We start from the raw sequence: 72,089 nt of genomic DNA on the forward strand, positions 1-72,089 counted from the left end.
CTTGCCCGATGATCGGCAAGCAATTGAGAATAAATGGATCTTCAAGAAGAAGACTGACGCTGACGGTAATATTACTGTCTACAAAGCTCGACTTGTCGCAAAAGGTTTTCGACAAGTTCAAGGGGTTGACTACGATGAGACCTTCTCACCTGTAGCGATGCTTAAGTCTGTCCGAATCATGTTAGCAATTGCCGCATTTTATGATTATGAAATTTGGCAGATGGATGTCAAAACTGCATTCCTGAATGGATTTCTGGAATAAGAGTTGTATATGATGCAACCGGAAGGTTTTGTCGATCCAAAGGGAGCTAACAAAGTGTGCAAGCTCCAGCGATCCATTTATGGACTGGTGCAAGCCTCTCGGAGTTGGAACAAACGCTTTCATAGTGTGATCAAAGCATTTAGTTTTATAGAGACTTTTGGAGAAGCCTGTACTTACAAGAAAGTGAGTGGGAGCTCTGTAGCATTTCTGATATTATATGTGGATGACATATTACTGATTGGAAATGATATAGAATTTCTGGATAGCATAAAGGGATATTTGAATAAGAGTTTTTCAATGAAAGACCTCGGTGAAGCTGCTTACATATTAGGCATAAAGATCTATAGAGATAGATCAAGACGCTTAATTGGACTTTCACAACGCACATACCTTGACAAGATTTTGAAGAAGTTCAAAATGGATCAAGCAAAGAAAGGGTTCTTGCCTGTGTTACAAGGTGTGAAGTTGAGTCAGACTCAATGCCCGACCACTGCAGAAGATAGAGAGAAAATGAAAGATGTTCCCTATGCGTCAGCCATAGGCTCTATCATGTATGCAATGCTGTGTACCAGACCTGATGTGTGCCTTGCTATAAGTCTAGCAGGGAGGTACCAAAGTAATCCAGGAGTGGATCACTGGACAGCGGTCAAGAACATCCTGAAGTACCTGAAAAGGACTAAGGATATGTTTCTCGTATATGGAGGTGACAAAGATCTCATCGTAAACGGTTACATTGATGCAAGCTTTGACACTGATCCGGACGATTCTAAATCGCAAACCGGATACGTGTTTACATTAAACGGTGGAGCTGTCAGTTGGTGCAGTTCTAAACAGAGCATCGTGGCGGGATCTACGTGTAAAGCGGAATACATAGCTGCTTCGGAAGCAGCTAATGAAGGAGTCTGGATGAAGGAGTTCATATCTGATCTAGGTGTCATACCTAGTGCATCGGGTCCAATGAAAATCTTTTGTGACAATACTAGTGCAATTGCCTTGGCAAAGGAATCCATATTTCACAAGAGAACCAAGCACATCAAGAGACGCTTCAATTCCATCCGGGATCTAGTCCAGGTGGGAGACATAGAGATTTGCAAGATACATATGGATCTGAATGTAGCAGACACGTTGACTAAGCCTCTTCCACGAACAAAACGTGATCAACACCAATGCTCCATGGGTGTTAGAATCATTACTGTGTAATCTAGATTATTGACTCTAGTGCAAGTGGGAGACTGAAGGAAATATGCCCTAGAGGCAATAATAAAGTTATTATTTATTTCCTTATATCATGATAAATGTTTATTATTCATGCTAGAATTGTATTAACCGGAAACATAATACATGTGTGAATACATAGACAAACAGAGTGTCACTAGTATGCCTCTACTAGACTAGCTCGTTAATCAAAGATGGTTATGTTTCCTAACCATGGACAAAGAGTTGTTATTTGATTAACGAGATCACATCATTAGGTGAATGATCTGATTGACATGACCCATTCCATTAGCTTAGCACCCGATCGTTTACTATGTTGCTATTGCTTTCTTCATAACTTATACATGTTCCTATGACTATGAGATTATGCAACTCCCGTTTACCGGAGGAAAACTTTGTGTGCAACCAAACGTCACAACATAACTGGGTGATTATAAAGGTGCTCTACAGGTGTCTCCAAAGGTACATGTTGGGTTGGCGTATTTCGAGATTAGGATTTGTCACTCCGATTGTCGGAGAGGTATCTCTGGGCCCTGTCGGTAATGCACATCACTTAAGCCTTGCAAGCATTGTAACTAATGAGTTAGTTGCGGGATGGTGTATTACAGAACGAGTAAAGAGACTTGCCGGTAACAAGATTGAACTAGGTATGGGATATCGACGATCGAATCTCGGGCAAGTAACATACCGATGACAAAGGGAACAACGTATGTTGTTATGCGGTCTGACCGATAAAAGATCTTCGTAGAATATGTAGGAGCCAATATGAGCATCCAGGTTCCGCTATTGGTTATTGACCGGAGACGTGTCTCGGTCATGTCTACATTGTTCTCGAACCCGTAGGGTCCGCACGCTTAAGGTTACGATGACAGTTATATTATGAGTTTATGCATTTTGATGTACCGAAGGTTGTTCAGAGTCCCAGATGTGATCACAGACATGACGAGGAGTCTCGAAATGGTCGAGAAATAAAGATTGATATATTGGAAGCCTATGTTTGGATATCGGAAGTGTTCCGGGTGAAATCGGGATTTTACCGGAGTACCAGGAGGTTACCGAAACCCCCCGGGAGGTATATGGGCCTTAGTGGGCCTTAGTGGAAGAGAGGAGAGGTGGCCAGAGATGGGCCGCGCGCCCCTCCCCCCTTGGTCCGAATTGGACAAGGAGAGGGGGCCGGCCCCCCTTCCTCCTCTCTCTCCTTTTCCCCCCTCCACGAATCCTATTCCAACTAGGAAAGGGGGGGAGTCCTACTCCCAGAGGGAGTAGGAATCCTCCTGGCGCGCCTCTCCTGGTCGGCCGGCCCCCCTCCCTTGAACCTTTATATACGGAGGCAGGGGCACCCCCTAGAGACACAAGTTGATCCACATGATCATATTCTTAGCCGTGTGCGGTGCCCCCTTCCACCATAGTCCTCGATAATATTGTAGCGGTGCTTAGGCGAAGCCCTGTGACGGTAGTACGTCAAGATCGTCACCACGCCGTCGTGCTGACGGAACTCTTCGCCAACACTTTGCTGGATCGGAGTCCGGGGATCGTCATCGAGCTGAACGTGTGCTAGAACTCGGAGGTGCCGTAGTTTCTGTGCTTGATCGGTCGGGCCATGGAGACGTACGACTACATCAACCAAACGCTTCTGTTGTCGATCTACAAGGGTACGTAGATCATACTCTCCCCTCTCGTTGTTATGCATCACCATGATCTTGCGTGTGCGTAGGAATTTTTTTGAAATTACTATGTTTCCCAACACAAGCATCCCCAAGTTTAATTCTTGCTCGTCCTCGAGTAGGTAAATGATAAAAACAGAATTTTTGATGTGGAATGCTACTTGGCATAATTTCAATGTAATTCTCTTAATTGTGGTATGAATATTCAGATCCGAAAGATTCAAGACAAAAGTTTAATATTGACATAGAAATAATAATACTTCAAGCATACTAACTAAGAAATTATGTCTCTTCAAAATAACATGGCCAAAGAAAGTTATCCCTACAAAATCATATAGTCTGGCTATGCTCCATCTTCACCACACAAAGTATTTAAATCATGCACAAGACCGACGACAAGCCAAGCAATTGTTTCATACTTTTAGTGTTCTCAAAATTTTTCAATCTTCACACAATACATGAGCGTTAGCCATGGACATAACACTATAGGTGGAATAGAATGGTGGTTGTGGAGAAGACAAAAAGGGAGAAGATAGTCTCACATCAACTAGGCGATTCAACGAGCTATGGAGATGCCCATCAATAGATATCGATGTGAGTGAGTAGGGATTGCCATGCAACGGATGCACTAGAGCTATAAGTATATGAAAGCTCAACAAAAATATACTAAGTGGGTGTGCATCAAACTTGCTTGCTCGGGAAGACCTAGGGCATTTTGAGGAAGCCCATCATTGGAATATACAAGCCAATTTCTACAATGAAAAATTCCCACTAGTATATGATAGTGATAGCATAGGAGACTCTCTATCATGAAGATCATGGTGCTACTTTGAAGCACAAGTGTGGTAAAAGGATAGTAGCATTGTCCCTTCTCTCTTTTTCTCTCATTTTTTTATTTGGGCCTTTTCTATTTTTATATGGCCTCTTTTTTTTAGTCCGGAGTCTCATCCCGACTTGTGGGGGAATCATAGTCTCCATCATCCTTTCCTCACTTGGGACATTGCTCTAAAAATGATGATCATCACACTTTTTATTTACTTACAACTCAACAATTACAACTCAATACTTAGAACAAAATATGACTCTATGTGAATGCCTCCGGCGGTGTACCGGGATATGCAATGAATCAAGAGTGACATGTATGAAAGAATTATGAACGGTGGCTTTGCCACAAATACAATGTCAACTACATGATCATGCGAAGCAATATGACAATGATGGAGCGTGTCATAATAAACGGAACGGTGGTAAGTTGCATGGCAATATATCTCGGGATGGCTATGGAAATGCCATGATAGGTAGGTATGGTGGCTGTTTTTAGGAAGGTATATGGTTGGTCTATGATACTGGCAAAAGGTGCGTGGTATTAGAGAGGCTAGCAATGATGGAAGGGTGAGAGTGCGTATAATCCATGGAGTCAACATTAGTCATAAAGAACTCATATACTTATTGCAAAAATCTACAAGTTATCAAAGCAAAGTATCACGCGCATGCTCCTAGGGGGATAGATTGGTAGGAAAAGACCATCGCTCATCCACGACTGCCACTCATAAGGAGGACAATCAATAAATACATCATGCTCCGACTTCTTAACATAACGGTTCACCATACGTGCATGCTACGGGAATCACAAACTTCAACACAAGCATTTCTCAAATTCACAACTACTCAATTAGCATGACTCTAATATCACCATCTCCATATCTCAAAACAATTATCAAGTATCAAACTTCTCATAGTATTCAACACACTCATAAGAAAATTTTATTATTAATCTTGAATGCCTAACATGATTAAAGCAATTTACCATGTTGCTTTGTAGGACTCTCAAAGTAATATAAGTGAAGCATGGGAGAACAATGGTTTCTATAAAACAAATCCACCAACGTGCTCTAAAAGATATAAGTGAAGCACTAGAGCAAAAACTATATAACTCAAAAGATATAAGTGAAGCACATAGAGTATTCTAACAATTTTCGAATCATGAGTGTCTCTATCAAAAAGGTGTGTGCAGCAAGGATGATTGTGGAAAACTAACAAATAAAGACTCAAATAATACAAGACGCTCCAAGCAAAACACATATCATGTGGTAAATAAAAATATAGCTCCAAGTAAAGTTACCGATAGAAGTAGACGAAAGAGGGGATGCCTTCCGGGGTATCCCCAAGCTTTGTATTTTAGGTGTCCTTAGATTATCTTGGGGGTGACATGGGCATACCCAAGCTTAGGCTCTTGCCACTCCTTTTTCCATAATCCATCAAATCTTTACCCAAAAATTGAAAACTTCACAACACAAAACTTAAAGTAGAAAATCTCGTGAGCCCCGTTAGCGAAAGAAAACAAAACACCACTTCAAGGTACTGTAATGAACTCATTATTTATTTATAGTGGGGTTAAACCTACTGTATTCCATCTTCTCTATGGTTTATAAACTATTTTACTAGCCATAGATTCATCAAAATAAGCAAACAACACACGAAAAACAGAATCTGTCAAAAACAGAACAGTCTGTAGTAATCTGTAGCTAACGCAAGATCTGGAACCCCAAAAATTCTAAAATAAATTGCTGGACGTGAGGAATCTATCTATTAATCATCTGCGAAAAGAATTAACTAAATATCACTTTCCAGATAAAATGGCAGCAGTTCCCGTGAGCGATAAAGTTTCTGTTTTTTACAGCAAGATTAAAAAGACTTTCCCCAAGTCTTCCCAACGGTTCTACTTTGCACAAACACTAATTAAACACAAAAATCACAACCAAAACAGAGGCTAGATAAATTATTTATTACTAAACAGGATCAAAAAGCAAGGAATAAAAATAAAATTGGGTTGCCTCCCAACAAGCGCTATCGTTTAACGCCCCTAGCTAGGCATAAAAGCAAAGATAGATCTAGGTATTGCCATCTTTGGAAGGCAATCCATAAGTGGCTCTCATAATAGATTCATAAGGTAATTTAATTTTCTTTCTAGTAAAGTGTTCCATGCCTTTCCTTAACGGAAATTGGAATCTAATATTCCCTTCCTTCATATCAATAATTGCACCAATTGTTCTAAGGAAAGGTCTACCAAGAATAATAGGACATGAAGGATTGCAATCTATGTCAAGAACAATAAAATCCACGGGCACATAATTCCTATTTGCAACAATAAGAATATCATTAATTCTTCCCATAGGTTTCTTAATAGTGGAATCTGCAAGGTGCAAGTTTAAAGAGCAATCATCAAAATCACGAAAACCTAGCAAATCACACAAGGTTTTTGGAATCGTGGAAACACTAGCACACAAATCACACAAAGCATAGCATTCATGATCTTTAATATTAATTTTAATGGTAGGTTCCCACTCATCATAAAGTTTTCTAGGGATAGAAACTTCCAACTCAAGTTTTTCTTCATAAGATTGCATCAAAGCATCAACGATATGTTTGGTAAAGGCTTTATTTTGACTATAAGCATGAGGAGAATTTAGCACAGATTGCAACAAGCAAATACAACCTACCAAAGAGCAATTATCATAATTAAATTCCTTGAAATCCAAAATAGTAGGTTCATTAATATTTAAAGTTTTGACTTCCTCAATCCCACTTTTAACAATTTTAGCATCAAGATCTAAAGACTCTGAATTTTTGGAACGCCTTCTAGGTAAAGGTGGATCATATTCAGTCCCATCATTATCAAGATTCATATTACAAAACAAATATTTAATAGGGCACACATCAATAACTTTTAGATCTTCATCTTTATCTTCCAAAAAAAATTCCGGCTTAGCGGCCATCTTATTAACTTAGGTGGCTTGCTTATCCAAAACTTCAGCTATTAACTTCTCAAGATGAGCAATCTGAGATTTCAAACCATCAAATTCTTTAGACATATCATCGAGCTCTTTATTCATATAAGCCATAAAGCTTTTTTGTTCTTTAATCTCATTTCTAAAGAAATTATTATGCTCAAATTGCAAGACCATAAAACTCCTGACGTTGCTTTCGATCTCTTCTAACCTTTTAAGGTGAAGATCACCAAATCTAGATAGAGCCATCGTGACAAGCAAGCAATCCAACACACAAGCAAACAAGAAACGGGCAAAAAGAGGCGAATAGAGAAAGAGAGGGAGGATGGAGAGAGAGAGAGAGGGTGAATAAAACGGCAAGGGTGAAGTGGGGGAGAGGAAAACGAGAGGCAAATGGCAAATAATGTAATGCGGGAGATAAGGGTTTGTGTCGAGTACTTGGTATGTTGACTTTTGCGTAGACTCCCCGGCAACGGCGCCAGAAATGGCTCATTGCCGGGAGTCCAAATCTTGACTTGACATTGCGTAAGCCTCGCCGACAACGGCGCCTGAAATCCTTCTTGCTACCTCTTGAGCACTGCGTTGGTTTTCCCTTGAAGAGGAAAGGGTGATGCAGTAGAGCAGCGTAAGTATTTCCCTCAGTTTTTGAGAACCAAGGTACCAATCCAGTAGGAGGCCACGCACGAGTCCCTCACACCTACACGAACAAATAAACTCCTCGCAATCAACACAATAAAGGGGTTGTCAATCCCTTCACGGTAACCAACGAGAGTGAGATCTGATATATATGATAAGATAATATTTTTGGTAGTTTTATGATAAAGAGAAATAAAGATGAAAGTAAAATAAATGTCAAAGGAAATAACTAAGTATTGGAATATTAATATGATAGAAAATAGACCCGGGGGCCATAGGTTTCACTAGAGGCTTCTCTCGAAAGCATAAGTATTACGGTGGGTGAACAAATTGCTGTTGAGCAATTGACAGAATTGAGCATAGTTATGAGAATATGTAGGTATGATCATGTATATAGGCATCACGTCCGAGACAAGTAGACAGACTCCTACCTGCATCTACTACTATTACTCCACACATCGACCGCTATGCAGCATGCATCTAGAGTATCAAGTTCAAGATAACAGAGTAAAGCTTTAAGCAAGATGACATGATGTAGAGGGATAAACTCATGCAATATGATATAAACCCCATCTTGTTATCCTCGTGGCAACAATATAATATGTGCCTTGCTGCCCCTACTATCACTGGGAAAGGACACCGCAAGAATGAACCCAAAGCTAAGCACTTCTCCCATTGCAAGAAAGATCAATCTAGTAGGCCAAACCAAATTGATAATTCGAAGAGACTTGCAAAGATAACCAATCATACATAATAGAATTCAGAGAAGATTCAAATATTGTTCATAGATAAACTTGATCATAAACTCACAATTCATCGGTATCAACAAACACACCGCAAAAGAAGATTACATCAAATAGATCTCCACAAGAGAGGGGGAGAACTTTGTATTGAGATCCAAAAAGAGAGAAGAAGCCATCTAGCTAATAACTATGGACCCATAGGTCTGAAGTAAACTACTCACACTTCATCAGAGAGGCTATGGTGTTGATGTATAAGCCCTCCCTGATCGATACCCCCTCTAGCGGAGCTCCAGAAAAAGGCCCCAAGATGGGATCTCGTGGATACAGAAAGTTACGGCGGTGGAATTAGGGTTTTGGCTCCGTATCTGGTAGTTTGGGGGTACGTAGGTATATATAGGAGGAAGGAGTACGTCGGTGGAGCAACGTGGCCCCCACGAGGGTGGAGGGCGCGCCTGGGGGGGGGGGGGTAGGCGCGCCCCCTACCTCGTGCCTTCCTCGTTGATTGCTTGGCGTAGGGTCCAAGTCCTCTAGATCATGTTCGTTCCGAAAATCACGTTCCCGAAGGTTTCATTCTGTTTGGACTCCGTTTAATATTCTTTTTTTGTGAAACCCTAAAATAGGCAAAAAAATAACAATTCTGGGTTGGGCCTCCGGTTAATAGGTTAGTCCCAAAAATAATATAAAAGTGTATAATAAAGCCCAATAATGTCCAAAACAGGATATAATATAGCATGGAACAATAAAAAATTATAAATACGTTGGACACGTATCAGTCATTTTATTTTATTTTGTTTTGCTTGCTGTTTGAATAATATACCAAGATCTGAAATTCTTAAATGTTAGAGAGTCTTCACATAGTTGCATAATTATTCGATTACTCATTGATCTTCACTTATATCTTTCGGAGTAGTTTGTCATTTGCTCTCGTGCTTCACTTATATTATTTTGAGAGTCTTTAGAATAGCATGGTAGTTTGGTTTGGTTATGAAACTAGTCCTAATATGATGGGCATCCAAGATGGGTATAATAAAAACTTTTATATATAGTGCATTGAATACTATGAGAAGTTTGATACTTGATAATTGTTTTGAGATATAAAAATGGTCATATTAGAGTCGTGCTAGTTGAGTAATTGTGAAATTGAGAAATACTTGTGTTGAGGTTTGCAAGTCCCGTAGCATGCACGTATGGTAAACGTTGTGTGACAAATTTGAAGCATGAGGTGTTTCTTTGATTTTCCTCCTTATGAGTGGTGGTCGGGGACGAGCGATGGTCTTTTCCTACCAATCTATCCCCCTAGGAGCATGCACGTAATGCTTGTTTTTTGATGACTTGTAGATTTTTGTAGTAAGTATGTGAGTTCTTTATGACTAATGTTGAGTCCCTGGATTATACACACTCTCACCTTCCCATCATTGCTAGCCTCTTCGGTACCGTGCATTGCACTTTCTCACCTTGAGAGTTGGTGCACACATAAACCTCCTTATATCTTCCTCAAAACAGCCACCATACCTACCTATTATGGCATTTCCATAGCCATTCCGAGATATATTGCCATGCAACTTTCCACCATTACGTTTATTATGACATGCTTCATCATTGTCATATTGCCTTGCATGATCATGTAGTTGACATCGTATTTGTGGCAAAGCCACCATGCATAATTTCATACATGTTACTCATGATTCATTGCCCATCCCGGTACACCGTGGAGGCATTCATATAGAGTCATACTTTGTTCTAGTAACGAGTTGTAATCTTTGAGTTGTAAATAAATAGAAGTGTGATGATCATCATTAATAGAGCATTGTCCCCAAAAAAGGGAAGGCCAAATGAAAAAAATAAAGGCCAAATAAAAAATAAAAAATAAAAAGAAAATAAAAGGGACAATGCTACTATCCTTTTTCCACACTTGTGCTTCAAAGTAGCACCATGATCTTCATGATAGAGAGTCTCTTATATTGTCACTTTCATATACTAGTGGGAATTTTTCATTATAGAACTTGGCTTGTATATTCCAAAAATGGGCTTCGTCAAATGCCCTAGGTCTTCATGAGCAAGCAAGTTGGATGCACACCCACTTAGTTTCTTTTGTTGAGCTTTCATACATTTATAGCTCTAGTGCATCCGTTGCATGGCAATCCCTACTCCTCGCATTGACATCAATTGATGGGCATCTCCATAGCCCGTTGATTAGCCGTGTCAATGTGAGACTTTCTCTTTTTTTGTCTTCTCTACACAACCCCCATCATTATATTCTATTCCACCCATAGTGCTATGTCCATGGCTCACGCTCATGTATTGCGTGAAAGTTGAAAAAAGTTTGAGATTACTAAGGTATGAAACAATTGCTTGGCTTGCCATCGAGGTCCTGCATGATGAGAGCATTTTTGTGTGACGAAAATGAAGCATAGCCAAACTATATGATTTTGTAGGGATAAGCTTTCTTTGGCCATGTTATTTTGAGAAGACATAATTGCTTAGTTAGTATGCTTGAAGTATTATTATTTTTATGCCAATATTAAACTTTTGTCTTGAATCTTATGGATCTGAATTTTCTTGCCACAGTAGAGAAGATTACATTGATAAATATGTTAGGTAGCATTCCACATCAAAAATTCTGTTTTTATCATTTACCTACTCGAGGACGAGCAGGAATTAAGCTTGGGGATGTTTGATACGTCTCCAACGTATCTATAATTTTTGATTGTTCCATGCTATTATATTATCAATCTAGGATGTTTTATATGCATTTATATGGTATTTTATATGATTTTTGGGACTAACCTATTAACCTAGAGCTAGTGCCAGTTTCTGTTTTTTCCTTGTTTTTGAGTTTTACAGAAAAGGAATACCAAACAAAGTCCAATGGACGTGGCAATTTTTGACGATTTTTTATGGACCAAAAGAAGCCCTCGGAGTAAAAGAGTTGGGCCAGAAGAGTCCCGGGCCGTCCACGAGGGTGGGGGCGCGCTACCCTATCTCGTGGACAACTCGGAGACCCCCTTGGTGTGAGACCGACGCCAAAAATTCCTATTAATGACGAAACTTCCAGAAAATAACCTAGATCGGGAGTTCCGCCGCCGCAAGCCTCCGTAGCCACCGAAAACCAATCTAGACCCATTCCGGCACCCTGCCGGAGGGAGGAATCCCTCTCCGGTGGCCATCTTCATCATCTCAGCGCTCTTCACGACAAGGAGGGAGTAGTTCACCCTCGGGGCTGATGGTATGTACCAGTAGCTATGTGTTTGATCTCTCTCTCTCTCTCTCTCTCTCTCTCTCTCTCTCATGTTCTTGATTCGGCACGGTCTTGATGTATCACAAGCTTTGCTATTATAGTTGGATCTTATGATGTTTCTCCCCCTCTACTCTCTTGTAATGGATTGAGTTATCCCTTTGAAGTTATCTTATCGGATTGAGTCTTTAAGGATTTGAGAACACTTGATGTATGTCTTGCATGTGCTTATCTATGGTGACAATGGGATATTCACTTGATCCACTTGATGTATGTTTTGGTGATCAACTTGCGAGTTCCGTGACCTCGTGAACTTATGCACAGGGGTTGGCACTGTTGGGGAACGCAGTAATTTCAAAAAAATTCCTACGCACACGCAAGATCATGGTGATGCATAGCAACGAGAGGGGAGAGTTTCGTCTATGTACCCTCATAGACCGTAAGTGGAAGCGTTATGACAACACGGTTGATGTAGTCGTACGTCTTCACGATCGACCGATCCTAGTACCGAAAGTACGGCACCTCCACGATCTACACACGTTCAGCTCGGTGATGTCCCACGAACTCACGATCCAGTAGAGTGTCGAGGGAGAGCTTCGTCAGCACGATGGCGTGATGATGGTGATGATGATGTTACCGGAACAAGGCTTTGCCTAAGCACCGCTACAATATGACCAAGGTGGATTATGGTGGAGGGGGGCACCGCATACGGCTGGAAACAATCAACTTGTGTGTCTATGGGGTGCCCCCTCCCCCGTATATAAAGGAGTGGAGGAGGGGGAGGGTCGGCCCTCTACTATGGCGCGCCCTGGGGAGTCCTACTCCACCTGGAGTAGGATTCACCCCCTTCCATGTAGTAGGAGTAGGAGAGAAGGAAAGGGAAGAGAGAAGAGAAGGCAGGAGGGCGCGCCGCCCCTCCCCCTAGTCCAATTCGGACTAGGCCTTGGGGGGCGCGCGGCCTACCATAGGAAGCCCCTCCCTCTCTCCCCTAAAGCCCATTAGGGCCCATATACTCCCCGTAACTCTCCGGCACTCCGAAAAATACCTGAATCACTCAGAACCTTTCCGATGTCCGAATATAGCCTTTCAATATATCGATCTTTACATCTCAACCATTTCGAGACTCCTCGTCATGTCCCTGATCTCATCCGGGACTCGGAACAAACTTTGGTACATCAAAACACATAAACTCATAATACCGATCGTCACCAAATGTTAAGCGTGCGGACCCTACGGGTTCGAGAACTATGTAGGCATGACGGAGACACGTCTCTGGTCAATAAACAATAGCGGAACCTGGATGTTCATATTGGCACCCACATTCTATGAAGATCTTTATTGGTCAAACTGCATAACGATATACTTTGTTCCCTTTGTCATCGGTATGTTACTTGCCCGAGATTCAATCGTCGGTATCCTCATACCTAGTTCAATCTCGTTACCGGCAAGTATCTTTACTCATTCCGTAATGCATCATCCCTCAACTAACTCATTAATCACAATGCTTGCAAGGCTTAGAGTGATGTGCATTACCGAAAGGGCCTAGAGATACCTCTCTGATACACAGAGTGACAAATCCTAATCTCGATCTATGCCAACTCAACAAACACCATCCGAGACACCTGTAGAGCATCTTTATAATCACCCAGTTATGTTGTAACGCTTGATAGCACACAAGGTCTTCCTATGGTATTCGGGAGTTGCGTAATCTCATAATCTGAGGATAATGTATAAGTTATGAAGAAAGCAATATCAATAAAACTGAATGATCATTATGCTAAGCTAACGGATGGGTCTTGCCCATCACATCATTCTCTAATGATGTGATCCCATTCATCAAATGACAACACATGTCCATGGCTAGGAAAGTTAACCATCTTTGATTAACGAGCTAGTCAAGTAGAGGCATACTAGGGACACTCTGTTTGTCTATGTATTCACACATGTACTAAGTTTCTTGTTAATACAATTCTAGCATGAATAATAAACATTTATCATGATATAAGGAAATATAAATAACAACTTTATTATTGCCTCTAGGGCATATTGCGCTAGAGTCAATAATCTAGTTCTCATTGTCATGTGATTTAACACCAATAGTTCACATCTTTATGTGATTAGTTCACATCTCCATGTGACTAACACCCAAAGGGTTTACTATATTCAATAATCTAGTTCACATCGGTATGTGATTAACACCCAAAGAGTGATCATGTTTTGCTTGTGAGAGAAATTTAGTCAATGGGTCTGCCACATTCAGAGCCGTATGTATTTTGCAAATTTTCTATGTCTACAATGCTTTGCACGGAGCTACTCTAGCTAATTTCTCCGACTTTCGATATGTATCTAGATCGAGACTTAGAGTCATCCAGATCGGTGTCAAAGCTTGCATCGACGTAACTCTTTACGACGAACTCTTTGTCACCTCCATAACCGAGAAACATTTCCTTATTCTACTAAGGATATTTTTGACCGTTGTCCAGTGATCCACTCCTGGATCACTATTGTACCCTCTTGCCAAACTTATGGTGAGGTACACAATAGGTCTGGTACAGAACATAGCATACTTTATAGAACCTATGACTGAGGCATAGGGAATGACTTTTCATTCTGTTTCTATTTTCTTCCGTGGTCGGGTTTTGAGTCTTTACTCAACTTCACACCATGCAACACATGCAAGAACTCCTTCTTTCACTTTTCCATTTTGAACTACTTCAAAATCTTGTCAAGGTATGTACTCATTGAAAATATATCAAGCGTCTTGATCTATCTCTATAGATCTTGATGCTCAATATGTTAGTAGCTTCATCGAGGTCTTTCTTTGAAAAACTCTTTTCAAACACTCCTTTATGCTTTCTAGAAAATTCTACATTATTTCTGATCAACAATATGTCATTCACATATACTTATCAGAAATGTTGTTGTGCTCCCACTCACTTTCTTGTAAATACAGGCTTCACCGCAAATCTGTATAAAACCATATGCATTGATCACTTTATCAAAGTATATATTCCAACTCCGAGATGCTTGCACCAGTCCATAGATGGATCGCTGGAGCTTGCACACATTGTTAGCACCTTTAGGATTGACAAAACCTTCTTGTTGCATCATATAAAACTCTTCTTTAAGAAATCCATTAAGGAATGCAGCTTTGACATCCATTTGCCAGATTTCATAAAATGTGGCAATTGCTAACATGATTCGGACAGACTTAAGCATCGTTACGAGTGAGAAAATCTCTTCATAATCAACACCTTGAACTTGTCGAGAACTTTTTACGACAATTCGAGCTTTGTAGATAGTAACACTACTATTAGTGTCCTGAAAATCCATTTATTCTTAATGGCTCACCGATTAACGGGAAAGTCAATCAAAGTCCATACTTTGTTCTAATACATGGATTTCATCTCAGATTTCATGGCTTCAAGCCATTTCGCAGAATCTGGGCTCATCATCGCTTGCTCATAGTTCGTAGGTTCGTCATGGTCAAGTAACATGACCCCCAGAACAGGATTACCATACCACTCTGGTGTAGAACGTATTCTGGTTGACCTACGAGATTCGGTAGCAACTTGATCCGAAGTTTCATGATCATCACCATTAACTTCCTCACTAATTGGTGTAGGAATTACTAGAACAGATTTATGTGATGAACTACTTTCCAATTCGGGAGAAGGTACAATTACCTCATCAAGTTTTACATTCCTCCCAATCACTTCTTTCGAGAGAAACTTCTTCTCTAGAAAGGATCCATTCTTAGCAACGAATATCTTGCCTTTGGATCTGTGATAGAAGGTGTACCCAACAGTTTCCTTTGGGTATCCTATGAAGATGCATTTCTCCGATTTGGGTTCGATCTTATCAGGTTGAAACTTTTTCACATAAGCATCATAGCCCCAAACTTTAAGAAACGAAAGCTTAGGTTTCTTGCTAAACCACAGCTCATATGGTGTCGTCTCAACAGATTTAGATGGCGCCCTATTTAACGTGAATGCAGTTGTCTCTAATGCATAACCCCAAAACAATAGTGATAAATCGGTAAGAGACATCATAGATTGCACCATATCTAATAAAGTACGGTTATGACATTGGGACACACCGTTACGCTGTGGTGTTCCAGGTTGCGTGAGCTGCGAAAATATTCCGCATTATTTCAAATGAATACCAAACTCGTAACTCAAGTATTCTCCTCCACGATCAGATCACAGAAACTTTATTTTCTTGTTACGATGATTTTCCACTTCAGTCCGAAATTCCTTGAACTTTTCAAATGTTTCAGACTTATGTTTCATCAAGTAGATATACCCATATCTGCTCAAATCATGTGTGAAGATCAGAAAATAACGATACCTGCCACGGGCCTCAACACTCATCGGATTGCATACATCAGTATGTACTATTTCCAATAAGTCAGTTGCTTGCTCCATTGTTCCAGAGAACGGAGTTTTAGTCATCTTGCCCATGAGGCATGGTTCGCAAGCATCAAATGATTCATAATCAAGTGATTCCAAAAGCCCATCACCATGGAGTTTCTTCATGCGCTTTACACCAATATGACCTAAACGACAGTGCCACATATAAGTTGCACTATCATTATTAACTTTGCATCTTTTGGCTTCAATATTATGAATATGTGTATTACTACGATCGAGATTCAATAAACCATTCACCTTGGGTGTATGACCTCAGAAGGTTTTATTCATGTAAACAGAACAACAATTATCCTTGACTTAAATGAATAACCGTATTGCAATAAACATGATCCAATCATATTATGCTTTACGCAAACACCAAATAACATTTATTTTAGGTTCAACACTAATCCCGAAGGTAAAGGGAGTGTGCGATGGTGATCTTATCAACCTTGGAATCACCTCCAACTCACATCATCACCTCGCCCTTAACTAGTCTCTGTTTATTTTGCAACTCCCGTTTCGAGTTACTACTCTTAGTAACTGAACCAGTATCAAATACTGAGGTGTTGTTATAAACACTAGTAAAGTACACATCAATAACATGTATATCAAATATATACTTTTGTTCACTTTGCCATCCTTCTTATCCGCCAAGTATCTAGGGCAGTTCCACTTCCAGTGACCATTTCCTTTGTAGTAGAAGCACTCAGTTCCAGGCTTGGGTCTAGCTTTGAGCTTCTTCATGGGAGTGGCAACTTGCTTGCCTTTCTTCTTTGAAGTTCCTCTTTCTTTCCATTTGCCCTTTTCTTGAAACTAGTGGTCTTGTTAACCATCAACACTTGATGCTATTTCTTGATTTCTACCTTCACCGATTTCAGCATCGCGAAGAGCTTGGGAATTACTTTCGTCATCCCTTGCATATTATAGTTCATCACTAAGTTCTAGTAACTTGGTGATAGTGACTAGAGAACTTTATCAATTACTATCTTATCTGGAAGATTAACTCCCACTTGATTCAAGCAATTGTAGTACCCAGACAATCTGAGCACATGCTCACTGGTTGAGCTATTCTCCTCCACCTTGTAGGCAAAGTACTGTCAGAGGTCTCATACCTCTCGACACGGGCATGAGTATGAAATACCAATTTCAACTCTTAGAACATCTTATATATTCTGTGGCGTTCAAAACGTTTTTGAAGTCCCGGTTCTAAGCCGCAAAGCATGGTGCACTAAACTATTAAGTAGTCATCATACCGAGCTTTGTCAAACGTTCATAAAGTGTGCATCTGCTCCAGCAATAGGTATGTCACCTAGCGGTGCATCAAGGACATAATTCTTCTGTGCAGCAATGAGGATAATCCTCAGATCATGGACCCAGTCCGCATCATTGCTACTATCATCTTTCAACTAATTTTCTCTAGGAACATATCAAAAAATAAACGGGGAGCTACACCGCAAGCTATTGATCTACAACATAGATATGCAAATACTATTAGGACTAAGTTCATGATAAATTAAAGTTGAATTAATCATATTACTTAAGAACTCCCACTTATATAGACATCCCTCTAGTCATCTAAATGATCATGTGATCCAAATCAACTACACCATGTCCGATCATCACGTGAGATGGAGTAGTTTTCAATGGTGAACATCACTATGTTGATCATATCTACTATATGATTCACGCTCGACCTTTCGGTCTCCAGTGTTCCGAGGCCATATCTGCATATGCTAGGCTCGTCAAGTTTAACCCGAGTATTCCGCGTGTGCAAAACTGGCTTGCACCCGTTGTACGTGAACGTAGAGCTTATCACACCCGATCATCACGTGGTGTCTCGGCACGACAAACTGTCGCAATGGTGCATACTCAGAGAGAACACTTATACCTTGAAATTTAGTGAGAGATCATCTTATAATGCTACCGCCGAACTAAGAAAAATAAGATACATAAAGGATAAACATCACATGCAATCAAAATATGTGACATGATATGGCCATCATCATCTTGTGCCTTTGATCTCCATCTCCTAAAACACCGTCATGATCTCTATCGTCACCGGCATGACACCATGATCTCGATCATCTTGATCTCTATCAACGTGTCGTCACATGGTCGTCTCACCAACTATTGCTTTTGCAACTATTGCTATCGCATAGCGATAAAGTAAAGCAATTATAACGCACTCGCATCCTATGCAATAAAGAGACAACCATAAGGCTCCTACCAGTTGCCGATAACTTTAACAAAACATGATCATCTCATACAACAATTTATATCTCATCACGTCTTGACCATATCACATCACAACATGCCCTGCAAAAATAAGTTAGACGTCCTCTACTTTGTTGTTGCAAGTTTTACGTGGCTGCTACGGGCTAAGCAAGAACCGTTCTTACCTACGCATCAAAACCACAACGCGGTATAGTGATTGCTTTTTGATCTTCAGAAAGAATCCTATTCATTGAACCCGATTCAACTAAAGTTGGAGAAATAGACACCCACTAGCCACCTGTGTGCGAAGCACATTGGTAGAACCAGTCTCGCGTAAGCGTACACGTAATGTCGGTCTGAGCCGCTTCATCCAAAAATACCTCCGAATCAAGAATCAACTAGTGACGGGCAAGCAATATGTATATACCCACGCCCACAACTCCTTTGTGTTCTACTCGTGCATATAACATCTACGCATAGACCTGGCTCTAATGCCACTGTTGGGGAATGCAGTAATTTCAAAAAAATTCCTATGCACACGCAAGATCATGGTGATGCATAGCAACAAGAGGGGAGAGTTTCGTCTATGTACCCTCGTAGACCATAAGCGGAAGCGTTATGACAGCGCGGTTGCTGTAGTCGTACGTCTTCACAATCAACCGATCCTAGTATCGAAAGTACGGCACCTCCGCGATCTACACACGTTCAGCTCGGTGACGTCCCACGAACTCACGATCCAGCAGAGTGTCGAGGGAGAGCTTCGTCAGCACGACAGCGTCAGGACGGTGATGATGATGCTACCGGAACAGGGCTTTGCCTAAGCACCGCTACGATATGACTGAGGTGGATTATGGTGGAGGGGGGGAGTGCACACGGCTAGAAACAATCAACTTGTGTGTCTATGGGGTGCCCCCTCCCCCGTATATAAAGGAGTGGAGGAGGGGGAGGGCCGACCCTCTACTATGGCGCGCCTTGGGGAGTCCTTCTCCCACCGGGAGTAGGATCCCCCCTTCCATGTAGTAGGAGTAGGAGAGAAGGAAAGGGAAGAGAGAAGAGAAGGAAGGAGGGGGCGCCGCCCCTCCCCCTAGTCCAATTCGGACTAGGCCTTGGGGGGGGGGGTGCGCGGCCAGCCGTAGGCAGCCCCTCCCTCTCTCCCCTAAATCCCATTAGGGCCCATATACTCCCCGTAACTCTCCGGTACTCCAAAAAATACACGAATCACTCGGAACCTTTCCGATGTCCGAATATAGCCTTCCAATATATTGATCTTTACATCTCGACCATTTCGAGACTCCTCATCATGTCCCCGATCTCATCCGAGACTCCGAACAAACTTCAATAAATCAAAACACATAAACTCATAATACCGATCGTCACCGAACGTTAAGCGTGCGGACCCTACGGGTTCGAGAACTATGTAGAGATGACTGAGACACGTCTCCGGTCAGTAACCAATAGCGGAACCTGGATGTTCATATTGGCTCCCACATATTCTATGAAGATCTTTATTGGTCAAACCGCATAACAATATACGTTGTTCCCTTTGTCATCGGTATGTTACTTGCCTAAGATTCGATCATCGGTATCCTCATACCTAGTTCAATCTCGTCACCGGAAAGTCTCTTTACTCGTTACGTAATGCATCATCCTGAAACTAACTCATTGCTCACAATGCTTGCAAGGCTTAGAGTGATGTCCATTACCGAGAGGGCCCAGAGATACCTCTCCGATACACAGAGTGACAAATCCTAATCTCGATCTATGCCAACTCAACAAACACCATCGGAGACACCTGTAGAGCATCTTTATAATCACCCATTTATGTTGTGACGTTTGATATCACACAAGGTGTTCCTCCGGTATTCGGGAGTTGCATAATCTCATAGTCAGAGGAACATGTATAAGTTATGAAGAAAGCAGTAGCAATAAAACTGAAAGATCATTATGCTAAGCTAATGGATGGGTCTTATCCATCACATCATTCTCTAATGATGTGATCCCGTTCATCAAATGACAACACATATCCATGGCTAGGAAACTTAACCATCTTTGATTAACGAGCTAGTCAAGTAGAGGCATACTAGGGACACTCTGTTTGTCTATGTATTCACACATGTACTAAGTTTCCTATTAATGCAATTCTAGCATGAATAATAAACATTCATCATGATACAAGAAAATATAAATAAAAACTTTATTATTGCCTCTAGGGCATATTTCTTCAGGCACACGTTTTCGTCTAGACTCTCTGGTAGAAACTTTGGGGCACTCTTTGAAGTTCTTTGTGTTGGTCGAATAGATGAATCTGAGATTGTGTGATGCATATCGTATAATCATACCCACGGATACTTGAGGTGACATTGGAGTATCTAGGTGACATTAGGGTTTTGGTTGACTTGTGGCTTAAGGTGTTATTCTAGTACGAACTCTAGGATAGATTGAATAGAAAGAATAGCTTCATGTTATTTTACTACAGACTCTTGAATAGATCGATAAGAAAGGATAACTTTGAGGTGGTTTCGTACCCTACAATAATCTCTTCGTTTGTTCTCCGCTATTAGTGACTTTGGAGTGACTCTTTGTTGTATGTTGAGGGATAGTTATATGATCCAATTATGTTATTATTGTTGAGAGAACTTGCACTAGTGAAAGTATGAACCCTAGGCCTTGTTTCAACACATTGCTATACCATTTTAGCTCACTTTTATCATTAGTTACCTTGTTGTTTTTATAATATCAGATTACAAAAACCTATATCTACCATCCATATTGCACTTCTATCACCATCTCCTCGCCGAACTAGTGCACCTATACAATTTACCATTGTATTGGGTGTGTTGGGGACACAAGAGACTCTTTGTTATTTGGTTGCAGGGTTGTTTGAGACAGACCATCTTCATCCTACACCTCCCACTGATTGATAAACCTTAGGTCATCCACTTGAGGAAAATTTGCTACTGTCCTACAAACCTCTGCACTTGGAGGCCCAATAACGTCTACAAGAAAAAGGTTGTGTAGTAGACATCAAGTGTCACTAGTATGCCTCTACCTGACTAGCTCGTTGATCAAAGATGGTCAAGTTTCCTAGGCATGGACAAAGAGTTGTCATTTTATGAACGGGATCACATCATTAGAGAATCATGTGATTGACTTGACCCATCTGTTAGCTTAGCACTTTGATCGTTTAGTTTATTGATAAGGCTTTCTCCATAACTTATACATGTTCCTGTGACTATGAGATTATGCAACTCCCGAATACTGGAGGAACACTTAGTGTTCTCTCAAACGTCACAACGTAACTAGGTGACTATAAAGATGCTCTACAGGTGTCTCCGATGGTGTTTGTTGAGTTGGCATAGATCAAGATAAGGATCTGCCACTCTGTGTATCGGAGAGGTATCTCTGGGCCCTCTTGGTAATGCAGCTCATCACTATAAGCCTTGCAAGCAATGTGACTAATGAGTTTCTTATGGGATGTTGCATTACGGAACGAGTAAAGAGACTTGATGGTAACGAGATTGAACTAGTTATTGAGATACCGATGATCGAATCTCGGGCAAGTAACATACCGATGACAAAGGGAACAACGTATGTTGTTATGCGGTTTGACCGATAAAGATCTTCGTAGAATATGTAGGAACCAATATGAGCATCTATGTTCCACTATTGATTATTGACTGGAGATGAGTCTCGGTCATGTCTACATAGTTCTCGAACCCGTAGGGTCCGCACGCTTAATGTTCGGTGACAATCGGTATTATGAGTTTATCTGTTTTGATGTACCGAAGGTAGTTCGGAGTCTCGGATATGATCACGAACATGACGAGGAGTCTCGGAATGGTCGAGACATAAAGATCGATATATTGGAAGTCTATGTTTGTACATCAGAATGGTTCCGGGTGAGTTCGGGCATTTATCGGAGTACCGGGGGGTTACCGGAACCCCCCGAGGAGTATATGGGCCTTATTGGGCCTTAGTGGAAGAGAGGAGAGGAAGGCCAAGGTGGAGGGCGCCCCCTAGCCCAATCCGAACTGGGTGGGCCCCCCTTCCTTCCCTCTCTCGCCCCCTTCCTTCTCTCCTACTCCAATAAGGGAAAGGGGGAATCCTACTCCCACCAGGAGTAGGACTCCCCCCTTGGGCGCGCCATAGAGGGCCGGCCCTCCCCTCCTCCACTCCTTTATATACGGGGGAGGGGGCACCCCATAGACACACAAGTTGATCTCTTAGCCGTGTGCGGTGCCCCTCCATAGATTTCCACCTCGGTCATATCGTTGTAGTGCTTAGGCAAAGCCCTGCATCGGTAACTTCATCACCACCGTCATCATGCTGTCGTGCTGACGAAGCTCTTCCTCGACACTTAGTTGGATCTAGATTTCGTGGGACGTCACGGAGCTGAACGTGTGCAGATCACGGAGGTGCCATACCTTCGGTGCTAGGATCGGTCGGATCGTGAAGACGTACGACTACATCAACTGCATTGTCACAATGCTTCCGCTTACGGTCTACGAGGGTACGTGGACAACACTCTCCCCTCTCGTTGATATGCATCACCTAGATGGATCTCGCGTGTTCGTAGGATTTTTTTTGAAATTACTATGTTCCCCAATAGTGGCATCCGACCCAGGTCTATGCATAGATGTTATATGCACAAGTAGAACACAAAGGAGTTGTGGGCATGGGTATATACATATTGCTTGCCATCACTAGTTGATTCTTGATTAAGTGGTGTTGTTGGATGAAGCGGCTCAGACCGACATTACGCGTACGCTTACGCGAGACTGGTTCTACCGACGTGCTTCGCACACATGTGGCTAGTGGGTGTCAGTTTCTCCAACTTTAGTTGAATCGGATTCAGTGAACAGGGTTCTTTCTGAAGATCAAAAAGCAATCATTATACCACATTGTGGTTTTTGATGCATAGGTAAGAACGGTTCTTGCTCATCTCGTAGCAGCCACGTAAAACTTGCAACAACAAAGTAGAGGTCATCTAACTTGTTTTTGCAGGGCATGTTGTGATGTGATATGTTCAAGACATGATGCTAAATTTTATTGTATGAGATGATCATGTTTTGTAATAGAGTTATCGGCAACTGGCAGGAGCCATATGGTTGTCGCTTTATTTTATGAAATGGAATCACCATGTAATTGCTTTACTTTATCACTAAGCGGTAGCGATAGTTGTCGGTGTCAAAACCGGCGGATCTCGGGTAGGGGGTCCCGAACTGTGTGTCTAAGGTCGATGGTAACAGGAGGCCGGGGACACAATGTTTTACCCAGGTTTGGGCCCTCTTGATGGAGGTAATACCCTACGTCCTGCTTGATTGATATTGATGAGTATGAGGATCACAAGAGTTGATCTACCACGAGATCGTTGTGGCTAAACCCTAGAAGTCTAGCATGTATGATTGTGATTACCTCTACGGACTAAACCCTTTGGTTTATATAGACACCGGAGGGGCCTAGGGTTGTACAAAGTCGGTTTACAAAGGAAGGAATCTACATATCCGATCTCCAAGCTTGCCATCCACGCAAAGGAGAGTCCCATCCAGACACGGGAGGAAGTCTTCTGTCTTGTATCTTTGTAGTCCATTAGTCTGGCCCATGTTACATAGTCCGGTCGTCCGAGGACCCCTTAATCCAGGACTCCCTCAATAGCCCCTAAACCAGGCTTCAATGACGATATGTCTAGCGCGCAGATTGTCTTCGGCATTGCAAGGCGGGTTCCTCCTGCGAATACTCCAAAGCAGCTTCCGAACACAGACAACGTGTCCAGCTCTACAGATCAAATACCACACACAACCGCAAAGAACATAATATTTTACGAGTCTAATCCACTGAAAACTTTTGTAGCATGACATCACGTCACTGCCCGGTCATTATTTCGAACCATTTTTTAGCCTCCCGCTTCATGTTTCAAGATGCGGTTTTATTGGGACGTGGCTAGTCCTATTTATAGAGGCCCTGGTCCTCTCCCCAAATATTGAGCGGGAAGGGTGCCAACAACAGCCAATTTGAAAGGGGACAACTAGTACAGCATATCCTGACAAAAGCAGTCTTCGCCTGCAAAAGGCTCTGGTGGTGACGCCGTCTTGGGCTCCACGGTGACCTCCGTCTTGTCGTCCTTCTGGTCTTGGTCTTGTTGCACTGATATGGAAACCTTTGCTTGACACCTTGGTACTCCGCGCCTGCGCCTGCTTCCTTAGCACCAAAGAGGAAACAAGGACACTGTGTGTGCTGGTGCCCGCCTGGCACCCGCCTGGCCTTGGTCGTCATGGCTCACGTCACTAGAACCTCGCGTGGTTCTCCTGGCTCTGAACTCTCCGCACCTCGCGAGCTAGCCTGGTGAGGTCGCTCCTGAGGAAGTCTTGTGTCGTCCGCCTCACAAGGATTGGCCCCTTGCGAGGGTCTTGCGTCCTTGCTGGTGAAGATGGGCCGTACGGGCCCGCTCATAGAGGCACGCCATGGGCCGCAGGCAGGCAAGTCTGGGGACCCCCATTCCCAGAACACCAAACAGTAGCCCCCGGGCCCAAGGCGCGCTCGGGCTCGGCTTCGAGGTGAAGCCAAAGGGCAAGTACGGAGTGTCGTGGGGCCCAATAGCCTGCGGCCTTGGTTGACGCGTGGCGGTTGATTGGACGTGGGCATCTCCGCTTCCCCATGCTGCCTCGGGAATTTCCCAATTTGACGAGTCCCTGCTGCATGCAAGGCAAAACCATCATTATTACCTTAGATCGTGGAGGCCGGCGGTTGGCCTCCCCTTGGCTATAAATGGGAGGTGGGGGCGGAGCCCCCGTCACCCGTCTCTCCTCTGCCTCTCCTGCTTCTTCTCCTTCCTTGCTCCACTCCTTGCTTGTGTAGTCATGGCGCCAATTCAGAGGTTCTCGGCCGCAGAGAAGGGCAAGGCTCCCCTCACTGAGACCGAGCTGCTCCCGCCGAAAAAGAGAAGGTCCCATTGCCGCGAGATGGTAGTGAGGCCGGTGGTGTCGCGGCCTTGGTACGAAAGGCCGCCTCCTGGGTACCCGCTGCCCTTGTATGCTTGGGCCGATGGTTCCGAAGGAAGGAGCGACGAGCGTCGCCTCCCGCGCCAGGGTTGTGGCCGACATGCCGCGGAGGCGCACGCCGTCGCCCCAGGGGTCCATGCGACAGACTCCTCGCGCGAGTTCGTGATATGGGCGGCGATGCCCCCGAGCACTTGGATTCGCCTCCCGCAGTTCTTTGCCGTCGAGGGGCCCTCTCGAGCTTTGGCTGCAGCACGCCGACTGCGACACACCAGCGACTGGAGCGGAGATTGAAGCCGTTGCCTCCGGGAAGATCTTCATGACCCGAGGCTGGGGCGAGATTGCCCGAGCCTGCCGCACGGAGGGAGCCCTCGCGATCCACTTCGAGTACGATGGCGCCTCCGTGCTACTCTTCAAGGTCTTCGACAAGGGGGGCCGCCGCCTGGAGTGCTGCCCTGAAGGAGGTCACCAGGTCGGCGTAGCGGCGGGCGTTGGGCCTGCCGCAGGCCTTGCCTGCAGCTTCTCCAGCGACAGCGGCGACTCCTGGTGGTCCAGCGACTCTCCCAAGCTTTACGAGACTCCGGAGACGAGCGACGACAGCTACGTGCCCCCAAGCTCTCGCCAAGCCCGGAGCAGGGCTGCAGCGTCAGGCCGCCGCTAATCTGGATGAGGTTGGCGCCGGCCTCTGGTGGCCCACTGTTGATGATGGCGTCATCCACAGGGGCACGTGTAGTTAGGATTCCCTAAGTTCTTGCCTTTTGTTCCCTGCGAGGAATCAAGAAATGGACCCCACTAGGGCGTGTAAGGCGTCTGTAGTATCCTTTGTTAACATTATCCTTATTATGAAATTGTGCGTGTGCGTGCTCTGTTCCAGCTTAGTTTCCCCTTTCCAACCTCGCGACGGCATGGTGCTCTACACCGACAGGTCCCGGTCCCCAGGCAGGCTTCAACCGTCGCTGGTATGCCAGGTCGCGTGCCGTGGTCAAGGCCAGGAGGTGAGCGGCCCGAGGTCCAGTAAGAGCCCCTGAGACGCGATGCTCAGGAGGTCCCCTTTGGTGCGCAAGCAACCGCCGAGTGGTAGGAGAGGGAGGCTACGTCACCGCAGCGGGGCTACACAAATGAGAACTCTGCGCTATAGCGGTTGATTGAGTGTGAAACTTATCTTGACAATCTGGGGTTGGTTCCTCGTGAGACTCCGGGCTTGGGCATCGGCCGCTGCTGAGTAGCTAGGTTAGACTCATGCGAGCCTCTCCCTCCCCTCCATGTTCTTCTTGGTGCTCTGCGTCCTCAGGTCCCAGCCCTCGAGCGAGCTCAGCCGCCGCTGGTATGCCAGGTCGCGTGCCATGGTCAAGGCCAGGGGGTGAGGGCTGGAGAGCCAGTAAGAGCCCCCGAGTCGCGATGCTCATGAGCCCCCCTTTTAACGCGCAAGCGAATCGCATGAGAGAAGAGGGAGAGTCCGCGGTACCGCCTGGTGTAGCCTTCAGGAAGTTCCTGCAAGTTAGCGCGAGGGAGGGCACCAATCACCATGGTGATTGCCGACTCGTCTCCAGTACGTGGGAGGGGGCTCCCTGCTGCGGAGAGCCCCCGGGGCGTGTACAGGCCCGCCCTGACACGTGGCTTGCACGACAGGGCTAGACGAGGTGTGTCTAGGCACTCGTGAGCGAGCGTGGGACTCACGAGGCCCTACCTCAAGGCGGGTTGCGCCTGGTCTTGATTCTTGTTCACTGCCTTGGTCCTGCAAGGTGGTTAGACAACCTGCGCCGAACGAATCTCCTAAGGCTATCGTGTGAGAAAGCCAAGCACCAATGGCCCCAGGAGGTGATGTGAACGGGGCCGGCCCGCCAGACAGAGCTTGGCCGTTGGATTTATCGACACTGCAGGGACGGGCCCGAGCACAGACGATGTGCCTAATCCTCTCACGTGAAGGGTCCTGAAGAAAGACGACCGGCGCGTGGCTCCCGTGATGGGAGACAATCAAGCAATAGATAGATTAAGCATGAAAGGCAACCTATCTCAGGTAAATGCATAACGATACGCGCCACTGGGTCTGGCCCGAGCAGCTTGAGGATGATGCAGCCCGAGGGGCGCCCCCAGCAAGGTAAGCTAAAGACAGAAACAAGGAAAGATACATGCCACAGGGACAGACCCATGCGGCCTGTGAATAATGCAGCCCCCCTAGGCGCTCCCAGCTAAATGAACTTGGAAAATGTCACCTGGTTCTATTGATGGAGGGGTGTTGAGGCAACTGAAGGTACATGGCGAAGGGATTGCCCCTCATGAGCCACCGGGGCCCTGAGTCTCGGGAGGCTCTGGGGTCCCGGCGGTTCCTTGAGGACCGTCTCCATCTCCACTAGGATTGCGTGGTGCCTGGCCTCCTGACCCGCCATGACGCTCTGCAGGTTGCGCTGGAAGGCAGCGGCCACGCTCGGCAGGCCAAACGGCATGCGAACGTAGCTGTGAGGTGGACCTTCGCAGCGCCCAACACGCGAGGGCCAGAAGCGCTCCTGAGATGAGGCTCGGTTGAGCCCTGGTATGTCGATGCAGACGCGCAACTCACCACCCTCGCCTGGGTGGGGAGCAGCGCCAGGTGGGCGGCGGTCGCCACGTATTGCTCTTGCTTCCTATAGCTCCTGAGATACCTTGGTGATGAACTCCTGAGCGTCGGGCGCTCCTTGCCCAGTGTCCTCCTGAAGGAGACGTGCCGCGAAACACGCCTCCAAGTGGTGCCCGAGCGCCTCCCTCGTGACATTGGCGAGGTCTGAGGCCCTCCAGAAGAGAGCCCCCGAGCCCTGCCCGAGGAGGGCGCCGGCTCCTATGCGATAGAGGGAGGCTCCCCAGGTGTGGGCGCTGATCCTGATGAGGTGCCACCCGCGGCGCTACCCTCCTGAGGTCTGGTAAGGAGTTGCTGCTTCTTCTCCTTGGGGACGACCTCAGGAGGTTAACGAGCTGCATTGTTGCCAGGGTCTTCGATTGACGCTGCTTGGAAGGCACGCTTGAGGGAGCACACCACATCTCTTTCTTAGCAGGGGACTGTGATGATCCCGCCGCTTCCTGGCATCTTGAGGATGTTGTAGCCATGGTGCGTCACGGCCATGAACTTGTCCAGGGCCGGATAACCGAGGATGGCATTGTATGGCAGACGGATGTGGGCTATGTCGAAGTTGATGAGCTCGGTGCGGTAGTTGTTGTGCTGTCTGAAGGTGACTGGGAGGCAGACCTGACCGATCGGCGTGGTGGAGCCGTCGATCACTCCTGAGAAAGGTTTGGTGGGCTGAAGCTGATCATACGACACTTGGACGCTGTCGAATGTCTCGACGGACAGGACGTTGAGCCCTGCGCCGCCGTCGATGAGGGTCTTGGTGACTTGCACATTGCTGATGACGGGTGAACAAAGCATCGGGAGGACGCCGGCGGTAGCCGCGCAGTTGAGCTGGTCTGCCAAGCTGAATGTGATGGCGCACTGGGACCACCTGAGCGGGCGCGTGGTCTCGAGCTTGGGGAGGACTGCATTCACCTCATGAGCAAACTATTTGAAGATACACTGTGAGGCTGGGGCTTGAGCTCCGCCCAATATGCAGGCGATGGCACGCGGCTCCTGGAAGCCCCCAGCCCCCTCATCTTGGTGGTGGTCGTCATTCCTTCTTGGTGGTGGCGGCAGTGGAGGGAGACCGGCATTGCCCTGAGGACAATCCTCACGAGGCTGATCCCTCCAGGCACCCTCGCGAGGCTGATCCTGCCAGTGGTCCTCACGAGGCCGGTCACGCCACTCCTGGCATGGGCCACGGTCATCCCAGCGTCCGCCACCACGTCCTCCTCCTCGTCCGTAGCCCCGGTCCTTGCGCTCGGGGCGTCGACCAAAGCGTCCTTCTCGAATGGCTCTGAGCTCTTGACAGTCGCTGGTGTTGTGGCTATGCAGGTTATGGAAGGCGCAGAATGGTTGGCTGCTCTTGGATGACTCGGGCTGGTCCCTGCCGCACTTTGTGTCCGGCTCTGCCGCGAGCACGGTTGCTCCCTTGCGCTTCACGTCTTTGGCCTTGGCTTTCTTCTCCTTTGGGTCTGCAGCCGGGAGCTCGAGGAGGGAGAGGCGCCCCTCCTCAGCTCTTGCGCACTTGGTCGCCAGGTTGAACAGCTCCAGAGACGTGCACAGCTCCTTGTGGATGGTGAGCTCCTCCTTCATCTTGACGTTGTGGACGCCATCGGAAAACGCAAAGATGATGGCCTCATCCGTCAACTTGGGGATCTTGAGGTGAACATTGTTGAAGCGCTGGATGTACTTCTGGAGGGTCTCTCCTGGTTGTTGCTTGACGCGGCGTAGGTCACCCACAGCCGGTGGACGGTCGCGAGTGCCCTGGAAGTTGGCGACGAAACGGTCGCGCATCTCATCCCAGGAGGTGATCGAGCCTGGAGGCAGGTTCAGGAGCCAGGAGCGGGCACCATCCTTGAGAGCCATGGGAAACCAGTTCGCCATGACTTTCTCGTCGCCGTTGGCCGCCTCGATGCTCAATTCGTAGAGCTGCAGGAACTCCACGGGGTCGGGGGTGCCATCATAGCAAGGAGGCAGATCCGGCTTGAACATGCCCGGCCAAGCAACGCTACGCAGCTCAGGGGTGAAGGCGCGGCAGCCTACCGTGGTCACCGGGACTTTGCACTGGTGGAGTACTTGTCCTTGGTGGGGTCCGTGCATCGCCACCGCAGGCGGCACGCGGTTTTGCCGTGGTGGCACCGGGAGCGTGGGGGGTTTTCTTGCGGCCAAGGGACTTCTTGGCAGCTTCTTTCTTCTTGTGCAGGCGCCGGACGCGGCAGGTCGCGCCGTGGGGCCGCGCGCCTGGGCGCTAAGACTCCGTATTGGGGCGGAGGTGGTGGAGGAGGCGCTCCATGGGCCACGCCGCCCGCGGCTGGCAAAGGGCGAGGTGGCGAGAGGGACGGCGCTGGGGAGCCCCCTGCGGCGCTGACAATCTCGGCGATGCAGTCGAGCCAGTCCTCGTAGAGGTCGTCGACGGGGCGGTAGAGCAGGAGCTCGCGCGCCATGCACAGAGCGGCCTGCGCGTCCATGGGAGCGCGAAGAGAGTGGGATGACGAGCCGGCCGGGGTTAGCGATGGAGTGGCAGTGCGGTCATCCTGCCGCACCGAGGGCTGCAACGAGGACACTTGCTGCTCGTTCCCCGCTGGGCCGGTGGCGGCGTTGGTGGCAGGCGACAGGGAACGACGGGGTGGCCCGCCGACGGGAGCCGTCTGGGCGATGCAGGCGGTGAGGGCAGCCCGACGCTCAGCGCGAGCGCAGCGAGCGTCCGCCATGGAGGCGATGGAGCAACGAGACGCAGAGCGACGAAAGGGAAGCTTCGGCGCACCCCTACCTGGCACGCCAAATGTTGGATCACGGGTTCCGGCAAAACCCTCAAGGTTCGAATACTGGGGTGCGCGCGAAGATCTCCCCCTACCAATCCACGTCCTAGATTTACTAAGATCTTACGGGCTAACTCGACGAACTCACAACACAAAGAACACATGATTTATACTGGTTCGGGCCACCGTTGTGGTGTAATACCCTACTCCAGTGTGGTGTGGTGTGGTGGATTGCCTCTTGGGCTGAGGATGAATAGTACAAGGGGAAGAACAGCCTACTGAGGAGAGGTGTTCTTGTGCTTGGTGCACTTGTGGTTGTCCTAGTCTCTCTTGGTCCGACCGGTCTATCGCTCGCCTACTACGGTGGTGGCTAGTCCTATTTATAGAGGCCCTGGTCCTCTCCCCAAATATTGAGCGGGAAGGGAGCCAACAACGGCCAATTTGAAAGGGGACAGCTAGTACAGCCTATCCTAACAAAAGCAGTCTTCGCCTGCAAAAGGCTCTCATGGTGACGCCGTCTTGGGCTCCACGGTGACCTCCATCTTGTCGTCCTTCTGGTCTTGGTCTTGTTGCACTAATATGGAAACCTTTGCTTGATGCCTCGGTACTCCATGCCTGCACCTGCTTCCTGATGAAGCTATGTACCTAGGGTAGGGTCATGGATCTGTCCAAGATACCCTCCTCAAGGACATCTCTAAAAGAACCAGAAGCATTCGAAGAAAAATCATTATCCACTCGACCATGAAGCTATGTTCCACTCGACAGTCTTGAAGACACTCGACCGTATGGACAATCACTCGACTATCAGAAGATCTAGAGCCACTCCACTCTGCAACGGTCAGGAATTAAGTCATAACTTTAATGGTCATTATGTATCTTTATTGCAGGCGTTACCAGTAACGTCCCTATCTTTATGTACCTTAAACCCTTTGTAACTAAGGGCGGGAGGGGTCTGGCGAACTCTATATAAGCCACCCCCTCCTCAGGGACAGGGGTTCGCACCCCCTGTAACTCACACGCATATAATCCAATCGACCGCCTCCGGGCTCCGAGACGTAGGGCTGTTACTTCCTCCGAGAAGGGCCTGAACTCGTAAACCTCTCGTGTACAACTCCTCCATAGCTAGGATCTTGCCTCTACATCCCTACCCCCTATTCTACTATCAGACTTAGAACCACGACAGTTGGCGCCCACCATGGGGCAGGTGTCTTAGCGAGTTGTTCGAGAAGTTGCGATTTTCCCGATCCCCATCAACATGGTTTCAGGCGGAGGTTTGGCCAAGGGCCGCGAGATCCGTCTTGGCGCGCTCGTGTTCATGGCCGACGACTCTGCTTGGCTCCAAGAAGCGCCACTTGACGTCGAGGCGCTCCCCGTCCGCGGGGCAACACACTTTCGCGCGTGCGTCCGTGGCATCCTCCTACGGCAGCCGTCGACTCAGTATCGGTCGGCTCCTGTACTAACCTCGCTCCCTACAGCCCACCGGAGCAAGCGTTCCGGTTGATCGAGGCTTCAGCAATGGGTGAAGCATGCGGTGGCTCGCCAGTCGGCCACCCCCCAAGTCGCGGCAATCGAGCCTAACGAAACTCTCTACGGCATGTTCGACTGGCTCCGTAGAGACTGCATCGAGTGCGACAGCAGCGACCCCACGGTGGAAGTTTTGATGGTCAATGGACCATGCAGTCCTCCTGGCTTTACTCGTGAAGACGGAGGCGACGGGGGAAGCGATCCATCGCGTGTTCACGAAGAGTACCGCCCCGAACCCCTCTCTTCGCAGCGAAGGGAAGAGCTTCACCGCCGGAACCTAGATGCGCTTCATACTCCTATCGTTGGAGAAACACCTGAGGCCCAGGCCTTGGAGGAGGCGCGCCTGGCCAACTTAGCTGAGCGCACTCGACTAGAGAACCTCCAGCGCGCACGCGACGAGCGTGCTCAGAGCGCATATCCCCGAGTCTAGTCGACGTCAACTTTTTCCTCCTCTGACTCAGGTATACCGAACTCCGATCCAGAATCTCGCAGCTGCGGCCCGAATAGCGGAGTCAATCCAACCTTCCTAGTCAGAAGCTGGTCAAGGTCTGGTGCAGATCCGGGCTTTGCTCCATGCGGCAGGAAAGCAGAATACATCAGTATCTCAGTCGCGGAATAGGATCCATAGCAGATCCGTGGTTGCAGACACACTCTAGTCGGCTCACAACCCGAGATCGCCTCCGAGGCGTGAAGGACGTGAAGACCGGCGAGACCAGTACAGAAACCACGAGCAGTATGATCACCGACTCGATCACGATGATCGTCGTCGAGTGCCCACGCCTCCCCCAAGGAGTGGGTCATACGTGCCTCGGCAGCATGATGACAGACGTCCTCACAGTGGTGGGCGAAGGATTCCAGTCGACCCCAGGGAGCCGGGCTTTGACGCAAGATCTATTCTCGTTCAGGGTCTGGTTGACAGAAATAGAGCTCATAGAGAGGGTCATGACAGAGATTTCCCAACCAACAGCAGGGTACATGTCTCAGGTCCAGAGTGCTTCAGCAGAGCCATCACGGTTGCGGTGATTCCTCCCAACTTCAGGTTGGCGACTGGAGTCAGTAAGTTCACTGGAGAGTCCAAGCCTGATACTTGGCTTGAGGATTATCGAGTGGCTGTACAGATTGGTGGTGGCAATGATGAAGTGGCCATGAAGCACCTTCCTTTGATGTTGGAGGGCTCAGCCAGATCATGGCTGAATCAGTTAGTGCCTGGTAGTATTTATACTTGGGAAGACCTTGCGCGAGTATTTGTCAGAATGTTTGAAGGTACTTGCAAATGGCCGACAGGGCTGATAGAATTACAGTGTTGCGTTCAGAAACTGAATGAAACTTTGAGGGATTATATCCAGAGATGGATCACATTGCACCACACAATGGAGAATGTGTCTGATAACCAGGCAATTTGTGCCTTCAAAGAAGGCGTCAAATATCGGGAGTTGAATCTAAAATTCGGTCGGACAGGAGATATGACTCTGACTCGGATGATGGAGATTTCCACCAAGTACGCCAATGGTGAAGAAGAAGACCGACTCCGGAGTGGCAAGCACAAAACAGTCGCCCATGAAACCGGAGGAGGAAACTCCAGTCGGAAGCAGAAGCGCAAAGCCGAGCCAACCGCTCCTGGTGAAGCCTTAGCCGTGACTCCAGGAAAGTTCAAAGGGAAGCCCAAAGGGCCGTGGAACCCCAAGAATGTAAAAGATCAAGATGGAAATGATGTGCTAGATTTACCATGCCGCATTCACACCAAAAAAGATGAAGAGGGTAATTTCATTTACCCGAAGCATACCACTCGACAGTGTCGACTCCTAATCCAGCAATTCCAAGATAAACAACCCAAGGAAAAGGAGAAGGAAGCAGACACAGTTGAGGATGAGGAGGAGGACGATGATGGTTACCCCCATGTCAACTCCACTCTGATGATTTTCGCTGACGTTGAGAGTAAGAGTCGACTGAAAGTCATCAACAGAGAAGTGAACATGGTCACTCCGGTGACACCTAGTTATTTGAAGTGGTCCCAGACTGCCATTACATTCGACCAGTACGATCACCCAGCGCACATAGCCACCCCTGGGAGGCAAGCATTGGTGGTCGACCCAGTAGTCGAAGGCACTTGATTGACTATGGTTCTGATGGATGGTGGCAGTGGTCTGAATATACTATATGCGGAGACGTTGAAAGGAATGGGCATTCCGATGTCCAGACTCAGCGAAAGTAATATGAGTTTCCATGGAGTCATTCCTGGCAAGAAGGCTGTGTCACTCAGTCAGATCACCCTTGATGTAGTTTTTGGTGATTCCAAGAATTACCGCAAAGAAAAGTTAACATTTGAAGTTGTGGATTTCCAGAGTGCTTATCATGCTATTCTAGGAAGGCCAGCTTATGCACGTTTTATGGCTCGACCATGTTACGTGTACCTCAAATTGAAGATGCCTGGTCCTAAAGGGGTGATCACTCTCACTGGCAGTCGAAAGAAGGCAGAAGAGTGTTTCGAGAAGGGCTCAAAGATCGCCGATGCACAGATGGCAGTAGTGGAGTTGCAGGAGTATCAAAAAATGCAGATCCGAGTGATTTGTTGCGAGCTAAGAAGCCTGCCATAGATTCAGCATTCCAGTCGTCTGGTGAAACGAAGCCAATTCATATTCATCCAACGGATCCCAATGTTGCTCCGACTCACATTTCAACAACACTCGACTCCAAATAGGAAGAAGCGCTCATCTAGTTCCTCCGTGAGAACTGGGACATCTTTGCATGGAAACCTTCTGACATGCCAGGTGTTCCCAGGGGACTGGCTGAGCATCGTTTGCGAGTCAACCCAAAAGTGAAACCAGTCAAAGAACATCTTCGACGGTCCGCCGTACAGAAGAGGAAGGCAATCGGTGAAGAAGTGGCTCGGCTTATGGCAGCTGAGTTTATCTGAGAGATTTACCACTCCGAGTGGTTAGCTAATGTTGTCATGGTCCCAAAGAAGGACGAATCACTTCGCATGTGCATCGACTTCAAACATATCAATCGGTCCTGCCCGAAAGATCACTTTCCTCTCCCTCACATCGACCAAATAGTCGACTCAACTGCGGGGTGTGAGCGTTTGTCCTTTTTGGACACTTATTCTGGGTATCATCAGATCCGTCTGTATGGACCTGATGAGATAAAAACAGCTTTCATCACCCCATTTGGGTGCTTCTGTTATGTCACTATGCCATTCGGTTTGAAGAACGCCGGAGCCACATTCATGAGGATAATCCAGAAGTGTCTGCTCACTCAAATCAGTCGGAATGTGGAAGCATACATGGATGACATTGTGGTCAAGTCACGAAAAGGTTCCGACCTACTGGCTGACCTTGCTGAAACCTTTGACAACCTCAAAAGGTATGATACCAAGCTTAATCCATCAAAGTGCATGTTTGGAGTTCCAGGTGGGAAATTACTCGGTTTTCTCATTTCCGAATGGGGGATCGACGCTAACCCAGAGAAAGTGGGTGCCATACTCTGGATGAAACGCCCTGTGCATGTGCATGATGTCCAGAAGCTTACTGGTTGTTTGGCTTCCCTAAGTCGATTCATTTCTCGCCTCGGTGAAAAGGCACTGCCTCTTTACCGACTAATGAAGAAGTCAGATAAGTTTGAGTGGACTCCTGAAGCTGATGCAGCATTTGCAGAGCTCAAAGCCCTGCTTTCCACCCAGCCGGTGCTTGCTGCTCTAATCAGCAAAGAGCCTTTACTGCTTTACATTGCAGCCACTGGACAAGTCGTCAGTACAGTACTTACGGTCGAGTGGGAAGAAGAAGGAAAAGCTTACAAAGTTCAGCGCCCAATATACTATGTCTCTGAAGTTCTGACTCCATCAAAGCAAAGATATCCGCATTATCAGAAGCTTGTTTATGGGATTTATATGACCACGAAGAAGGTTGCACATTTCTTCTCTGATCACTCCATTACAGTCGTTAGCGACGCTCCATTGTCAGAGATTCTGGACAATAGAGATGCAACTAGTCGAGTGGCAAAGTGGGCGATTGAACTCCTTCCCTTAGATATCAAGTTCGAGGCAAATAAAGCTATCAAGTCCCAAGCAATAGCAGATTTCCTCGCCGAGTGGATTGAACAACAATTGCCGACTCAAGTTCACTTATAGCACTGGACCATGTTCTTTGATGGTTCCAAGATGCTGAATGGTTCCGGTGCTGGGGTGGTACTGGTATCCCCCCGAGGAGACAAGCTCAGATATGCCCTCCAGATTCACTTTGATTCCTCCAATAACGAAGCAGAATATGAAGCACTCTTGTATGGGTTGCGTATGGCCATCTCACTCGGTGTCCGTCGCCTCATGGTCTATGGCGACTCAGATTTGGTAGTCAATCAAGTGATGAAGGAGTGGGACGTCATAAGCCCAGCCATGACTGATTACTGCAACGCGGTGAGGAAGTTGGAAAAGAAGTTTGAGGGGTTAGAGCTCCATCATGTACCCCGACTGAAAAATCAAGCAGGAGATGATTTAGCAAAGATAAGCTCCAAGAGAGAAGCTATTCCCAGCAATGTGTTCCTGGAGCATATTCATGCACCTTCAGTTCAAGAAGATCCCTTCGCTGAAGAGCCCCCGCAGCCTAGGAGTGCCAGAGATCTGACTGAAGTCGAGGTCCCAGTCGTGGTCGACTTGATCATGGAGGTGTTGGTCATCACTCCCGACTGGACAATGCCATACATTGCATATATCCTTAGGAAAGAGCTCCCAGAGGATGAAGAAGAGGCTCGACAGATCGTCCGTCGATCCAAGGCCTTTACTGTAATAAGAGGACAACTGTTCAGAGAAAGTGCAACTGGGGTCAGCCAGAAATGCATAACACCAGAAGAAGGTCGAGTGATCCTCCACAACATCCATTCGGGGACCTGTGGTCACCGTCCTCTCGGACCATTGTGGCTAAAGCATACCAAGCTGGATTTTATTGGCCACGAGCAAATGAAATGGCGAAAGATATAGTCGACACATGTGAAGGCTGCCAGTTCTACTCCAATATGTCGCACAAACCTGCATCAGCCCTGAAGACCATTCCACTCGTCTGGCCCTTTGCTGTTTGGGGATTGAACATGGTTGGTCCACCGAGGACTGGTAGGAGTGGCTTCACTCACGTGCTTGTAGCAGTCGACAAGTTTACCAAATGGATCGAAGCCAAGCCTATTAAGAATCTTGAAGCTGGTACTGTTTATCAGCTTCATCAGAGAGTTGATATTCAGATATGGGGTTCTGCACATCATCATCACTGACAATGGATCGAACTTCGATTCTGATGAGTTCAGAACCTTCTGCGCCTCACAAGGCACATGAGTCGACTATGCTTCAGTCACCCAACCCCAGTCGAATGGACAAGTAGAAAGAGCAAATGGCCTAATTCTCAAAGGACTGAAACCCCGACTAATGCGAGATCTCAAGCACGCAGCGGGCGCCTGGGTTGATGAACTTCCATTAGTTCTCTGGGGATTGAGGACAACTCCCAATCGGTCGACTGGCCAACTCCATTCTTCTTGGTCTATGGAGCTGAAGCTGTTCTACTGAGTGACTTGCTTCATAATGCACCACGAGTTGAGCTCTTCTCTGAAGATGAAGCAGAACAAGCTCGACAAGACGCAGTCGACCTCCTAGAGGAGGAAAGAGAGATGGCCTTGATCCGGTCGACCATTTATCAGCAAGACTTGCGTCAATTCCATGCTAGACATGTGAAGGGTCGAGCCTTTCAAGAGGGACACTTGGTTCTTCGAGTGGATCAGCAGAAATCACACAAGCTCGCCCCAGCTTGGGAAGGTCCCTTCATTGTCACCAGAGTGCTCCACAATGGAGCATATCACCTTTACAATGTTGAGCATAAGAAGGACGAGCCACGGGCTTGGAATGCGGAGGTGCTCCGCCCCTTTTATACTTAAGTACTCATTCGAATAAAATGTAATAAGAAATACCTTTGTAATTTGTTTATCAAAGATAAGAGCTTTATAGTCCTCTGGCATGATTGTTGTTGCTTTTATTTACGTCTGAAAACCCCCAGTGGGTGACTTAGCTGCGAATCCGTTTGGCCTAATGTCGGTGTCAAAACCGGCGGATCTCGGGTAGGGGGTCCCGAACTGTGCGTCTAGGCCGGATGGTAACAGGAGGCAAGGGACACGAAGTTTTACCCAGGTTCGGGCCGTCTTGATGGAGGTAAAACCCTACGTCCTGCTTGATTAATATTGATGATATGGGTAGTACAAGAGTAGATCTACCACGAGATCAGAGAGGCTAAACCCTAGAAGCTAGCCTATGGTATGATTGTTGTTCTGTATGTTGTCCTACGGACTAAAACCCTCCGGTTTATATAGACACCGGAGAGGGTTAGGGTTACACAAAGTCGGTTACAATGGTAGGAGATCTACATATCCGTATCGCCAAGCTTGCCTTCCACGCCAAGGAAAGTCCCTTCCGGACACGGGACGAAGTCTTCAATCTTGTATCTTCATAGTCCAGGAGTCCGGCTGAAGGTATAGTCCGGCCATCCGGACACCCCCTAATCCAGGACTCCCTCAGTAGCCCCTGAACCAGGCTTCAATGACGACGAGTCCGGCGCGCAGTTTGTCTTCGGCATTGCAAGGCGGGTTCCTCCTCCAAGTACTTCATAGAAGATTTTGAACACAAAGAATAGTGTCCGGCTCTGCAAAATAAGTTTCCACATATTGCCATAGAGAGAATAATATTTACACAAATCTAATCTGCTGACGTATTCCGTAGTGTGACGCACCACGGCCAAGCCTTTATTCGAATCGTTTTATTGTCCCACCTCAGCGTGTCATGCGAGGCGGTTTCCTTGGCACGTCTCGTCGAAGCAGAGATCGTGTCCCCTTATTCCGGGATTCTCATCAATACGGGCGTGGGTAACCCAACCGCGCCATTGATTACGGCGCTTGGGGATAAGCGAGTTTTACCAGGCTGGTGGGGACAGATAGTTGCGTCCACCCATGTAAGGGGATAAGGATCCACCTTTTCACCTACGCCTTCTTCCTCCTTTGCCTATCCATTCTTGCGCACTCGAGCTCCAGCGCCCAAGTCCGCACTCCCCACCTCAACCTTCTCCAGCCATGTCCGGAGCGGGAGGCAAGTGGATGGTCTCCTCCGTCACGGAGGGACACATCAAAAAACTGAGGAAGGGTGGATACTTATCCAACGACATCGCATACCGGCTTCCCGAAGAGGGGCATCTCCTCCCCACCCCAAGGCCCCATGAGAGGGTAGTGTTCCTTCCCCACTTCCTCTGCGGACTGGGCTTTCCTATCCACCCATTTGTCCGGGGACTCATGTTCTACTACAGCCTGGATTTCCATGATCTGGCCCTGAACTTCATCCTCAACATCTCGGCGTTTATCGTCGTGTGCGAGGCTTTCCTATGCATCCGCCCCCATTTCGGCCTATGGCTCAAGACTTTCAATGTCAAGCCGAAGGTGGTGTGCGGCAACCAGGTGGAGTGCGGAGGCACCATGGTGGGCAAGATGCCCAACGTCTTATGGCTCGAGGGCTCCTTTGTGGAGACCCTGAAGGGCTGGCAATCGGGGTGGTTTTACATCACCGAGCCGTGCGACCCTGAGTGGATCACAGCCCCCGAGTTCCGGTCCGGACCCCCAACGCGGCTCACGTCCTGGAAAGAGACGGGCCTGTCGTGGGGCAGCAAAGGAGAGGTGACTGGACTACAAACATGCATCCAAACCCTGGTGGACAAGCAGCTCAGGCTTGTCAACGTAGTCCAGGTTATGCTCATCCGCCGGATCCTCCCGTGTCAACAATAGGCCTTCAATCTGTGGGAGTTCAACCCGGCGCAGCACCGAACTCTGAGCAGGCTCTTCGACACGATGTACGAAGATGCCTGGAAGGTGCTTTTCAAGGGCGCCGAGGCTCCCGCATCTGCTACCAAGGATCGCGGATTCAGTGCGCAGTGTCACGCTAGCGCGGTAAGTTGTTTGTACCTTTTACAGGGTATTAGTTTTTCATAGTTTAACTCTATGCGGGATCTAAGCTCCCTTATCTTTGACAGGTTTGGCAGGCGAAGTCCGGACAGATCGACTATCCGGCTCCTTTGCCCGAAGACCCAGCCGATGCCCACTTGGCGAAGTTGCTGGTTCCGGCACCCTGTGTGGTGCCGGAGAAGAAGGCCACAAAGAAGGCCATGGGGACTCGAAAAAGTGCCCGGCGCCAGGAGGTGTCGGGTTCATCATCCGACGGCTCCAAGGCGCACTCCTCCCGTGAGGACGAGGAGGAGGAAGAAGAGACCTCTCCCCCTCCAGCGGGGGGAGAGAAGAAAAGGAAGGCCGCCCTCTCTGGGGAGGTCGGAGGGTCCAAGAAGGGGAAAACCCTTCCTCCGGACTACTCCACCGACGCCGACAATGGCGGAGACGAGTGGCCGCTTAGGGCCAAGCCCCTAGCGAAATCGTAAGTATCCGGATACCAGAGTAATTCATAGTATTCCTTTATTGCACAACTATCCCTTATGTCGAATATGATTATGCAGCCCACCCAAAGACCGGCTCGACGCGTCGTCGAGCGGTTCACTGGACTCGTCGGATGTGAACTTGCTTCCGACGTCTTCCTCCCCCCGCCCTACGGACGACGCCGAAGTATTGTCCCAACAGGTTCCAAGCCGGGAGGAGTTGGTCCTGGAGGCGCCGCAAGGTGACCTCCCGGACTCCAGGAGTAAAGGGGACAAAACCCCCCAGGGCTCCAAGTCCGGCCCTAGGCCGGACACCGCTCCGGAACCTTCAAAGGTTCCAGAGTCCGGCGGGCGGCCTCCTTCCAAGAGGAGCAATCCCACCGTGCCGGTGACCCCCCGTCCAACCAGAGGCGCCGGACAATCTGTTGGAGGTGCTCAAAGGTGCCTCCATCGACGAGGAGCACCACACCATTATGAGTGCGGTGGTCCAGAAGGTTCAGTCCGCCAAGAGCGGACTGACTCAAGCTTGCACTAGCCTTTTAATAGGCTTTGAGGTAAGTAAAGAATGTGTAAATAATATTACCGCATAGACAGTAGCCCCTGATGCTCTGTTTGGCGTTCGGGAAGAAAAGCCGAATAGAGGATCAAATAAAATTCGCATGAGTCTAACAAAAAGGAGTCAATATGCGTATGCAGGCTTCTCTGCTGGCGTCCACCGCACTGACTGCGGAAGTGGACACGCTAAAGCAGAACCTCGAGCAGTCCGAGCAAGAGCTCGGGCGTGCCAAAAAGCAGCTCGAGGACAAGGAAGGTAAGAAATACCTTGTTTAAATATATATAAAAAAGGTGCAATTGCAAAAAATGACAGGATTATCGTGGCTATTGTAGGGGCCATGTCTGAGGTGGTGACCCTTAAGCAAGCGCTGTCCGAGGCCGAGAAGAGGGCGGCCACGGAGCGCACCGAGTGGGAGAAGTATGAGGCCGAGGTTGGCAAGGTGCGGCAAGAGCTCCAGGCCGAGTTTGGAGCTTGACTCAAAGACGCGAGCATTCGAGCTCGCGATGGCTATTGAAAATGCCAAGTCTGCCAAGGTCGAATCCCAGAAGACCCTCCAGGAGTTGGATGAGGTGAAAAAGATAGCGGCGGGTAAGGCATTCTTTATGCAAAGCAAACACATAAACGTGAGTTACTTGTTACTTACCCGAATCCGGAGCTCTCCAGGAGCGTTCGCAGATCTTCCCTGTAGCGTGTCCGATGCCGCCGCATTATATCGAGCCGAGGAGGGCAGCTCGACAGAGAAGGTGTTCTGGTCTCAGTATGCTGAGGCCGGACACCCCGTGCCCCTGAGCGACCAGCTGAAGCAACTAGTCGAGCTCCACAAGGCGGCCGAACAGGCCATGAAGGGCCTCATAGTTCGGCTGTGGCCTGGAGAGGCTCTGCCTGGGAGCTATTTCGGGCTGGTGCGGCGGCTGGTGGGGGCCTGTCCAAGGCTCGAAGTCATCAAGCGCTCCGTCTGCATTGAAGGTGCCCGGAGGGCCCTTGCCCGGGCTAAGGTGCACTGGGGCAAGCTGGATGCTGAGAAGCTTGTGAAGGACGGGCCACCGCCGGGGAAAGAGCATCGCAAGCCCGAGAATTATTACATGGATGTTCTGAAGGGTGCCCGCCTTGTGGCGGATGAATGTTCCAGGGATGTAATTTTTGAGTAAAACTCGCTCGTTTTGTCCTGTGCGCTGAAAACTTGTTCATATGCGCTAAGCAATGCTGTTGGAATTTAAAATATTACCTTCTGTGCGGCTGTTTATCAATTCTGAGAGATGGCGAGTCGTCAGCTTCTGCCCCCGTGCCGCTAGTGCTGGGGTGTTCGGGGATAAACTTGAGCTCTCTTTTCCTCATGTTTGGGTCCTTCGAGGGAGGCGCTCAGCACAACGAACAAGGCAATCAGACTATAATGCTTGAACACTCTCACATAGCCATAGAATTGTATGATTTTAAATTTCGGTGAAGGCCCTGGTATTCGGAAGACCGAGTTTGGGGCGCTATCCACGCCTTGGCCGGACAGAGCCAACTCCTCGCTCTAAGCGGCATAAGTCTTTAGGGACTCGAAAAACCTCTCGAACAGCGACCAGCTCTCGCTTCATCATGACAGTCAGTTTTAGCTTTCTCTACTGAGGTGCTCGACCCAGCTCAACTGGGGCACAATCGCAGTAGTTCTCCTAGTGCTACCTTAGCCGATATAGCGGAACGTAAGGCACCAAAACATAGGAGCCGGGCAAACCCAACTATTGACCCAAGACATGATTCAGAGCCGATGCATATAATGCTATAAGTTCGGGGTGCCGCACTTGTTAAAGTGTTCGGACTTCTCACACCATATTGAGGGGTACTAAAGCCCCTGGCGTATTTTGGCCGTACCAAAGTGTATGGGTGCAACATGTTGTTAAGGAACATATATTTGTAAAAAAAAGTAATGCAAAAATAGACAGAAGCTATGCATTGTTTATTAAAAAGGGCTGCGATCAAAGCAGAACGATACAAATAAGGCGATAAGCAGAAGGTTGGACTATTTTAACATGTCCGTTCCAGGGGCAGGCTGCGGAATGGTATGCGAAACAGGTATACTGCTCGTGATAGAGACCACCTGGGAGTTCCATAATGCGGCATGGCTTGTCTGCTTCCCTGGTTCTTGCATCGTTTGTGCGGCAATTGAACTACCGAACAGGCCTTCCGAAGAGTGGAGTCCTGAAAGTAAGAGAAAATTAAAAAAAATGGCAGCCCCTGGTGCGGTTTAAGTCGTGTTTCGGGCGTGCCGTGATGGTGCCCCTCCCCCTGTACCCATGGTATTTCTAGAGCGTAGTTATGTACGCGATGTACTGGTGTCGCATTTTTGCGAGGGCTGAGGTTGGGGCCGCATTGCTACGCCTGCTCGGAACATGCCAGGTAGTCTTGTTGTAGGTTACTCCGGGCGCGCTTGACGGTGTCCGGTCGTTTAATGGCCAGACTGGAGAACTGCCTGGAGAGGCTACTTTGTACTTCCGCTGCAAGGGCCGCCGTGTGCTCCTCCGTTCGGAGGGAGCGTTCGGTGTTTCCATTGACCGTAATTACTCCTCGAGGGCCTGACATCTTGAGCTTAAGGTATGCGTAGTGCGCTACCACATTGAACTTGGCGAATGCGGTTCGTGCGAGCAGTGCGTGATAGCCACTACGGAATGGGACTATGTCGAAGATTAACTCCTCGCTTCGGAAATTATCCGGAGATCCGAAGACCACTTCAAGTGTGATTGAGCCTGTACAGTTGGCCTCTACACCTGGTATTACGCCTTTAAAGGTCGTTTTGGTGGGCTTAATCCTCTAGGGATCTATGCCCATTTTCCGCATTGTATCCTGGTAAAGCAGGTTCAGGCTGCTGCCGCCGTCCATAAGGACTCTAGTGAGATGAAATCCGTCAATAATTGGGTCTAGAACCAATGCGGCGAATCCGCCATGACGGGAGCTAGTGGGATGGTCCCTTCGATCAAATGTGATCGGGCAGGAGGACCATGGGTTGAACTTTGGGGCGACTGGCTCTATCGCGTATACGTCCCTTAACGCGCGCTTCCGCTCCCTCTTGGGGATGTGGGTTGCGTATATCATGTTCACCGTCCGCACTTGTGGGGGAAAACCCTTCTGTCCACTGTTGTTCGGCGGCCGGGGCTCTTCGTCGTCATCGCTATGCAGCCCCTTGTCTGTATTTTCGGCATTTAACTTGCCTGCCTGCTTGAACACCCAACAATCCCTGTTGGTGTGATTGGCCGGCTTTTCGGGGGTGCCATGTATCTGGCACAAGCGGTCGAGTATTCGGTCCAAACTGGACGGGCCCCTAGGATTTCTTTTGAATGGCTTTTTCCGCTGACCGGATTTATAGCCTCTGAATCCGGCATTAACTGCCGTATCCTTAGCATTGTCGCCGTTAGTGCGGCGCTTCTGCTTGTTGTGACGCGCCCTGCCACTACTGTCCCTGGTATCCGAATTACTAGGGTTCTTGGTCATATTGTTGCTACGAGCAAGCCAGCTGTCTTCTCCCGCGCAAAAGCGGGTCATGAGTGTCGTGAGTGCTGCCATAGATTTCGGCTTTTCCTGTCCAAGGTGCCGGGCAAGCCACTCGTCACGGATATTGTGCTTGAAGGCTGCTAGGGCCTCAGCGTCCGGACAGTCGACTATTTGATTTTTCTTTGTTAGGAACTGTGTCCAAAATTGCCTGGCCGATTCCTTTGGCTGCTGAATTACGTGGCTTAGGTCATCGGCGTCTGGTGTTCGCAGATAAGTGCCCTGGAAATTGTCGAGGAATACGGCTTCCAGGTCCTCCCAACAACTGATTGATCCTGCTGGCAAGCTGTTAAGCCAATGCCGAGCTGGTCCTTTAAGCTTGAGTGGGAGGTATTTGATGGCGTGGAGATCATCGCCGCGGGCCATGTGGATATGAAGGAGATAATCCTCGATCCATACCGCAGGATCTGTTGTGCCATCATATGATTCGATGTTTACGGGTTTGAAACCCTCGGGGATTTGATGATCCATTACTTCGTCTGTGAAGCATAGTGGGTGTGCGGCGCCTCTGTACTGGGCTATATCACGATGTAGCTCCAATGAGCTTTGTCTACTGTGTTCGGCCCTACCGGATTTGTGTCCGGCGTGATGGTTACCATCTCGAGTCATGGGGAGCCCACGCGATCCGTAGATCGATCTTGTTTGCCTTGCCTTGTCCTCCAACATATCTCGTAGGTCTGGCGCATTTTCCCGTGCCTTGGTACGGGGTGCGGCTTGAGTGGAGGGCCGAGAGGCCTCTCTGTCGCGGCCACGAGGTGGCCGGTCGGCTGTATCAAGTGCTGGTGATGTAGGTTTAAGTGCTTCCTCCTCTAATCAGGGTAGCAACCTGCGCTTTGGGTAGCTCTTGGAGGGGCGTTCGAGTTTATGCTCTTCGGCCGCAAGGACTTTAGTCCATCTGTCGACTAGCAAATCTTGATCAGCTCTAAGTTGTTGCTGTTTTTTCTTGAGGCTTCTTGTCATGGCCATAAGCCTGCATTGAAAACGCTCTTGCTCGGTGGGATCCTCTGGCACGACAAATTCGTCATCGTCGAGGCTTGCCTCGTCTTTGGAGGGAGGCGTATAATTATCGTCCTCGACCTCTCTGTCTGCCGCTCTCTCATGAGGGCTGGCTTCTCCATCCTCCTGTGCTGAATCTTGCTGGAGAGGATTTTCTTCGGCATTCTCCGGAGTATTATTATCTCCCGTGCTAGAATCACCGTATTTGCTTTGGCGGGATTTTGAGCGGCGCCGCTGACGCCGGCGCTTAGGCTGTTTCTTGGAGGGGTCATCCTCCGCTGTTCCATTGCCATCTCCTTCTTTTGGGGTGTCCACCATGTATATGTCATACGACGAGGTGGCTTTCCAGGGCCTAATAGGCGCTGGTTCTTCATCGTCTCCTGCATTGGTGTCCATACCGTTGATGTCTTCGGAGTCGAAGTCAAGCATGTCGGTTAAATAATCGACAATGGCTACAAAGTGGGTGGTGGGTGGGCTTTGAATTTCTTCATTGTCCGCATCCCAGCCTTGCTGGCCGTAGTCCAGCCAGGGCTCTCCTGATAAAGAGAGAGACTTTAGTGTCTTCAGAATATCGCCGAAAGGCGAGTGCTGAAAGATGTCCGCGGCAGTAAACTCCATGATCGGCGCCCAATCCGATTCGATCGGCAGGGGCACGGAGGGTTCGGAGTCCGGAGAGGAGTCCGGCTCCTTGGAGTCATGAGTATCACGGATTGCGGGGCTGGCGTTTGGCTCGATCGTTGTTGGGATCGCAACCCCTGAGGTGGCGTCCAACCACCCATCCTCAATCGGCGCAGTTGGCTCCGAATTAAGGGTCGAAGCCGATGCGGGTGCGGCCTCCAAGGCACTGTTCGGCGGCAGAGCTAGATCATGCTCGTCGTGACAGTGTGGCGTGCTCGGCAATGGCTCAAATCTGTCGAGGATCAAGTCCCCGCGGATGTCAGCCATGTAGTTTAAACTTCCAAATCTGACCTGGCGGCCAAGGGCATAGCTTTCGATCTGCTCGAGATGGCCAAGTGAATTTGCCCGCAGTGCGAAGCCATCGAAGACGAAGATCTATCCGGGGAGGAAGGTCTCACCCTGGACTGCATGGCTATTGATGATCGTAGGAGCCATCAAGCCTAACGGCGACGACAGAGAGGAGCTCTCAATGAAAGCACCAATGTCGGTGTCAAAACCGGCGGATCTCGGGTAGGGGGTCCCGAACTGTGCGTCTAGGCCGAATGGTAATAGGAGGCAAGGGACACGAAGTTTTACCCAGGTTCGGACCCTCTTGATGGAGGTAAAACCCTACGTCCTGCTTGATTAATATTGATGATATGGGTAGTACAAGAGTAGATCTACCACGAGATCGGAGAGGCTAAACCCTAGAAGCTAGCCTATGGTATGATTGTTGTTCTGTATGTTGTCCTACAGACTAAAACCCCCCGGTTTATATAGACACCGGAGAGGGTTAGGGTTACACAAAGTCGGTTACAATGGTAGGAGATCTACATATACGTATCGCTAAGCTTGCCTTCCACGCCAAGGAAAGTCCCTTCCGGACACGGGACGAAGTCTTCAATCGTGTATCTTCATAGTCCAGGAGTCCGGCTGAAGGTATAGTTCGGCCATCCGGACACCCCCTAATCCAGGACTCCCTCAGCTAAGTTCGAAAGAAAATCCTACCGCGTGGTGAGCCAGCCTCCCACTCGTGGGCTTAGCTGCAGTCCAGTACTCGCCTAAGTTTGTAAAATCCTGCCGAGTGGTGAGTCAGCCTCCCACTCGGGGGCTTAGCTGCAAATCCGTTCTGCCTAAGTTTTCAAAATCCTACCGAGTGGTGAGCCAGCCTCCCACTCGGGGGCTTAGCTGCAGTCCAGTACTTGCCTAAGTTTGTAAAATCCTACCGAGTGGTGAGCAAGTCTCCCACTCGGGGGCTTAGCTGCAGTCCAGTACTCGCCTAAGTTTGTAAAATCCTACCGAGTGGTGAGCCAGCCTCCCACTCGGGGGCTTAGCTGCAGTCCAGTACTCGCCTAAGTTTGTAAAATCCTACCGAGTGGTGTGCCAGCCTCCCACTCGGGGGCTTAGCTGCAGTCTAGTACTCGTCTAAGTTTGTAAAATCCTACCGAGTGGTGAGCAAGTCTCCCACTCAGGGGCTTAGCTGCAGTCCAGTACTCGCCTAAGTTTGTAAAATCCAAGCGAGTGGTGAGCCATCCTCCCACTCGGGGGCTTAGATGCAGTCCAGTACTCGCCTAAGTTTAAAAAAAATCCTACCAAGTGGTGAGCAACCCTCCCACTCGTGGGCTTAGCTGCAGTCCAGTACTCGCCTAAGTTTAAAAATCCTACCGAGTGGTGAGCAATCCTCCCACTCGGAGGCTTAGCTGCGGTCCAGTGCTCGCCTAAGTTTGTTAAATCCTACCGAGTGGTGAGCAACCCTCCCACTCGGCGGCTTAGCTGCAGTCCAGTACTCGCCTAAGTTTGTAAAATCCTACCGAGTGGTGAGCAAGTCTCCCACTCAGGGGCTTAGCTGCAGTCCAGTACTCGCCTAAGTTTGTAAAATCCAAGCGAGTGGTGAGCCATCCTCCCACTCGGGGGCTTAGATGCAGTCCAGTACTCGCCTAAGTTAAAAAAAAATCCTACCGAGTGGTGAGCAACCCTCCCACTCGCGGGCTTAGCTGCAGTCCAGTACTCGCCTAAGTTTAAAAAATTTACCGAGTGGTGAGCAATCCTCCCACTCAAAGGCTTAGCTGCAGTCCAGTACTTGCCTAAGTTTAAAAAATCCTACCGAGTGGTGACCAACCCTCCCACTCATGGGCTTAGCTGCAGTCCAGTACTCGCCTAAGTTTAAAAATCCTACCGAGTGGTGAGCAATCCTCCCACTCAGAGGCTTAGCTGCGGTCCAGTGCTCGCCTAAGTTTGTTAAATCCTACCGAGTGGTGAGCAACCCTCCCACTCGGCGGCTTAGCTGCAGTCCAGTACTCGCCTAAGTTTGAAAATCCTACCAAGTGGTGAGCAATCATCCCACTCGGAGGCTTAGCTATAGTCCAGTACTCGCCTAAGGTTTAAAATCCGCCCTTATTTGCAAGGACGACGAGGTGCTGGTCGACTGCAACCTTCTCCTTCGGAGCTGCGCCACAAATACAACATGCGCTCCATCCCCATCTGCAAGGACGACGAGGTGCAGGTCGACTACAACCTTCTCCTTTGGAGCTGCGCCACAAATACAACGTATGCTCCATCCCTACCCGCAAGGGCGACGAGGTGCGGATCGACCGCGACCTTCTTCTCCGAGCTATGCCACAAATACAACATGCGCTCCATCCTTGTCCGCAAGGACGGCGAGGCGCAGGTCGACTGCAACCTTCTTCTCTGAGGTACGCCACAAATACAACATGCGCTCCATCCTTGTCCGCAAGGACGACGAGGCGCAGGTCGACTGCAACCGTCTCCTTCGAGCTACGCCACAAATACAACATGCGCTCCATCCTTGTCCGCAAGGATGACAAGGTGCGGTTCAATTGTAGTCTCCATTTCAAGGCTGCATCTCAAACACGAAGGTCATTCCAAATAGGGAGCAAATTCCATGCGAGGGCAAATACAAACATATTTAGAAATAAACCAAGTTCAGATAGATCCAAAAAATTCCAGGCGACGGATAAAAAGTATTCGAGCATAAAGCCCGAAGGAGTTTAATGGTTACAACAACCACTCGGCATCCCGAGGCAAATTTAAGGCAAGTTTAAATCCCAAAGTTTGTTCATTCGGCAGGAGGAGGGCTGGCAGGTTCAACGAATTCATCCAAGTCGATTCCATCTACAATCCGAGTGGCGGCAGCTATGAAAGTCTCCATAAAGGACTGGTAATCGTGCCTTTTGGTGTTGGCAACCTTGATCACCGCCAGCTTGTCTTCGCGAGCTTCCTTGCAGGGGACTCCTACCAAGGACAACGCCATGTCAGCACCACACCGGGCAGATGACTTCTTCCATTCTTGAACTCGACCTGGGACCTCGTTGAGGCGAGCCAGCAGAGACTCGAGGTCATTTTGAAGTGTCGCCCTTGGCCAGAGTGATGAGTCGATCCGCGAAACTTCCACCTTCAAACAAGCGAGGTAACTTGTCACACTGGCGACACGAGATTCCAGTCGAAGCACATTCATGGCAGCCTCGTCACCGACTGGAGAAGCAATAGGGTCCAAATCCGTCTCGATCCATCCAGTTTCCTCGTCAAAGTTTTGGCAGAATTCTGCAGTCAAAGAGTTAGTGAGTCGATTGGACAGGATTAACTCGCAAGCAGTAAAGTAGTCGGATTAAAAGGAGTACCTTCCAGCATAAGATAGAGCTTCTTGGCAAGAGTTCTCAGATAAGCTTCCACGTCATTTCTCTTGTGAGTCGCGGATTCCAGCTTCTGATTCAGAGCCATCTTATCCTTCTTCAGACGAGCTACCTCTCGGTTGGATTCAGTGAGAGAGGACTTCAGCTTGCTTACTTCTTCTTCCAGCACTCCGACCGAAGCCAGCTTCTGGTCTGCAAGGGCAATCTTATCTTGAGCCTCCTTCTGCGCAGCCGCAAGGTCCAAGTCCTTCTTTTCCAGAGCCAATCTCATTTTCTCCGCAAGATAAGCAATCGGATCAAACAAGAGATGGAAGAAATATTTTAAAAAGGACGATCAACGTGAACAGTCGACGGGCAGTTACCTTCCATACCAGCAGCTTCATCTTGAGCTTTCTTCAACTTTTGTTGGGCCAGCTCCTAGTCAAGGTTAAGTTGCCTCTGCTTCTCCTCAAATTCGGCGAACTTAGAAATGAGAGTACACGATTTCTGCAGAAGGTAAAAGACATGTCAATTGACAAGATCAAAGATTATTTACTCCCGAGTGAATAAAACTTAAAAGTTTGCTCAGACCCCAGCCGACTGCCCGCGGTCGACCGCGGTCTCAGGGACTACACCCAGCGGGTGCACTTGGCGTGCCCCCACGGATTCAGACCCCACTCGGCCGATCCGCCCGGGTCGAGTGGAAGAAAAGAAAGTAAAAAGTACTCAGACCCCAGTCGACTGCCCGCAGTCGACTGTGGTCTCGGGGACTACACCCAGTGGGTGCACTTAGCGTGCCCCCACCGGTTCAGATCCCACTCGGCCAGGCCGAGTGGAAGAGCGCAAATACCCAAGACAACAAAACACCCAGTGGGTGTACAAATTCGACGCAAAACAATAAGAGATTGTATGACAGAAAATATTTTAGGTAGCATATCCTAATAGAACAAGGTCAGTCGAAAGCCAACTTACCTGGACATTGGCCCGAAGAGCCGCGCTGGCATCGTAAGCAGCCTGGCTGTTCTCGTGCACCGTCTTCATCCGCTCCATCATCACGTTAGCCTGACGGATAGCCTCCGCAGCGGCGTCTGACTGGCTTTCCGGAACATGATAGTTGGTGAAGAAAGGGGCAGACGGCCCAGATGCGGCAGCTTGGAGCTCCGAGACATGGGGTTGGGAGGCTGAAGGAAACACTGGTACAATCAACGGTGCAGGGCGCTCACTCGACAATGGGACAACAAAAGTTACAGAGGCCCCACCTGCATCTTCAGGTTGTTGAACAGTGGGTTCCGTCGTCAGCCCCGACTGATATGTCTTGCCAGCCGCTACTTTTTTGTTCTTTCTGGGCCTTGGGGCCGCATCTTCATCATCATCCGGAAGCTCGATAACATTGGGTGCGGCTGCAAATAAATCAGTCGACCCCAAGTGAATCACCAGAATTTAATTGACCAAATAATCAAGAACAAGATCACGGGAATTTTACCTGGGTTGGAGGTAACCGCGTCTTCCATTTCCTCGTCTCAGTATTGGTGGGAAGAAGTTCCAGAGGTAGCAACACTGTAAATGTCAACTTTCAGTCGGTTATGTTCTGTTGCTCGAGTCGACCAAAAGATTAGGCCAGATGATTACATGGAGATGGTGGGAATGGTCACTTTGATTCTGGGCAAAGCCTTCGGCGGTTTGGAGGATGTGCCCTTCAATGCTTTCGGCACAGAAGGTGGCGCAGTCTTGAGCTGTTTCGATAGCTTCTCAGTCGGCACCGGAGAAGACGTCCGATGGCGCTTCGAAGATTGCCCAGTCGGTGCGGCCGCTAGGTCAGGGGTGCTCGCTGGGTCGTGAGCGTGCTTGGACCTTCTCTCTCTGCGAGGAGGCGAGTCGACCTCTTCTTCATCACTCAAGTCGTTGCTCTCCTCGTCCTCCTCTGCATCCGAGTGCCACTCGCCACTCTCGCCCCCGCTCGCCCCTTCCTCGACATCTTGCTCATGCACTCCATTGGGCATCGAGTACATACCAATAAGAGCCTGAAAAGACAATGAACAAAAGAAATACAGTCGACCGTCAACAAGATGTTACATAGTGAATCAAGAAGATACTCCACAAAGCAGAACCGTACCTGTTCCGGCTGGCGCAAATGGTCGAATGGAACCACCCTCCTGGACCCCCAGGGATTATCCTTGTTGCCGGTAATACCTCTCAGCCACTTCTCCACCTTGTCCTCGCTAACATCCTCCGGGTGGATCCGAGTGGAATCCTCGAGTCCCGAGTATATCCACATCGGATGGTCACGGGCTTGGAGTGGTTGGATGCGTCGACTGAGGAAGACCTCCAGCAGGTCCATACCAGTCACTCCATTGCGGACAAGTTGGACGACCTGCTCGACCAACACCTTCACCTGCGCCTTCTCTTCCGGGATCACTCTCAAGGAGGAGGGCTTCTCCACTCGAGCCATGGAAAAGGGGGGAAGTCCAGTCGACTGACCCGGGGTCGGCTGATGACCCACAAGTATAGGGGATCTATCGTAGTCCTTTCGATAAGTAAGAGTGTCGAACCCAATGAGGAGCAGAAGGAAATGATAAGAGGTTTTCAGCAAGGTATTCTCTGCAAGTACTGAAATAAGTGGTAACAGATAGTTTTGTGATAAGATAATTTGTAACGAGCAACAAGTAACAAAAGTAAATAAAGTGCAGCAAGGTGGCCCAATCCTTTTTGTAGCAAAGGACAAGCCTGGACAAACTCTTATATAAGGAAACGCGCTCCCGAGGACACATGGGAATATCGTCAAGCTAGTTATCATCACGTTCATATGATTCGTGTTCGGTACTTTGATAATTTGACATGTGGGTGGACCGATGCTTGGGTGTGGTTCTTACTTGAACAAGCATCCCACTTATGATTAACCTCTATTGCAAGCATCCGCAACTACAACAAAAGTATTAAGGTAAACCTAACCATAGCATGGAACATATGGATCCAAGTCGACCACTTACGAAGCAACGCATAAACTAGGGTTTAAGCTTCTGTCACTCTAGCAACCCATCATCTACTTATTACTTCCCAATGCCTTCCTCTAGGCCCAAATAATGGTGAAGTGTTATGTAGTCGACGTTCACATAACACCACTAGAGGCTAGACAACATACATCTTATCAAAATATCGAACGAATACCAAATTCACATGACTACTAATAGCAAGACTTCTCCCTTGTCCTCAGGAACAAACGTAACTACTCACAAAGCATATTCATGTTCATAATCAGAGGGATAATAATATGCATAAAATATCCAAACATATGATCTTCCACCAATTAAACCAACTAGCATCAACTACAAGGAGTAATTAACACTACTAGCAACCTACTAGCACGAATCTTGGACTTGGAGACAAGAATTGGATACAAGAGATGAACTAGGGTTTTGAGATGAGATGGTGCTGATGAAGATGTTGATGGAGATTGCCCTCTCCCGATGAGAGGAGCGTTGGTGATGACGATGGTGATGATTTCCCCTCCGGGAGGGAAGTTTCCCCGGCACAACAGCTCTACCGGAGCTCTAGATTGGATCCGCCAAGGTTCCACCTCGTGGCGGTGGAGTTTTGTCCCGAAAAGTTGCTTCTTATTTTTTTCTCGACGAAAGACTTCATATAGCAGAAGATGGTCATCGGAGAGCCACCAGGGGCCCCAGGAGGTAGGGGCGCGCCCTAGGGGGGCACCCCCACCCTCGTGGATAGGGTGTGGGCCCCCTGGTCTTCATCTTTGGCGAAGATTTTTCATTATTTATTATAAGGTATTCCGTGGAGTTTCAGGACTTTTGGAGTTGTGCAGAATAGGTCTCTAATATTTGCTCCTTTTCTAGCCCATAATTCCAGCTGCCGGCATTCTCCCTCCTTATGTAAACCTTGTAAAATAAGAGAGAATACCCATAAGTATTGTGACATAATGTGAAATAACAGCCCATAATGCAATAAATATCGATATAAATGCATGATGCAAAATGGATGTATCAACTCCCCCAAGCTTAGACCTCGCTTGTTCTCAAGCGAAAACCGATAACAATAAATATGTCCCCATGTTTAGAGGTAGAGGCGTCGATAAAAATAAAATACGGACATGAAGGGATCATGATTATTCTCATAACAACAACATAAATAGATATTATCATATGATTACTTATGTTCAAGTGATGATCTATTCACAATGCAAAAGTATGAATCAGAAACCTTATTGAGAACCAACAAACTATAACCTCAGTCATTGAAGCAATTGCAATTTATCATAACATCAGAAAGAGTCTATGTCAGAGCTAAAAAGCAAGCCCACATACTCAACTATCATCTAGTCCTTCATAATTGCTAACACTCGCGCAATACTTGTGGTTACGTAGTTTTAATCGGACACAGAGAAAGATAGGGGCTTATATTTTCGCCCCACAACCTTTTACCTCGAGGGTAATGTCAACAATAATAACTCATGCCCCCCTACATCTAATTAGATATATCTATCAGGATCTTTCCAACACACTGTGCTTGCCAAAGGATAAAATGTAAAAAGGAAAGGTGAAGATCACCATGACTCTTGCATAAGGTAGAAGATAATAATAAAAGATAGGCCCTTCGCAGAGGGAAGCATAGGTTGCCATGCGCTTTTATGGTTGGATGTACAAAATCTTAATGCGAAAGAACGTCACTTTATATTGCCCCTTGTGATATGAACCTTTATTATGCAGTCCATCGCTTTATTACTTCCACATCACAAGATCGTATAAAGCTTATTTCTCCCACACTAATCATACATATTTAGAGCAATTTTTATTGCTTTGCACCGATGACAACTTACTTGAAGGATCTTACTCAATCCATAGGTAGATATGGTGGACTCTCATTGCAAAACTGGTTTAAGGGTATTTGGAAGCACAAGTAGTATCTCTACTTGGTGCTGAGAATTTGGCTAGCATGAGGGGGAAAGGCAAGCTCAACATGTTGGATGATCCATGACAACATACTTTATCTCATATATAAGAAAACATAACCCATTATGTTGTCTTCCTTGTCCAACATCAACTCTTTAGCATGTCATATTTTGATGAGTGCTTCCAATCATAAAAGATGTCAATAATAGTATATTTATATGTGAAACCTCTCTTTCCTTATTACTTCCTATTAATTGCAACGATGACCAAAGCTATGTCTGCCAACTCCCAACAACTTTTAATCATCACACTCTTTCTATGTGAAGTCATTACTATCAATAAGATCAATATGAACTTTTGTTTCTTCTTATTCTTTTTCTCTTTTCTTTTATTCACCCAAGATCATAGCAAGAAAATCAAGCCCTTGACTCAACACTAATCTTTATTATATAGCTCACGGACTCGATTACATAGAGAGATCATAAGCAAAACTCAAAACTAGATCATGCCATAAACTTTATTCTACTAGATCAAAATACTACTAATAGGATCGAACTAAGGAAAACGGTAAAGATAGGAGTTGTGATTGTGATACGATACCGGGGCACCTCCCCCAAGCTTGGCGTTGCCAAGGGGAGTGCCCATACCCATGTTATTATATCTCCTTGGTTGGTGAAGATGGAGGTGATGGATAGTCGCACATCGAGCGTAAGAGGTCCTCTAGCTTGCGAATAATGCCCTTGAGTGCAAAGATATGCTCCTTCAACAAAATATTTTCACTTGTGAGATACTTGTTTGAATACGAGTTAACTCAATCATCTGGAAAGCTTCGATCTCAGTTGGGGTAAGAAGGTTGTGATCAAGTTGAAGGATGTCTTCTGTTGCCGGAGCTTGGTTCTCCGTGGCCTTCTTGATCCCTTCATCCTTGTTGATCTCCATGGGTTCTTCCCTCTTCAGCTCTATCTTCATTAGCCAGGCATCTTTGTCACTATTGTTGGAGGAGGGGGACAACATGATGCCTGGCCTTGACAACCCTGACAGAGAACAGCCCAAAACAAGAACAAAGGATATTTGCGTGATACGGGAGTCAAAACCTTCGGGAGAATATATAGTGAATTTTTACCGACCAAAATACGTATCGTGCAAGAAAACAGAGTCCGGAAGGCACACGAGGTGCTCACGAGGTAGGGGGGCGCGCCCTCCACCCTCGTGGGGCCCTCGTGTCCTTCCCGGACTGCTACTTAATTTTCTATTTTTCTAAATATTCCAAAACGGAGAAATATTGCCTTAAAATTGTTTTGGAGTCGGTTTACTTACCGTACCACATACCTATTCCTTTTCGGAGTCTGAAACATTCTGGAAAGTGTCCCTTATGTATTCCTCCGGGGTTACGGTTTCAATAATATTGGTTTCAACATTTATGGGATTACCTGAGATATAATGTTTGATTCTTTGACCGTTTACCACCTTCGGATTTGTGCCTTCGAAGTTGTTGATTTTTATGGCACCGGAACGATAGACCTCCTCGATAACATAGGGGCCTTCCCATTTAGAGAGAAGTTTTCGTGCAAAAAATCTTAACGAGAGTTGTATAGCAATACATAATCACCTACATTAAACTCACGCTTTTGTATCCTTTTGTCATGCCATCTTTTAACCTTTTCTTTAAACAACTTGGCATTTTCATAAGCTTGGGTTCTCCATTCATCAAGTGAGCTAATATCAAATAACCTCTTTTCACCGGCAAGTTTGAAATCATAGTTGAGCTCTTTAATAGCCCAATATGCCTTATGTTCTAGTTCGAGAGGTAAGTGACATGCTTTTCCATATACCATTTTATACGGAGACATACCCATAGGATTTTTATATGCAGTTCTATAGGCCCATAATGCATCATCAAGTTTCTTGGACCAATTCTTTCTAGACCTATTGACAGTCTTTTGCAAAATTAATTTGAGTTCTCTATTACTCAATTCTACTTGACCACTAGACTGTGGGTGATACGGAGATGCAATTCTATGATTGACGTCATATTTAGCAAGCATTTTACGGAAAGCACCATGAATAAAATGTGAACCACCATCAGTCATTAAATATCTAGGGACTCCAAACCTCGGAAAAATAACTTCTTTAAGCATTTTAATAGAAGTGTTATGATCAGCACTACTAGTTGGAATAGCTTCTACCCACTTAGTAACGTAATCAACAGCAACTAAAATATGTGTATATCCATTAGAGGCAGGAAAAGGTCCCATATAATCAAAGCCCCAAACATCAAACGGTTCAATAACAAGTGAATAATTCATAGGCATTTCTTGACGTCTACTAATATTACCAATTCTTTGACATTCATCACAAGATAGGACAAACTTACGGGCATCCTTGAAGAGAGTAGGCCAATAAAAACCGGATTGCAATACCTTATGTGCAGTTCTATCTCCCGCGTGGTGTCCTCCATAAGTTTCGGAGTGGCACTTGCGTAGGATCTGTTCCTGTTCATGCTCAGGTACACAACGTCTAATAACACCATCTACTCCTTCTTTATAAAGATGTGGGTCATCCCAAAAGTAATGTCTCAAATCATAGAAGAACTTTTTCTTTTGTTGGTATGTGAAGCTAGGTGGTATGAATTTAGCAACAATGTAATTAGCATAATCAGCATACCAAGGGGTACTACGAGAAGTACTTATGACATTTAATTGTTCATCAGGAAAGCTATCATCAATAGGTAGTGGGTCATCAAGAACATTCTCTAACCTAGATAAGTTGTCTGCAACGGGGTTCTCAGCTCCTTTTCTATCAACAATATGCAAATCAAATTCTTGTAGCAAGAGAACCCATCTAATAAGTCTAGGTTTAGCATCTTTCTTCTCCATAAGATATTTAATAGCAGCATGATCAGTGTGGATAGTTACTTTAGAATCAACAATATAAGGTCTGAACTTATCACAAGCAAATACAACTGCTAAAAGTTCTTTTTCAGTAGTAGCATAATTTCTTTGAGCATTGTCTAGAGTCTTACTAGCATAATGGATAACATTTAATTTCTTATCAACTCTTTGCCCTAGAACAGCACCTACAGCATAATCGCTAGCATCACACATAATTTCAAAGGGTAAATTCCAATCAGGTGGCTGAACAATAGGTGCAGAGACTAATGCTTTCTTAAGTATTTCAAATGCTTCTACACAATCATCATCAAAGACAAATGGTATATCTTTTTGTAATAAATTAGTCAGAGGCCGAGAAATTTTTGAGAAGTCCTTAATGAACCTCCTATAAAATCCGGCGTGACCAAGGAAACTTCTTATACCTTTGATGTCCTTGGGACATGGCATCTTTTCAATAGCATCAACCTTGGCTTTATCAACTTCAATACCTCTTTCAGAAACTTTATGCCCCAAGACAATACCTTCATTAACCATAAAGTGGCACTTTTCCCAATTCAAGACAAGATTAGTTTCTTCACATCTCTGCAAAACTCGATCAAGATTGCTCAAGCAATCATCAAAAGAAGATCCATAGACGGAAAAGTCGTCCATGAAAACCTCACAAATCTTTTCACAAAAGTCAGAGAATATAGCCATCATGCATCTTTGAAAGGTAGCAGGTGCATTACATAAACCAAAAGGCATACGTCTATAAGCAAAAGTACCAAAAGGGCATGTAAAAGTAGTCTTTGATTGATCTTTAGCCGACACAGGTATTTGAGAGAAACCAGAATAACCATCTAGAAAGCAGTAATGTGTATGTTTGCATAATCTTTCTAGCATTTGATCGATAAAAGGTAAGGGGTAATGATCTTTCTTAGTAGCCTTATTTAATTTGCGGAAATCAATTACCATCCTATAACCTGTAATAATTCTTTGTGGAATCAATTCATCTTTATCATTAGGAACAACAGTAATACCTCCCTTCTTAGGGACACAATGAACAGGACTTACCCACTGACTATCAGCAACGGGATAAATTATACCTGCCTCCAGAAGCTTTAGTATTTCTTTTCTTACCACTTCTTTCATTTTAGGATTCAGACGTCGTTGAGGATCACGAACTGGTTTGGCATCTGCTTCCAAATTTATTTTATGTTGACATAGAGTGGGACTAATGCCCTTAAGATCATCAAGAGTATATCCAATAGCAGCACGGTGCTTCTTCAGAGTTTTCAATAATCTTTCTTCTTCATGCTCTGAAAGGTTAGCACTAATAATAACAGGATATATCTTCTTTTCATCAAGATAAGCATATTTAAGATTATCAGGCAACGGTTTAAGCTCAAACACGGGATCACCCTTAGGTGGAGGGGGATCCCCTAGGATTTCAACAGGCAAATTGTGTTTCAGAATAGGTTCCTGTTTAAAGAATACTTCATCTATTTCCCTTCTTTCATTCATAAACATATCATTCTCATGGTCTAGCAAATATTGTTCTAAAGGATCACTAGGAGGTACGGCAATAGAAGCAAGACCAATAATTTCATCCTTACTAGGCAATTCTTCTTCACGGTGTTGTTTACTAAATTTAGAGAAATTAAATTCATGAGTCATATCATCCAAGCCAATAGTAACAACATTCTTTTCGCAGTCTATCTTAGCATTAACAGTGTTCAAGAAGGGTCTACCAAATATAATGGGACAAAAGCTATCTTGTGGGGAACTAAGAACAAGAAAATCAGCAGGATATTTAGTTTTCCCGCACAAGACTTCAACATCTCTAACAATTCCACTGCTGAAATAGTATCTCTATTAGCAAGTTTAATTGTGACATCAATATCTTCTAACTCAGCAGGTGCAATTTCATGCTTGATTTCTTTATACAAGTCATAAGGTATAACACTAGCACTAGCACCCATATCACATAAGCCATGATAACAATGTTCTCCTATTTTAACAGAAATAACAGGCATGCCTACCACAGGTCTATGTTTATCTTTAGCACAAGGTTTAGCAATTCTAGCAGTTTCACCGCAGAACTGAATAACATGCCCATCAATATTATCAGACAAGAGATCTTTAACAATAGCAATATTAGGTTCTACTTTAACTTGCTCAGGAGGTGTATATGTTTTAATATTGCTTTTACGAACCACAGTTGAAGCTTTAGCATGATCCTTTATCCTAACAGGGAAAGGTGGTTTCTCAACATAACAAGTAGGAACAATAGGATCATTATAAGTGACAGTCTTTTCTTCAACTTTAATAGGTGCAGCTACTTTTACTTCTATGGGAGGATGATATTTAAACCACTTCTCCTTAGGGAGATCAACATAAGTAGCAAAAGATTCACAGAAAGAAGCTACTATCTCAGAATCAAGTCCATATTTAGTGCTAAACTTACGGAAAATATCGGTATCCATAAAAGATTTAACACAATCAAACTTAGGTGTCATACCTGACTCCTTACCTTTGTCGAGATCCCAATCTTCAGAGTTGCGTTTAATTCTATCCAATAAATCCCATCTAAATCCAATAGTCTTCATCATAAAAGAGCCAGCACAAGAAGTATCGAGCATGGTGCGATTATTTTCAGAAAGCCGAGCATAAATTTTTTGAAGAATTGTTTCTCTTGGGAGCTCATGATTGGGGCATGAATATAACATTGATTTAAGCCTCCCCCAAGCTTGAGCGATGCTTTCTCCTTCGCGAGGCCAAAAATTATATATATAATTGCGGTCACGATGAACAAGATGCATAGGGTAATACTTTTGATGAAATTCCAATTTCAATCTTCTATAGTTCCATGATCTCGTATCATCACATAGCCTATACCATGTCAATGCGTCTCCCTTCAAAGATAAAGGGAAGACCTTCTTCTTAGCAACATCATCGGGTATACCTGCAAGCTTAAATAATCCACAAACTTCATCCACATATATTAGGTGTTCATCAGGATGCTTTGTTCCATCTCCTGTAAAAGGATTAGCTAGCAGTTTTTCTATCATACCCGAAGGATACTCATAAGGAATTTCATTTTCAATAGGTTCAGTAGGTTGAGGAGCAACTCTTTGCTCTACTGGTCGGGGTGAAGATACCCCGAACAAGCCCCTCAGAGGATTACTTTCCATAGTAACAAGTGACAGTAAATTTCAGCACACTATATAAATTTTTCCTTACCAAATTCCACCTACCAAAGGCGCTTCACTCCCCGGCAACGGCGCCAGAAAAGAGTCTTGATGACCCACAAGTATAGGGGATCTATCGTAGTCCTTTCGATAAGTAAGAGTGTCGAACCCAACGAGGAGCAGAAGGAAATGATAAGCGGTTTTCAGCAAGGTATTCTCTGCAAGTACTGAAATAAGTGGTAACAGATAGTTTTGTGATAAGATAATTTGTAACGAGCAACAAGTAACAAAAGTAAATAAAGTGCAGCAAGGTGGCCCAATCCTTTTTGTAGCAAAGGACAAGCCTGGACAAACTCTTATATAAGGAAAAGCGCTCCCGAGGACACATGGGAATATCGTCAAGCTAGTTTTCATCACGTTCATATGATTCGCGTTCGGTACTTTGATAATTTGACATGTGGGTGGACCGGTGCTTGGGTGCTGTTCTTACTTGAACAAGCATCCCACTTATGATTAACCTCTATTGCAAGCATCCGCAACTACAACAAAAGTATTAAGGTAAACCTAACCATAGCATGAAACATATGGATCCAAATCAGCCCCTTACGAAGCAACGCATAAACTAGGGTTTAAGCTTCTGTCACTCTAGCAACCCATCATCTACTTATTACTTCCCAATGCCTTCCTCTAGGCCCAAATAATGGTGAAGTGTTATGTAGTCGACGTTCACATAACACCACTAGAGGCTAGACAACATACATCTCATCAAAATATCGAACGAATACCAAATTCACATGACTACTAATAGCAAGACTTCTCCCTTGTCCTCAGGAACAAACGTAACTACTCACAAAGCATATTCATGTTCATAATCAGAGGGGTAATAATATGCATAAAGGATCTGAACATATGATCTTCCACCAATTAAACCAACTAGCATCAACTACAAGGAGTAATTAACACTACTAGCAACCTACTAGCACCAATCCCGGACTTGGAGACAAGAATTGGATACAAGAGATGAACTAGGGTTTTGAGATGAGATGGTGCTGATGAAGATGTTGATGGAGATTGCCCTCTCCCGATGAGAGGAGCGTTGGTGATGACGATGGCGATGATTTCCCCCTCCGGGAGGGAAGTTTCCCCGGCAGAACAGCTCTGCCGGAGCTCTAGATTGGATCCGCCAAGGTTCCGCCTCGTGGCGGCGGAGTTTCGTCCCGAAAGGTTGCTTCTTATTTTTTTCTCGACGAAAGACTTCATATAGCAGAAGATGGTCATCGGAGAGCCACCAGGGGGCCCACGAGGTAGGGGGCGCGCCCTAGGGGGGCGCCCCCCACCCTCGTGGAAGGGTGTGGGCCCCCTGGTCTTCATCTTTGGCGAGGATTTTTCATTATTTATTATAAGGTATTCCGTGGAGTTTCAGGACTTTTGGAGTTGTGCAGAATGGGTCTCTAATATTTGCTCCTTTTCCAGCCCAGAATTCCAGCTGCCGGCATTCTCCCTCCTTATGTAAACCTTGTAAAATAAGAGAGAATAGCCATAAGTATTGTGACATAATGTGAAATAACAGCCCATAATACAATAAATATCGATATAAAAGCTTGATGCAAAATGGACGTATCATCGGCTGGTCCTTGTAGTAAAACCAGGTCGACTGCCAGCCCCAGACCGAGTCAGGAAGGATCATAGCTGGGAAGGTGCTCTTGTTCCTCATTTGGATTCCAAGGCCCCCGCACATCTGTATCACGTGCGTCCTCTCATCACTCGGGTTGGCCTTCTTGACCGTCTGGGAGCGACATGTGAATATGTGCTTGAAGAGACCCCAGTGCGGTCGGCAGCCCAAGAAATTCTCGCACATGGACACGAAAGCAGCAAGGTACACGATGGTGTTTGGAGTAAAGTGGTGGAGTTGAGCCCCGAAGAAGTTCAAGAAACCACGAAAGAAAGGGTGGGGAGGCAAAGAAAACCCGCGGTCGACATGAGTGGCGAGGAGGACGCACTCACCCTCCTACGGTTGCAGCTCGGTCTCATTCCCCGGGAGCCGCGCCGATTGGTGAGGGATCTGTCCGCCCTCAACCAGATTGTCGATGTCGTCTTGGTTGATCGTCGAGCGGATCCAGTCACACTGGATCCAGCCAGGCGGCAGGCCGGACCATGATGAGGATCCACCCCGGCTGGTCCTCTTCCCCTTCGCCTTCGTTGTCGCCTTCTTTGCATGCTCCAACGCCACCGTCTTCTCCTTCCCCATGGCAGCGAATCGAGTCCGAGCGGGGCTACGACGCCGAGAGCAGAACCAGTTGCGGCGGAGAAATCTAAGGAGGAAGAAGGAGAATGAGGGCTCACTGTTCAAAAGCCCAGTCCGGTGCCTTTTATAGGGACACTTCCGAGTGACTGACTGGTAGGCCCGAACGATCTTATGAAATCCCACAACAGTCGCGCGCGTGATACGTGGCAAAAAATGTGGCACGGGGCTCGAGGCAACCTACCTAATCCGTCCCGATTACCGCAGCCTCCCCCGCCCGGCGTGCTTCCCAAAATTCGAATCCCGCGAAATCCGCGGACAGCAGAACAACTTGTCAGACGGAAGACATCCTCCACATCATCACTCAAAACTCTTCAGTAAAAGTTCACTCGACAAAAACTAAGAATGGATCAAGGCGTCTGAAAAAGAAGTTGGTGTCGTCACCTCAGTTCATTGATCCAGAACAAGATATACTCATAGCATGAAAAATGAGTCGGAAGTGTTCTCAACTCCTTCCTCACTCAAACCCTGATCCATTCGGGGGCTAATGATGAAGCTATGTACATAGGGTAGGGTCATGGATCTGTCCAAGATACCCTCCCCAAGGACATCTCTAAAAGAACCAGAAGCATTCAAAGAAAAATCATCATCCACTCGACCATGAAGCTATGTTCCACTCGACAGTCTTGAAGACACTTGACCGTATGGACAATCACTCGACTATTAGAAGATCTAGAGCCACTCAACTCCGCAACGGCCAGGAATTAAGTCATAGCTTTAATGGTCATTATGTATCTTTATTGCGGGCATTACCAGTAACGTCCTCATCTTCATGTACCTTAAACCCTTTGTAACTCAGGGCTGGAGGGGTCTGGCAAACTCTATATAAGCCACCCCCTCCTTAGGCACAGGGGTTCGCACCCCCTGTAACTCACACGCATATAATCCAATCGACTGCCTCCGGGCTCTGAGACGTAGGGCTGTTACTTCCTCCGAGAAGGGCCTGAACTCGTAAATCTCGCGTGTACAACTCCTCCATAGCTAGGATCTTGCCTCTACATCCCTACCGCCCCTATTCTACTGTCAGACTTAGAACCACGACACTTCCTTAGCACCGAAGAGGAAACAAGGACACTATGCATGCTGGCGCCTGCCTGGCCTTGGTCGTCGTGGCTCACCTCACTAGAACCTCGCGAGGTTCGCCTGGCCTTGAACTCTCCGCCACTCGCGAGCCAGCCTGGTGAGGCCGCTCCTGAGGAGGTCTTGTGTCGTCCGCCTCGCGAGGCTTGGCCCCTCGCGAGGGTCTTGCGTCCTTGCTGGTGAAGATGGGCCGTACAGGCCCGCTCGCAGAGCCACGCCGTGGGCCGCAGGCAAGCAAGTCTGGGGACCCCCTTTCCCAGAACGCCGACAACGACCTGGCCCATCCCACCAATTCAGTAAGTCTTTCGTATTTCAAGGTGTATCCTTTACTTACATACTCAAGGGAGACGCCTAAGATTCTCCATTTAGTTTTTCAAGGCTGGACAAAAAAGGCGGAGCGGATCCAGTGTCCGGCTCCACTGCTCGAAGACCCAGCGATCCCTCTTCTGATGAAGATGCTAGTTCCAGCGCCCTACCAAGCACCAGAGAAGAAGGCCAAGGAGACCAGGAGTGGTCTCCGCCATAAGGGCACTTCGGGCGTGACATCCGAAGATGCCGAGACCCACTCCTCCCACACTGAGGACGACGATGAGGAGGAGGAAAGCAACTCTCCCCCAGAGGAGGGAAGGAAGAAAAGGGTGTCCTCCATGCATCTGGAGGCAAAGGCGTCCAAGAAGGGGAAGGTTTCCCTCACGGACAACTCTGCATGGGACATTGATATCAGCTCTGAGTGGCACCCCAGGGATAAGCCCCTGGCCGAATCGTAAGTACTCAAAGACACACACACATATCCAGCTCCTTTACTTCATGGCTTTAACATGTTGAATCATGCGCTGCAATCCGGCTCATTCTGACCTCCAGTGATCCTCATCTTCGGGGAATTCCCTGGATCTGAAGGTGATGGACAGCGGGTCCCTTCGGGCGGCCTCTTCTCCCAAGGCCATGGACGACACCGAGGTGATGTCTCGAAAGACCTCCCCAGGCAAGGGAGAGACGCAGGAGGCCGTCAGGGTGGCGCCAGAGGGTGAACCCTCGGCCGCCGGACACATGGGGGAGCAAATCCCCATGGAGACTGGCGATGGGGGCCATATCCAATCCGCCCCCAGCCGAATACAATTCCGGAGACCTATACGGCTCCGAAATCCGGCAAGCAGCCTCCTTCGAAAGAAGGAGGTGCATCGATTCCACCGGTGACCTCTGTCCATCTAGAGGCACCGGATACTCTACTGGAAGCACTGCAAAGCGCTTCCATTGTTGAGGAACACCGTACCCTCATGGGTACGGTGGTTGAGAGGATTCAGTCCGCAAAGAGCAGACTTACCGAAGCCTGCACAAGCCTTCTAACAGGCTTTGAGGTATAAAAACACAATTTATGCAAAAGGAATGCCATAGTATAGACAGTAGCCCCTGAGACACTGTTCGGTGTTCGAAAAGAAAAGCCGGACAGAGGATCAACTTAATTTTCGCAAGAGACTAACCATACATTTCTATGTGAACAAGCAGGCGTCTTTGCTGGCTGCGACCTCTCATGCTGCTGTGGTCTCCGGACTGAAGCAGAGTCTGGTGCGGACCGAGGAAGAGCTTGGCCACGTGAAAAATAGCTAGAAGACCATCAAGGTATGCAACGACCTTGTGTAGGTTCAGAAATGATGAATAATTTGTGTTGACCATGGTGGCATAATATTTTGTAGGAGCGGCGACCAAGGTGGAGACCCTCAAGAAGGCACTGGTCGAAGCCTTGGAGAGAGCGGCAAAGGAACAAGCCGCTCGTGAGAAACACGAGGCCAGGGTTGGTGAGGTCCAGCAGGAGCTCCAGGACACCGTGAAGAAATGTGAGTCCTTGGAGCGCAATATTGCGGATCAAGAGTCCGAACTTGCCAAGGCCCGCCAAAGCGCTCACGATGCCCGGGTTGAAGCCTAGGGCGCCCTCCAGGAAATCCAGGAGGCTAGAAAAATCGTGACGGGTAAGGCCTTTATTATGTAGAGCAAGTATGTGAAGAAAAGGTTCCTCTTACTAACCTGGATTTGGAGTTCTCCCGGGGCGTTTGTGGATCTGCCATGCAGTGTTGCTGATGCTGCGGAATTCTTCTGAGCCGAAGAAGGGAGCTCAACGGAGAAGCTGTTCTAGTCACAATACCTTGCGCCAGAGCATCCGATGCCCTTTAACGATCAGGTGAAACAGCTGACCGAACTGCATAGGGTGGCTGAACTGGCCCTGAAGGATTTGATAATCCGTCTATGGCCTACCGACGCCATACCCAACAACTACTTCGGGCTTGTGAAGCGGATGGTCAATGCCTGCCCTCGGCTTGACACCGTCAAGTGGTCGGTCTACATTCAAGGTGCGCGGATGGCCTTCGCCCGTGTCAAGGTGCGGTGGGCGAAGATGGACGCCGTCAAGCTCGCGACCGAGGGACCACCCGCGGGCAAGGAGCACCGCACGCCCTAGCAGTATTTTGATGATGTCCTAAAGGGATCCTGCATTGTAGAGGGCCAGTGTTTGAAAGACATTATCTTTGAATGAAGTCATTCATCTTATCCCTTCCTGTATTATGAAACAAATCCGTTATGTAATATAATGTTTGTTGTTTGAAAATTTTACCTCCTGTGCGGCCGTTTTGTTAAAACTGAGGGATGGCCAGTCGTCGACTTCAGCCCCCACGTAGGTAGTACGTGGGTGTTCGAGATGGAATCTAAACAATCTTGATCCAAGAGTTTGGTCCTTGAAGGAGGTGTTTAACGCAACGAACCAGGCAATCGGACTACGTGGCTTTATCACCCTCACTTAGCCATAGGAGTTTGACAATAGAAAAGTAGGCATGGAGCCTAGTTAGTATTTAATCCGGACTAGGGTGTTGTAGACAATAGAAAAGTAGGCACAACCCCTAGTTAGTATTTAATTCGGACTAGGGTGCTATAGACACCTGATTGGGTAAAGGCCGATTCGTCGCATAATGCAAAAAAAATTCGCAAAAGATTTGTAACCTCCGAATAGCTGACCAGCTCTCGTCGTATCATGACAGTCAGTTTTCGGCTTTCTCTACTGAGGTGTTTGCTCAGATAAACCAGAAACACAATCGTAGTAGTTCTCCCTTTACTACCCTAGCCGATAGGACGGAACGTAAGGTCGCAAGCACAGGAGCCGAGCAACCCAACTATTGACCAAAGACATGATTCGGAGCCGATCCATATAATGCTAAAATTTGGGGTGCCGAACTGTACTGAAAAAGTGTTCGGACTTTGTTGCCATAGTATGGAGCATAATAAATCCCCTAGCGAATTAAAGCGTACCAAAGTGTACGGGTGCAATCCATAAGAATAGCGGAATAAAATGAAGTAGTAAGCTCGTGCCACGTAGGTTGGGCTGCAAACTGTTTCCATTATAATTTGAGTAATACGTCAAAGCGTATTTGTACAAATAGTGCGATAAGAAACATGGCTATTTAACATGCCAAGACCAAGGGGCAGCTGCATGCGGGTCCTGAAAACAGGTAGAATGATCGTCAAGAAGAACATCTAGAGATTCCCCCATACGCTTGTGCTGCTTGCCGCCTTGGTATATCCGTCCATCGAAAGGACCGGTGATCAGGCTGTTGAGAGGGGCCTGTGGAGAAGAGACCAAAAAATAGTAAAAAAGAAATGGAAAAGTATGTGTGGGAGTCGTATGATGGACCACAATCAAGTTACGGCTCCGTCTATGCCCATGGTATTTTGAGTGTGTAGTTATGTGCGCGCGGTACGTACGCCATCATTTAGTCGGGACTGAGACGGAGGCCGAATTGCTAGTCGAGCTCCTGATGGACTGGACTGTCCTGCTGCAGAGTAGTCCAGACTCGTTTGACAGTGTCTAGGAGCTTGGCCACCGAATTATGGTTTTGCTCGATAAGGCCGCTTTGTACTTCTGCTGCTAGGGCCGCGATGTGCTCCTCAGTACGGAGGGAGCGCTCCGTGTTTGCATTAACTGTTATGACACCGCGTGGTCTGGGCATCTTAAGTTCGAGGTAAGCATAGTGTGGCACCGCATTGAATCGAGCAAATGCAGTTCGTCCAAGCAGTGCATGATAGCCACTTCGGAAGGGGACGATGTCAAAGATCAATTCTTCACTTCGAAAGTTGTTCGGGGATCCGAAGACAACTTCCAATGTGATTGAACCCGTGCAGCGGGCCTCTACACCTGGTATTATTCCTTTAAAGGTAGTTTTTGTGGGCTTGATCCTTGATGGATCGATGCCCATTTTGCGGACTGTATCCTGATAGAGGAGGTTGAGGTTGCTGCCGCCGTCCATGAGGACTCGCGTGAGGTGGAATCCATCAATGATTGGGTCGAGAAACAATGCGGCTGAGCCGCCATGACGGATACTAGTCGGATGATCCCTGCGATCGAAGGTGCTCGGACAGGACAACCATGGGTTAAATTTTTTAGGCGACTAGCTCTATCGCACAGATGTCCCTGAGCGCATGTTTGCGCTCCCTCTTGGGGATATGGGTAACGTATATCATGTTCACCATTTTAACCTGGGGGAAACTTCTTCTAACACCCCATGTTCGGCGGACGGGGCTCCTCGTCGTCATTCTCGCTTTGCGACCCCTTCTCCTTGTCTTCGGCATTTAACTTGCCGGCATGTTTGAAGACCCAACAACTCTGGTGGGTATGATTGGCTGGTTTATCAGGGGTGCCGTGGATCTGACATGGACGATCGAGTATGCGGTCCAGGCTGGAAGAGCCCGAATTGTTCCTTTTATATGGCTTCTTCCGCTGATCGGACTTGGAGCCACTCAATCCAGCATTGACCGCCGTGTCATCAGTACCGTTGCCATTGTTTTGACGCTTATGCCTGTTGCATCGGGGCTTGCCATTGCTATTCTTGCCTTCAGAGGTGCCAGGTTCACTTGCATTATGATTAGTACGGGCTAGCCAACTATCTTCGCCCGCACAAAAGCGGGTCATAAGTGTCGTGAGGGCCGCCATGGACTTCGGCTTTTCTTGGCCAAGGTGTCGGGTGGGCCATTCATCGCAGATGTTGTGCTTAAAGGCCGCTAGGGCTTCGGCATCCGGGCAGTCGATGATCTGGTTCTTTTTAGTTAAGAACCTTGTCCAGAATTTCCTAGCAGACTCTCCGGGCTGTTGAACTATGTGACTTAAGTCGTCCGCATCCGGGGGTCGGACGTATGTGCCTTGGAAGTTGTCGCGGAAGGCGTCTTCCAAGTCCTCCCAGCTGCCAATGGAATTTTCGGGCAGGCTGTTCAACCAGTGCCGAGTTGGTCCCTTGAGTTTTAGCAGGAGGTATTTGATGGCATGAAGATCGTCACTGCGGGCCATATGAATATGGAGAAGAAAGTCATCAATCCATAATGTGGGATCTGTTGTTCCATCATATGATTCAATATTTATAGGTTTAAACCCTTCTGGAAATTCATGCTCCATTACTTCATCAGTGAAGCAGAGGGGGTGTGCGGCGCCTCTATATCGGGCCAGGTCGCGACATAGTTCGGATGGATTCCGTTTGCGGCTTTCAGCCTGGGCGTGAGTATGCTTGTCATGTTTAGCTTGATAGCTATCGTCGTGCGTCGAGGAACGCAACTGCGATCCGTAGATCGACCTGGCCGGACCGGCTCTATTCTTCAGGTCCTGCGGTAGGTCATATGTGTATCCCCGAGTCGTTGTGTCTCTACCTTTACGGCGAGATAGTATGGGCCGGTGATCGGCTTGAGTTGCCGTTTTGTCCCGGCCACGTGGTGGTCGGTCAGCCGCATTACATGTTGCTGGTAAGGGCTCAAGTGCCTCATCATCGAATTGAGGTAGCAATTTACGCTTTGGGTAACTTTTGGTTGGGCGCACGAGGCCGTATTCCTCGGCTGCCGGGACATTAGTCCATCTGTCGTTGAGTAGATCTTGATCAGCTTGAAGTTGCTGTTGTTTCTTTTCAGACTCCTTGCAGTGACTATTAGCCGTTGCTTAAAGCGCTCCTGCTTGAGGGGTTCCTCAGGCACGATAAAGTCTTCATCGCCGAGGCTCACCTTATCCTCAGAGAGTGGGAGGTAATTACTGTCCTCCGAGTCTTTGTTTGCGGCCTATTCATCAGGGCTAACTTGCCCATCCTCCTAATCTTCTTGTTCAGAGTTTTTCTCGACGGGGTTTTCTTGGTCTTCAGCATCATCCGGAGTATTATTATCTCTCGTGCCGGTATAGCTGTCTTTGATGCGGCGTGATTTAGAGCGGCGTCGTCGGTGTTTTGGTTGTATGCCGGGAGGTTTGTCCTTTACTGGATTTTTCTCATTATAGTCGTCACCCTCCTTGGGTGTATCCACCATGTACACGTCATACAAAGAGGTGGACGTCCAACGTCCAGTAAACGGCGGGTTTTGGGCCTGCTCTTCTCCGGCATCGTCGTCCATACCGTCGATATCTTCGGAGCCGTAATCAAGCATGTCAGTTAAGTCCTCGACAGTGGCGATGAAGTGGGTGGTGGGTGGGACGTAAAATTCCCCGTTCTCAGCCCCTAGTCCGGGCTAGGTGTAGTTCGGACATTGCTCCTTCGTGATGACAAGGGATCGCATCAATTCCAGAGCCTCACTTAAAGGCGAGGTTATCCAAGGAGAAGAGAATCCATGGACTACGGCGGGAAGGGGATTCCTCGGCCGAGCTCACACGATGCTGACTCCGAGAGTTCGGAGCCAGTGTCCGGGGAAGAGTTCGGCTTTTTGATAGTTGCCAGCGACACCGCTTCCTCCGGCTCTCCCGTACTGGGCTTAGTGGCCACAGATAGCCTGGCGGGTTTATAAATCCCGTTTTCAGACCTGGCGACGCGCTCCGGCTCTAAGGCCAGAGCGGAAGTTGGGGTCATGAATCCTTGGAAGAACAAGTCTCCTCGGATGTCAGCGACATAATCCAAGTTTCCAAAACTAATCTAGTGACCTGGGGCGTAGCTGTCGATCTGCTCTATATGGCCAAGCGAGTTGGTCCGCAATGCGAAGCCACTGAACACAAAGATCTGACCGGGGAGGAAAACCTCCCCCACGGCAGCGTTGTTGTAGATGATTGATGGAGCCATAGAACCTTTTGGTGATAACGCATCGGAACTCTCAATGGAAGCACCAATGTCGGTGTCAAAACCGGCGGATCTCGGGTAGGGGGTCCCAAACTATGCGTCTAAGGTCGATGGTTACAGGAGGCATGGGACACGATATTTTACCCAGGTTCGGGCCCTCTTGATGGAGGTAATACCCTACGTCCTGCTTGATTGATATTGATGAGTATGAGGATTACAAGAGTTGATCTACCATGAGATCGTTGTGGCTAAACCCTAGAAGTCTAGCCTGTATGATTGTGATTACCTCTACGGACTAAACCCTTCAGTTTAAATAGACACCGGAGGGGCCTAGGGTTGTACAGAGTCGGTTCACGAAGGAAGGAATCTACATATCCGATCGCCAAGCTTGCCATCCATGCAAAGGAGAGTCCCATCCGGACACGGGAGGAAGTCCTATGTCTTGTATCTTCGTAGCCCATTAGTCCGGCCCATGTTACATAGTCTGGTCATCCGAGGACCCCTTAATCCAGGACTCCCTCAATAGTCGTAGAAGCAATAGTTAGCAAGACAACAACGATGCTTCGATGGAGATCAAGGTGTCAAGCCGGTGATGATGGTGATCATGATGGTGCTTTGGAGATGGAGATCAAAGGCACAAGATGATGATGGCCATATCATATCACTTATATTGATTGCATGTCATGTTTATCCTTTATGCATCTTATTTTGCTTAGTTCGGCGGTAGCATTATAAGACTATCTCTCACTAAATTTCAAGGTACAAGTGTTCTCCCTGAGCAGGCACCATTGCTATAGTTCATCGTGCCGAGACACCATGTGATGATCTGGCGTGATAAGCTCTACGTTCACATACAACGGGTGCAAT

This window comes from Triticum aestivum, chromosome 3A, assembly GCF_018294505.1.
Source record: "Triticum aestivum cultivar Chinese Spring chromosome 3A, IWGSC CS RefSeq v2.1, whole genome shotgun sequence".
Taxonomy (NCBI): Eukaryota; Viridiplantae; Streptophyta; class Magnoliopsida; order Poales; family Poaceae; genus Triticum; species Triticum aestivum.